The sequence below is a fragment of the Salminus brasiliensis genome, chromosome 9 (assembly GCF_030463535.1).
Source record: "Salminus brasiliensis chromosome 9, fSalBra1.hap2, whole genome shotgun sequence".
NCBI classification, from domain to species: Eukaryota; Metazoa; Chordata; class Actinopteri; order Characiformes; family Bryconidae; genus Salminus; species Salminus brasiliensis.
In genome coordinates, this window is record NC_132886.1 from 38879073 (window position 1) to 38936135 (window position 57063).

At 46.9% G+C, this 57063-nt stretch overlaps 1 protein-coding gene across 1 annotated transcript; it reads right to left on the reverse strand.

Moving 5' to 3' along the window:
- Positions 1-8497: 8497 nt before the first annotated feature.
- On the reverse strand, positions 8498-42920 carry ephb3a (eph receptor B3a). Its single transcript, XM_072688355.1, has 16 exons — positions 42614-42920; positions 35805-35869; positions 34431-34715; positions 33721-34108; positions 29030-29185; positions 25646-25981; positions 24341-24465; positions 23793-23949; positions 23596-23704; positions 21637-21689; positions 20894-21016; positions 19397-19644; positions 17143-17358; positions 15232-15381; positions 13393-13586; positions 8498-10081 (listed from the first exon to the last, which is right to left on the reverse strand). The coding sequence occupies exons 1-16, from the start codon at positions 42675-42677 to the stop codon at positions 9976-9978; spliced, it is 2775 nt and encodes a 924-aa protein (XP_072544456.1). The 5' UTR covers positions 42678-42920; the 3' UTR covers positions 8498-9975.
- Between the last annotated feature and the right edge of the window lie 14143 nt (positions 42921-57063).

The following is a 57063-nucleotide window of genomic DNA, read 5'->3' on the forward strand; positions in this document are numbered from 1 at the left end:
GCCTGTGTACATTCAAAGTCCCACCATGGTGATTGTGTTACCATGACATCACCTGAACCTCCTCACTCCTCCACCCACTCCATCACTTGATGAGCGCTGGCTGTGGCGTCTTGTGTTGGGCCGTGGCTGCGTTCCCAAAATAGAAAACACTTCACAAGTAAAGCCGTAATCAAACACGCTCGTCACTTAGCATGGTATGCTAGCAGGACAGACAACAAGGTGGTGAGATAACATTAGCCTGAGATGTAAGCGACTCATGAGGAGGCGATTTACGATTTACGTTTGTTGGAAAAAGGGCAACGCCCCCTAAACGAGAAACCCAAGAGCCGAAGCTCCAGTCATGGGGTGAAGCTGCTAGCATGGATGCTAAGTGTGAAAAGTTCGGTGAATCGGGTTCTAGCACTGTTTTCTGAAATACTTGAGCAGTTCTGAAGTCTGGAATGATTCTTTAGGACAGTGAATAGTGTGCGAACGGCACTGCTGGTGGTCAGAGGGGGGGGGGTCTGGTCGTGAAGAAAATATATAAAATATGAGTTTCTTGCTAAAAGCAAATGTCTGCCCTAAAACCTCCAGAGTTCTGAAATGTTCAGACGTTAAATACCCTTCATTCTCTTTGAATCGACTCTTCATTCGCTAATTGTCCAGCCAGTAATTGACAGCAGCCCTGCTGACTGTCCCCCCCATGCAATACAAATGATAGTGTTTAAAAGAGCGGCATCTACCGTCCCCCCTTTCCCCTCGCTCCACTCCCCTGCCCTCCATTCTTCCTTCCCTTTCTCTCTCCCTCTCCATCATTCTCCCCTTCCACTCCGCCTCCCTTGTCAGGACTCTCCCTTTGTTGACATCAGCCGAGTATCAATGGCTCCTTTGTGCGGCGGAGAGTTTTCACTCCAGCAAATCAGATTAAAGAGGGCCCTCATTGCCACAGCTTTGATGAGGGTGTCACTGGAGGAGCGCTGGGTAATTCTGTCTACCACCGTGTCAGCGCAGACGATATAATCAATCCAATTTAGGGGCGGCCGCAATGTCACTTCTAACATCTGTTTTGCCTAACCGAAATGAGGGTCTCGCTCTCGACCTACCACTTTTCGTAGACACGCAAACACTGCGGAGGAATTCGGAGGTTACCTCTCCGGGGTCGCAGATTTGCCGGAAAACTACGAGGCTGAGTCATTCCTGCACGTCCTTGGCAATTTGCCTTCACGCTCTGCTCTGTGATTTGTTTAAAATGAAAAAGTTTGGTTCAATTTAGACAATCCTCCCCCCCCCAGAACCCAAACGTAGTCCGTGTTGGGGTCTTAAAGGGGCACTCTGGACCAAATGAACATCGGGACCACAGCTCTACGGTTGCTATACGGCTGCAAACCTGCCTTCTCACCTCTGTTAGCAATGCTGTAATGAGATTTTCAGGTTTAAAAGCTACGAAATTCCCCTTTTTGTGATGCATCTTGAAGGTGGGAGGAGCTTGGGGTGGATTTATGACTTTTTTAGATGGTAAATGCAGAAGGAAGCCAGAGAGTTAATGTTATGTGTTCAGTAACATTAGGGCTAACTAGCCTAGCCGCTGGAGCATTGTGTTAAGTGATGGGGGGGGAGAGGGAAGGCCGTCCCACTCATCCAGCAAGAGCAAGGCTAGCAATTATGTTCTCCTGAACCCTAGCCATGGATGGCCCTGGCATTACCTGGGTGACCTTGCAATCCCCGACAGATCCCAAGGGCCCACACTGGAGCTTTGAATGCTAGGAAATGCCACTTCTTGTGATGCATCTTGGAGGTGGGATGAGCTCTGGAAAAATCTACAGTTGCCTTAAGGGTGGATTTTCGATGTTTGAGCTGAAGTGGGCTGAAGTCAGAAAGCTAATGTTTTGGGTTCAGCTTGGTTGAACTTTCAAGTCTATAACTTGATGGCTAGGCTGTTGGGTGTTGTAAGAGGAAGGCAAGAAATACACGAAAACAGTAAAAGGCAGAGGAGTACGATGTTGGGCTGCTTGTGTTCGGCCAAGATGCTCCTTTTAATTTGCTTCTGTTGCTACAAGGCTAATGTAATTAACCAGTAATTGAAATCTATGTACTCTGGTAATTGATCTGTGATGCCATAAGACGTACTGTTATGTGTAAGAAAGCCCTTTTAGGGCTTTTGGGCCTTTATATGGTTGGTTTGTACTATGTGCTGCATCGCTTTCCATGTTACAGTACATAGCAGTGAGCCCTACAGTGTCAGAAAGCACATAATCAAATCTATCGGAGATGACTAAACACCTCCACACGATTTGAGGCAAATGTGGGATGATTTCCTGCCGACTGTTAGCGCAGTGCTAAACAGTGGGGTCTACGCGTCTATTCTTTGTTAGCTACATTAGCTTCGCCTTGGACACCAAACATGTGTCGGCTGATCAGCTGCATTAGGGCTAAGAGGAAAAGCGTGTAAATTCGCTCGCCATCACTTCAAGTGAAGGCGACGGGAGGCCATCTGCCATCTGTTTCTCCAAGCACTGTAACTTCGCAATTTCATCCTCTAGTGGCGGCGGCTCGTGTCCCGATGTGCACAGATTCATTCCTCGGACACTTCTCTTTCTTTCCCTGTTCTCGTGTTCTCCGACACACACACACCCAGACGCACACGGCGAGTAGATAAATCCTGCGGCAATCAGGTGGTGTTCTCCCGTGTGGACAGGCCTGGAGGCCAGTAGGAGCCTTTAGTTGATTTGTAGCAAACGTGCACCTGGCGATCAGCTGGAAAAGTTCATACTCAGGCAAAGTGCACTCAACCCCAGCCAGGCAGGCCCGCTTTCCTCTGTGTCTGACTAATCTCAAGGCACATCTGCTGAGCCGCTTTAAAGGCTGCGCTTTCGGCCTCTGGAGGGTTCGAGGCCCAGCTGCTGGTCGGGTGGCCTTCCCCGATGGAGCGTCTCGACCACCCAAATGCAGCAAACCAAAGCACCATCGGCTCGACCGTGTGAGCGTTCTCGGCTTAGAAGTTTCGGAGTGGTGGACCACTCTCTCCAATTTTCTTAGTTGGGTCGGCCCTTACTGCTGCTGCTGCTACCAAGCTGGGAGGGCGCATGACCCATGGCGTGCCCCCAGATCATTGGACAGCTCGACATGCTTGGAGCAGAACACTACCCAACTACTGATTGGGTTACATCACCTAAATACGTGGGTTAAGTGATGGGGGAAGAGGGAGGGCCATCCTACCCACCCAGAGGGAGCTAGGCGAGCAGTTGTGTTCTTCTGTTCGGGCCCCAGCCGTGGCCGATGGGATCAACCTGGGATCGACCTTGCAGTCAACACCAGCAACACCTCTGTGCCTGATACACTCCTCCCAGCATCACACACACACTTCCATGAACACTACAGTGTCTGAGAATGATCCACTTCAGAAGATTGTTGGAGGTTGTCCCATAGAAAGTTGCTAGGTTCATCCCAATGCTAGGCCAAGCCACTTGTCCAGACAGGGCTTTGGTTAGGTTATGTGCAACCACGGACAGATGTACACGTCTGAAGTGTAGTGGCCTCCACCGCCGACGTAAAGGTTAAACTGCCTATCACCGCCCATCCTGAAGTGACACCGGGACATTCGCTGACTGTAATCGGGTGAGAAAGCTGTGACGGGTGCCATGTTCACTTTATAAGGAAAACCTTAAGCAGTCGTGACTTCGACACTCGCTCCATTTATTCAGATATGCAGGATCCGTCGTAATGTAAGATGTGCCCATAGCGCTGGGACAAAGGGGTAGAACAGACTGAACTTCCAGCAAGGCAGTTTACGCACTTTTTATTTTGCAAATATCGCAAAGCTCCATTCGCATCATTGCATTATTTATAGTAGTCCTAGAAATGCTTCCATTGTTTAAGCATAAGCCTCTAGGTCAGCATTCTTTACTTATTTTGAGGAACGCACATTCAATGAGGTGTATCCAAACTGGTGCTGGTACATCTGACTGGTGCGGTACCAATCAAGCTGTTTATAGCATGAACCAGGCCTGTTTTCTTCATTACCCCGCAAAGATCCAAAGGCTGCCTCTCATAAAAACGGAGCGTAATGTAGACGTGACGCAGCGCTTCAGCCCTCAAGAAGCCGAGGAACCTGCAATACACATTCTGTATGTTGTAATTCGTGAAAGGAAGGCCAGCCTGAAATCTCATTAGGATCTTGAGGCGCGCTAGAAAGCGGCAACCAGTGCCCAGAGTTGGCGGGGGAGCGGCACGGTCAGTCTGCTCCAAAAACTGATCTCTCTCTTTCTCTCCTCGAGTCCATCTCCTTCTTCCTGTTGCTATAGCAACCGCTCGGCAAGGACAGGGGCATTGTGCGACGCGGCCCTCAGCGAGCGATCAATCACCGCATCCCTCTCTTATGCTTCTTAATTGCTTTTTGGACCGTCTTCAAGAAAACGGCGAGTGGCGAGCCGGGGGTCGGGCTCAACTAATTCGCGCCATCGATTTATTCTAATGCGTCCCTGCCGTCCGCACGGAGAGACCCTGAGAAAGAAAGGGAGGGAGGGAAAATAATAAATAACAGATCGGCCTGCCCTTGATTGCATTTTAGCGGAATTTCTCCTCAATTTGAGAATGACCCCACTCCTCCCATACCAGTTTCCACCTCCGAGATCAAGTGAGCGCGAGTATATGATATTGCCATTAGGACGCAGGCCAGAAATTGTTCGGGTCATTTACGAGCCCTAGCTTGGATCCCCCTGTTGTTGCCTTTTTCTTTCCAATTCCCACTAAACGAGGCAGCGTTTCGAAAGCCAGATCGCACTAACGAAAGCAAAACAAACGAAACCTGGTCTATTTTCGTGCTCCGTGCCCCGAGCTGAGGAGAGGAAAAAGTGGAGGGAACGGTTCGCATGACTTTGCGGTGAGGTAATCTTGGCTGTGTGATTACTCAAGCAAGCAGTGGCAGATGTCAGTTGTGGAGCTTGGATCACCCGGACGGAGGAAATCAGGTACATGGGGGGAGGAAGGGAAGGAAAACAAGGAGGAGGGCAGGGGGGTAGGGTGGAGGAGAAGGAAGGGTGGGGGACGGGAAGGGAGAAGGGAGAAGGATACAGTGGGGATCGTCGAGGGATTTTACGGCAATTTCCACCGAGATGCCTCTGAAGGCCGCTAAGGATAGAGTTGATTGGGTATCACATGGTGGTCCACTGGTGGGCAAATTAGGCTGCTGAAAAGAACCTGCTGTGCCCATCCCACTGTCCGCTCTTTCTACTGTATGTTGACGTCAAAGGATAATGTATGAGGTTCCTGCTGGGTCCTTTTTCCCCCTGCAGCTTCTCCACCTCCCTCTGCTGATTTACTGCCCGGCTTTCTTGGCAGGAACTCCGGCAGGGGGTCCTGAACCCCCTCTATTCTGTCAGCAAACAGAAAGAGGGACTCTAATCTCTTCTTTGTGCCGTCCCTGTTCAGAGTGGGCGAAGGCCGGCGCAGTAAGAAAGTCATGCTGCGGCCTCCGCCGGACCTCCAGAGAGGGTTTCTAGAGGAGGTCGGTGTTTGGCTGGGGGAAAGTCACTCAGTCATTCAGGCGGGGGAAGTGAATGGCAGCTGAGCTTCGCTGGGTGTTTAAGTGGCCCATAAATATAAATCAGCCATTAAACATGCCTTTAAAGGCCGATCCGGGAGGGTAGCGGTTTCAATTCCGCAGCTTAGGGCTTGAGGAGCACGGCTTGAGCTGGAGTAATGAGAAAGCGGGATGCCCAGGTCTGCGGGAGGAAAACCGTCAGCACTGCAGATAAGGCCCCGAGTCTCATCAGTGGTGGAAAGTGCTGGAGATGTTCAGATGGAGTTGTCGCAGTTACAAGCGAACAACGCTCTGTAAATGGGCTTTGTTCACATTTCAGCATTTGGCCAGAACATCTTGCCGTCCATATGTCTCTAGTTTCTAGGCTAGGCGCTAGGCACTGGTGTACGACGACACCTGTGTTTTTCCGAGGGTGTCTTTCTCAAAGTTGCTGTTGAGCTATAATAAATAGCTGGAGTGACAGTCACCCTTGACTGGCCAGCAGATTTTCTGGTGATCATCCCTCAGCAAAATGCAAAGTGGAGGCTTGCGCAAGCTCACATCAGACGATGCTTCAGAGTCTGATGCCAACATTGATCCGAGTGTAAAACCTCCTAATCAACCAGTGACCTGCCTAACTGTGCCCAGTCTAGCCAGCTGTCCTGCCTGGGCCAGTCGATGGTTGGGTGATTTACCCAAGGACACAACCAGGAGTACCCAGTACCCAGTCCTGAGATGAGAACCCACAACCTTTCTGGTTCACATCCCTTACCATTAAGCTACCGGCCACCTAAGCGTGCTAAAAGTTGAAAGACGCCAGCAGTGATCTTAGGGCTTTCTTGGACTGGAAAAGTTGGAAAAGTGCTAACTCCACCAGTCGAATGCAGACCCCTCTTCCAGTTTCCAACCCCTCTGGCTGAGACCCCAACAGGATGAGAAGCAGCAGCCTCAAGAGAGATATCTAGGGACGCTATCTTGCTTGGCTGCTCCTCCACACGAGTAGGCGTAGATCAGCGAGGCTGGAGTGACTCGGATCGTCCTCGCTGTCTCATCCAGATGGAGCAGTGGGTCACGGTTAGCCAGCGAAGAAAGCACTGCGATCTACGGAGGCGTAGTCTGCGGCTGGAGCAGAGCTGCGTGGATGTTGCCTTAATGATTCACCGCTTTCACCGCTCGTTCCCGGCGCTTTCCCTTTGTCCGCAGCAATGCATCGCAGGACATCTGCAGCGGGGTCCGCGGCGGGGCCTAATTGGAGTCGCAAGTTAGCGAGCGGGCGTTTAGAAAAGCGAGCGTGCCTCGTCAGTGAAAACTCACACAGCCAGCCTACGAATGCTGGTTGTAATGTGTCGGAAGGATCCTCAGCCCGTCTTCCCGTTGTCAGACTCTAGCATGCGCACACACACAATTGCAAACACACACATTCGCTCGCTATGCCCTGCAGTCTTTAATGAGGACTCTCGCTTTGTGATTATTACAGCACATTTGGCCCAGGTACTCTCTCTCTCTCGCTCTCGATCTCTCCCCACACTTTTTTCCCTGTTCTCTCCCAGTATCTCTCACCCTCACCGACTCACTCTCTCTCTCTACTGATGAGGCAGCGAGAAAGGCAGCGATAGCAGGCCCGGCAACCTCTGGGTAAATTGCTATGCCAGTTAAAAGAGGCCGACGCACGCCCGATTCCGCTGCCAAGCTGCTCGCGGAGCGGCCGCCGTAATTGGAAAGATCAAACGTGCCTTTGTGCAGTGCGGGGAACCCGGGGGCCTGGGCGCTCAGGGACATCCGACTGGGGAAATCAGCCAGATGCACTGGAGATAGAGATCCTTCTGATCACGCTGACAAACTGCCGCCAAAGTCCATGCATACAGATTTGAGATTCGAGGCCATTAGGCATTCGGGAAGATCGCGAACTGCGGAATACAAAGCAAATATACTCTTACCAGACACGTCGTTGGGAAAACCTACCTTACTGGGGTTCCATTAGAAGCCCTTTCCTCACTCAAATCCCAGGACACTACCAGGATACTGTTGCCGGCAGTGGCTTTGTGTCTGCAGATCTTACACAGCATTCTACCTTTTTTCCAATTTGCCATTAAAGTCCCGGCAGGAAAATGTTCACAGTGAACCCCTTCCCGTTTAATTACCGGTAAATTCCCAGGGAAGCATGTGGCCGTGAAAAGGGCTGATGCATAATTTGTGCATTTAGAAGCACTCTAGCCTTTCTCTGACCTGCGGAGATTCTCGGGCTCTTGTGCTGAGAATGGTCCACCTGACAAATACGTTAAATACGATAACATCTGGACAGCAGTTCCAGAAACCCCTGGAACCAGACCCCTGATGACTGGGGTAGAGGATGGCTGATGAACTGCAGATCTAAGCTAGTTCAGCTTATGATGATTTGGGCGAAGACTGTACTGAGGAGAACTCTGAGGACTCTTAGGGCTGGAGTTTGGGTGGCTATGGCTTTGTCTGCTATGTCCCATGTGGAGCCAGGAAGGATCGATGACCGGGTGGTGGAGGGTTGCTCAAACTTATCACAGACACTTGAACAAGGTAGAGATTACAGGAGGTACAGGACGTCAGATTAGGGAGAAGGTACTTATTTCAGGTCAAGTCCACCTAGAGATGAGCTAGGGCGGCATGGAAGCTCCAGGGCCCTGGGGTCTCTCTCTGATAGAGAGACCACTGGGTCCACTGGTTCCCTCGCACCTCCCAAAAACACACATAGTAGGATTGACCTGGCTAAGCTAAGCTAAGCTACGTTGTCCCTAGGTGTGAGGGGTGAGATGGACTGGCGCCCTGTCCGGGGGGGTATCCCTGCCTTGCGTCTAATCATTCTGGGTAGGCTCCAGACCGACCGCAACCCTGACCAGGAAGGAGAGGATAACAGAAACAGGAAAGACGAGCCAGTCTCTGTAACTGTAACTGTACAGTCCTCAATAGAGGACCCATAAGTGGGCAGTACATGATCTGTTGCTCCAAAAACTTGAGTGGGTCTTGGTCTCTCATGAGCTGTATTTATTTACACAAGTATGCATATTTGTAACAGAGTGAATTACTGTGGAAATAATAGGGATATTCATTAAACACCAGCCTCCAACAGTCGTCGCACTGCCTCTCTTCACGGACACGGTCGATCACATAGCTCTGAATCTAGCATGCATATGAAGCTGCGTCTCACTCGGACATACGCTGTGCACCCCCCATCCCATACACACACACACACACACACACACGCACACACATACACCCACACGCCGACTTTATGAAGTCTTCCTCGGTCACAGTTAGGAGTCATTTCCAAAGATCACAGTCAGATGTTGTCCATGAGGAGATTTCCTTAATACTGTAACATGGAAGACAAAATACAACAGAGGTAAAGAAAACTGAAATTCTGGATTTCTGGATTCATGGGATTCAGAGTCGACTTGGGAATGCGCTCAAGCGGTCCCCATGGTTCGGCCCCTCTCGGCTTTTTGTCCACTTCGCTTCGGAAAGACATCCTTTCCGTGCTTCTCCTCTCGTCTCCTCTTCTCCGCTATTCCTTTCTTCAATATGAAGAAAAGATCAGAAGAGTCAAGAGTCTCAGAGGAACAAAAGACGAGCGCAAAAGGCATTGTGGAGAATGTCCTCAAGCTAACCCTTTCATTTCTATTTCAGGCTAACATTACTTTACTTCTCTTTTCTTTAAAGTATTACTCGGTTAGCTTATGATGCTTCGTTCTTCGCGTCTTCGCCCTGTGAGGCCGGCTGAGAACAGCAATACATCCGTGTAAAAAAAACGTCCAGGAATGCTATGGCTATTAATCAACAACGCGAATGAGACGATGCAAATCTGTGCCTGCTAGTTCTCCATCTTTAGCCACGTCTTAGCTTTAGCAGCTTCTCGGAGAAGACTCGGGAGAAGACTCCGGAGAAGACTCCGGAGAAGACTCCGGAGAAGACTCTGGAGAAGACTCCGGAGAAGACTCTGGAGAAGACTCTGGAGAAGACTCCGGAGAAGACTCTGGAGAAGACTCTGGAGAAGACTCCGGAGAAGACTCTGGAAAGCCCTGCCGCCACTGAAACACATGCACACATGCAAACTGAACCTGAGTCGTAGAAACATAATCGTGTCATGGATTGGGCTCTGCATAATGAACGTCCAGTGTAAACACGTAAGCCGTGACAGGATGGGGGGGACGGGGACGGGGACAGGGACGGGGACGAAAAAAAAAAGCCCGCCCGAGGCACTGCCACGAAGGATTCCGCTTTTTACCCCACACGTTCTCCCGGTAGCATTTTATACACATATTGTCCGTGGAACGTGAAAGTGGTTTGGTCCAACGGCGTTCTCTGAAGCTGGACACCCGATGGTCCAGAAAGAACGTCCGAGAACCTGCTCCAGTAGTGTCCTGCGGTGTTCCTGCTCTTCGGAGGCCAGTTTGATTTCCTCCTCTGGCCTCTAGCCTTCAGCTTCGGCAGGCGGTTCTCTTGGTCGGTCAGACGCGGATGGGGAGGGTTTGGCTCATCTGCCGCATGTCCTGAACACCGCCGAGGCTCTTCCTCTGGTGCCCAGGCAGGGTCCCGCCGACGCGATATAGATCCCTGGAGAGAAGGAAAGGACAGATTCAGCACAAGTCACTGACCAACGACTTTGCCATTTAGAAGTCATAAAAACGGCTAACCGAAGAAATTACGAGAGCAGCAAAAGGGAATTCAGTCGCTTTACGCAAGCGCACACACACACACACACACACACACACAGAGTCCCAGACACAAACCGAAGGTACTCACACAACACATATGCAGCTGCAGGCTCTGGAGATTGGATCATGGCACGTCAACGGCATAGCAAAGGACGGCTCTTGCATACAAATGCTAGCATAAATTAATCATAGGCAGGCCATCAGCATGCACCTCCATGCGGGAGCGTCTCCCTGACGCCCACACACACACACTCGCTCACTCCCACACACGCATACACATGCACTCCTCTGTGCGCTTGTGTCGCCTCGCGCTCGGCGGCCCTTTTCAGACGCCGCATTAAAAAGCTCATTAGCGAGCTAATTAAAGCCGTTGCTCTCTCTCTTAGCTTCTCCTCCGTCTCCCTTATTAAGCTCCCTCCATCACCCCTGCCATGGCCAGACACTCCCTCACCCACTAACACCACCACCACCACCACCACCACCACTACTGCCACCGCTGCTGCCCAGCAGAAAACAGAAAAACAAACAAACCCAGACGTATGAATTCAGAGCCTCGGGCCTACTGTCGTCCTCGTTTACCAACACGAGGTTACGCAGAGGTTAGCGCGCGATTCTGCTTCACAGCCAAACTCGACATTGCCACGGATCAAGAGCGCGAGCGAGCGCGAGAGTGTGTTTTTGTTTTTTTCTGGCCTGCCTCTGAAAGATTCATGCAGTGAAAATTGCTTATTGCGAGAGGATGGAGCTCGGGCTAAACGCACTCAGCTGTAAATGAGAATTAGCATAGCTAGTCGCTGGGGAGAGCGAGGCTAGTCGCACCAGTTAGTTACAGAGTAGTAGATACCCCCGCTGCCCCCCGTTCCCTGCCCAGGCAAGAACACTGCAGTATAACCAAAAAAAAAAGAAAGGAAAAAAAAAGCTAGTCCACTTCCATCAGAAACACATTGGCTGTCCCCCGTACTTCTCTAGAAGTAGAAACAAATTTATGTAAAAAAAAAAAAATTATAATAATAAAAACTATTAAATTTAATTTTTAATTAGTTTAATCCTGTAAATAAACAGTAATTGTGCTTTAGGATGAAGAGGATCTGATCTTTTTACATTTAGAAAATCAACAATACGTACTTTGAACAGGGATGTCACGTGTACATTTGTTTTTACTATTTTTTACTATTTTACTATTACTTTTTAATATGATCACAGTAATATGATCATTTAAATGATCACAGTGTCTCAAACTTAGTTTTCTAATTCAATGTTTTTCAAAAATAATGACTAGTTTTTCAAAAATTACCACAGTATCTCAAAATAATGACTCGATTTCATAATTTAAAGTTTTTCCAAAATAATGAATAATAAATTAATTATCAGTCTGAAAATAATGACTCGTTTTTTTTAGCACAGTGTCTCAAAATAATGACTCGATTTTCTAATTCAATGTTTTTCAGAAAAAATGATGAGTTTTTCAAAAATTACCACAGTATCTCAAAATAATATCTCATAAAAACTGAAATTTCAATTCTTATTTTCCAGGAACAAAAATTGGCCTCTGTCCCTTCATTCGCCTCCAGCTGCAACTGATTACACAGTAGATCACTCTGGATTCGAGTGTCAGACAAATGGCATACATGTAAATGTTGCTTATCGTAGAAACAGATTAGACTGGAGATTTGGTGGGATTTGTTGGAATCTGGTGGGATTTGGTGGGATTTGATGGGATTTGGTGTGCAGGACGGTAGCTGGTGGCAGCGTTTTGGTGCGGTTGAGGCTGAATGGTATTTTTATTTGGCAGGTGATGAAAAGCGTGAGGGGAAAATAAATGCATCCTTTTTCCTCTGAAAACAAGAAAACCCCATTACGGCACATATCCGTGCAGCATGGAGAGTGACAGCCGTCCCCGTGAAGATGAGTTCACGATTGTCTTCATTTTGAAGAGGCAGGGGAAGAGACAGCACCGCCGCCGGACCCTCCCAACTCTGGGAAGCACAAAGAGCCGCGGCCTATTCCAGATATTGACAATGACGGATAAAAGCCTCACCGCTTGGTTTGCCCAAGTTGTTCATCAATTCCTTGCCAAATGATGTTCTATAGTTGGTGGTTGTTGTTGTAGGCTTTGTGCCTTTATCGAGCTGCTCCTCGTGCTGTCGACGAGCCTGTCAGCAGCACTGTTTTATAGCTGAAGATCTTGTCAGTAGGAGCTGTTTTTTAAACGGCCAGTCACAGAATAAAAAAACACTGAGATTATGCCCACACACACACACACACACACACACTTTCCGACTTCATGTGGATGCTCTGATAGAAGACTTCAACTACAGAAAGTGGTGGTGGTGGTCCTCCATCACTGTGTCCATTAGAACATCTCCAAAGTTCTCCTCATGGAGTCTAGTATTATTTAGAGTTCTTCTCCTGGTCAACACTGGACACATCCATGCTGTACTGGCTGGACCGGGGGGGCGAGCTCTGTTCTTCAGACTAGCTCCCCGACAAGGTCTCACTACTTTCTTTTTTCAGAATGAGAAGCTCTTGTTTCTCCTTTTTACTGGATTCATGTTCACCTGCTTCTGTTCTGATGGGATCTGGTAAGCGATTCTCTGGATTCGGTTCGATATTAATTAATTATTAATATTAATCAATCAGAGAAATCACAAATTACTGCATTATGTTGTTCAATAAAAGGACAAAAGTATTGGGACACCTACAAATGACACCTACATGTGTTTTTATGACGTTCCATTCTAAACCTACAGGCATTAATATAGAGCTGGCCCCCCTTTGTCGTCCAGAAAGTCCAGAAATAGCTGGCGGTAAAACATCATTTTGTACAATAGTACCTTAGCTACCATAGAAAGGCGTTTACTGTTTCAACTGAATGATCGTTACGGGGTTGAATGACAGCGATGCCGGAGAATGACTCAGGTGCCCGAAACCTCTACAGTACTGTATATTTCGCTCCTATATTCCACAGGCAGCGCCAGACTCCAAGTCCGACTCGCGCCCCAGCCGATTTTTCCATTTCTGCCCACACTGATGTGATGCTGACCTTTTTTTTCCTCATAGCGAGTTACTGTAAAGAACACACTGGCCCTCAAAGATAACACCTAAATATGGGACTGTGTTACATAAAGCCTTAGTCATGAAGCCTGCTTTGCTCGGCTTTGTGGTCAGAAAGGAAAGCAGATACAGGTGCGGCATCTGATCGCGGCTCACCCTGAGTGTGCAGAGGTCAGCACTTTGAGGCTGGCGGCATTGCGCAGGAGTTTGTCCAGCGTGCTGACGATCTGCGCGAAGCGCGGCCGGGCGTTGCGCTCCTTCACCCAGCACTCCAGCATCAGCTGGTGGAGCACAGCTGGGCAGTCCATCGGCGGGGGCAGCCTGTAGTCCTGCTCCACTGCGTTCATCACCTACGGCAGACACACAGAACTGGGAAATCAGAGCTGTAGGTTCACAGCGGGGGTACGGTAATTAAATCTGACCTGATTGCTGCTATAGATCAGTAATTGTATTTGGAATAAAAGCACCACATTGGTAAAACACAGGAGCAGCCAGGAGAAGCTTTGTGTTATCAGACTATAAATAAATGGAATCAACACAGAAAGAACAACAACGTCAATAACAACAAAGACATGAAAAAAAAACACGTTTGTTTATCACTACTGGTTCATTTACATTTGTCACGAGTTAGGTACTGATACACCTTTACAGAATTCAGTATATTTTATTATTTTGTGTGTTAACGATATCTTGATATTGACTTAGTATCTTAATATTATGCCAATTTGACTTAGTATCTTGAAAGTATCTTGACAAGTATGGCTTAGTACATTAAAATAATGTAATTTTTTCTTAAAAGTATGACTTGCTAAATCACAATTCCTCATTATCTTGAAATTAGTAGCTCAGAATAAGGTAATTTGTTCAAAAATTATGACTTAGTATATCAAACTAATGCAAACTGTCTTAAAATTATGACTTAATATATATCAAAATAATGCAAATTGTCTTAAAATTATGACTTAATATATATCAAAAATGCAGTTTCTTAAAATTATGACTTAGTATATTAAACTAATGCAAATTGTCTTTAAATTATGACTTAGTATATCAAACTAATGCAAACTGTCTTAAAATTATGACTTAATAAATATCAAAAATGCAGTTTCTTAAAATTATGACTTAGTATATCAAACTAATGCAAACTGTCTTAAAATTATGACTTAATATATATAAAAAATGCAGTTTTTTGATTTATGAATTATAAAAAATAATGCAGATTGCCTTAATATTATGACTTTTTATCTCAAAATAATGCTAATTTGTCTTGTTATCCTCAAATTGTGACAGCATTTTAAAATAGTGACTAGTATCTCTTAGTATTGGGACTCTTAGTATTAGTATCTCAAAATACTAATTTGTTTAACAGAGACAACCACAACCAAGACATGAAAAAAGCCTCACGCTTAGTTTACACTCATATTTGAATACATTTTAATAGTGATGTCAATATTTTTTGATATTGTGTCGTACAAAATCGTGATCGTACAGTAGGTGGATGGAAATTTCCTGTAATTTGCTCCCCTGTAATACATATTTATATAGGTCAAATGTTCAGCCACTCATTTCCGCTGTATAGAAAACTCGAAAGTATCGTATCGATTTCTGCGTATCGCTGCGCCCCTACAAGCGACTGCAAGAGCACGGCTCAGAAATGCCCACGTTGCTAGTGGGGGCCAGTTAGCAGTATGTAAATGAGATCATGCTGACTGGTCCCTGAGAGAGTTCCCTTCACTGCTAGCCACGTTAGCGCTTTTTCTTGTTCTCTTTCGGGTGAGACGAGAGCGAGATAGCGCTTTGCAGAGAGAAAAGCTCCTCCGGAGTGATGCTGATGTGCGATCCGGAGGCCTAGATGTGTATCCCACAACTTTCGAGTGATAAGACACTCTTGCTTGCGCTGTAGATTTCTCGAAACTGAGCTAATATGAGCTCAAAAAAAGACCAGAGAGAAAAAAGAGAAGCGGCGCAGCGCTCGCGAGCGCGAGCTTTGCTTACATCTTGGTTGCTCATATCCCAGTAGGGCCGCTCTCCGAACGACATCACCTCCCACATAACGATGCCGTAGCTCCACACATCGCTGGCTGAGGTGAACTTACGGAAGGCGATAGCTTCGGGGGCAGTCCAGCGGATTGGGATTTTTCCACCCTGCGTGAGAAAGAGAGACAGAGCGCGAGAGAAAGGGTGAGCGAGAGAGCGAGATGGAGACACACACACACACACACACACACATACACACTCACACACCCACTCACCACATAAGCCATTTGACTCAGGCTCCAACTTCAAACCGACCAGCAGTCCGCAGATGCCTAATTAGAGCAGAGACTGAGCACTTTCTCATGGGCTTCCCTCCCCGGGGTTTTCTCACTGTGTTCATTGATTTCAGCTGTAGACACAAGCAGCAGCAAAGTGGCAGCAAGCTAGTCTAGCTCCCCATGCCTTCACTTTCAACTAGCGGTGTCTATTACCAAAGACGCTAATCAATACACATGCTATGCATCTTGTCAAAAAACCACCATGCACCAGGCTAGCTCGTGACTAAGCTCGTGGCTAAATCCCACACAAATACATATCCCAACTTCTATAGATGGCCGAGGAAGACTCGCATTCAATCAATTTGTACATATATATTAATATATATACACACACACCGATCAGCCATAACATTAACACCTGCACCTTCTGTTGTTTCCCCCCAGTGTCCAATAATATTGTCACTATATATGGCCGAATGTTATGGTAAAACATACAGTGCTCAGCACTGAACGCTGGGACCTTCACGAGGTTCGGCCAACACGCTACGAAGCTGAATGGGAGGCCTGTATGCCAATTTTTCTGCACACGAGCCAAAATGCACTTCCAAATGAAAGCATGTTTCCCTAACGTAATCCTCAGTCTCTAATTCCTAAATTAAAGACAGCCATGCCTGAAAAGCAAGCCTAGCGGTTCCCCAACATGCAGCAGCTCTCTGTGGTTGGCTGAGATTTTGTGGGCATGTTTTAATTCCTGCTTAAACACGATGAGTCTTACACACCAAGTCTTGCACCTGGGCTGGTGGCTCCTGGCTTATGCTTCATTCATGAGTGGTATGTTGTAGTAGTTAAACGTATAAGATCCTCCAGGAACTTTTGGAGGTTCTTCAGTTCGGTGCTTTGAGGATGCTTGAGGAGCCTTCAAGAAAAGCTAGTAGGTTCCTCAAAGAGACTGAAGAACCTCCAAAAGTTCCTGAAGGATCTTAAGGAAGATGCAAAAGGAACATGGATGTCTTAAGTGTCACACAAAATCCTTGTATCTCATGTAAGTCATTGTGGAGCATTTCTATTGGTGTAGTGTAGAGAGACCACTGGTTTCCTACAAGACACCTCTATATCCTGTCTATTGTACGTCTCTAGCCTTTATCGTATGGTGCACACCAGAGTTCAAACGGCATTCTCACTTACTCAAAAGAACCGCACTAACATAGCAATCGCACCAGGGACCGTTTTAATCGAACCAGAGCTTTATAAACACCCCCTAAGAGAGATAAGACCTTGTTGCGTTGATTTCCGAACTGTAAACACCGCTGGAGCCAAGCCTCTCGCAGCCATGAAAGCAGACAAACACTGCTGACGTAGTTTATTGATGGGTTGTGTCCGATGGTGTTATGTTTACTCATTAGCATTAAGCTTTAATAACGTTTTAATAACCAATCATAGGGGTGACGATGTCATTGATTTGAATACCGCCAATTAGAATGCATTCGAGTGTTTGCAACGGTTAGTAGTCTCAGTCTCAGGCCACCTGTTCAACCAATGGGAATCTTTACACTGTGATATCGACCCACCAGGAAACCACCACACACCCCCTTACAGACCTTTTAGACACCACTGTAGACCCGATTCCTTCCTAGCAGGGTGGTCAACTTACCAGGGAGCTGGTGTAGGTGGGGTCCGACGAGTTGTCGTCTAGGAAGCGGGACAGGCCGAAGTCGGACACCTTGCACACCAGGTTGCTGTTGACCAGCACATTGCGGGCTGCCAGGTCGCGGTGGACGTAGTTCATGTCCGAGAGGTACTTCATGCCAGCGGCAACGCCCCTCAGCATGCCGACTAGCTGGGTAACCGTGAACCTGCCGTCGTTCAGCTGGAACGGGAAAGACGAGGCTTGAGCGACGTTTAAGAGATACAGAGAGGCAGAAAACAGAAGTCCTGAACCCTGAACCAGATTAATCTGCCCGACAGTTCTGTTCCACCGCCCTTGTGGCGTTGTGTAATCTGCTGCAAGATAACAGAACGGCAATATTATGATGTGCAAACTTGCTCATCTCCGCGGTAGCTAAGCTCCTGGGCAGAATTCCTCCTGCCTGTTAATCCTTGCATGCATAATGTAATGACATCCTTTTTTTTTGGGTGAGTTGTCGAAACCTCACCGTTCAAAGGCTCTTTGTTTCTGGTGCAGCTGAGAACAACTGCATGCCGTCTTGGTGGCAGAAGAAGTGCACTCTACCGTGCTTAGTCCTAAAAGCTAGAAACACCAAAAGCTAGCAACGGAAGAAGAAGAAGCCTCTGAGACCTTTCTTCCGAACAGGAGGAGCATCATCAGATCGGGAGCCACGGCACGTGCCCTCTACGTTAGAAAAGATAAGCAATCGGCTACAAGGTTGTCAAAGTTCGTGTCCTGTCACGGGTACGCGTAGCTTTACGCGCTATGCGTCTCAACCTTGCAAGGGTACAGGCCCTTCCTTTGGGTTAAGACTTGAGGGAGAAAGCTGATGCGAGGGATGCCTTGCTGCCTTCCTCAGTTCCTCAGTCCTACACAAAGAAGCACTGCTGACTGCAGGGTTATAAGAGGTGCAGCTCCAGTTAAGAGCAGGAGAGAGGTGATCCGAGGTTTCTGCTGAGTCTATTTCTGTGATGACCGCTGCCTTCGAAGGAGCTGGAGGCTGAAGAGAAGCTGAAGCAAGGTGAACCGAGGTTATTGTTGAGAATTCTCAAATGTCGTGGCTTACAACCCCCCCCCCCCCACCCCCCCCTCCCGAGGGTTCACAAGTTCTTCTTCTGTCAACAGGCGAAAAACGACCAACCTGAACCGGCTTAGTCAAAACAACGGCCGACAAAGACTGACGTAGTCAGAGTGTGCAGGGAGAGCAGGACATGACTCATTAACCAGACTTTTATTCCGAATTCAGGCATATTTTTACGTTGCTGATGAGAACAACATCATTCAGAGAGGGGTTTCGTGTGGAATGGTTCACTGCAGAGAAACTTACTGATCTTTTTACAGTGGTGGTGAATGGAACCAGTGGTCCATCGTGCAGTCCTTTCTTAGCCATTTGTTGAGGGAGCATGTTCAAAACCATTAAACTCTTCTAAGTTTCTCTAGAATGGAGCCTTTTACACCAAGTAAGAAGGCTTATACCCACCAATTAACATCATGCAAACTACAGATGGCATATTGGTCTTGATGGATATGCTTGGGAGGGGGGTTCAGATACCACTGGCTCATTTTATTTCATTTTACTTTTTCTTGGTAGAATTTTGGTACTGCCAGTTAACCCACCCGTTCATAGCTCCCCCTAGCACTAGCAATGCTCCCGACACTAGGAGAGTTAGGACTTCACACGTCTTCACACTCCTTCGCCTCTTTTTGAACTGCAGCTGGGTCCTGTGCCTGTGCCGGCCATCATTAAGAGAGACGAGGGGAGAAAGCGCCATCTACCCACCCGGAGAGAGCATGGCCAATTGTGCCCTCTCAAACCCTGGCTGCAGATGGCAAAGCAGCATGGCTTGGGAATTAAACCCGTGACCCCCAGGGCCATAGGGGTAGTGGGTTAGACCGCTGAGCCACCCTGTATTGGATCACATTCCATATTTAATATCGGTATTGGGAAGGAAAGAGTGGCAGCATGCCGTCTCTACTGCAAACTGCGTGCCTAAGCCATCACACGCTTGCTTCGAACCGTGTGGAGGTGTTCCAACATCTGAAATAGACTTGCTTATGTGGTTTCTGACACTGTATGACTCACTGTTATCTATAAACATAGACTTTCAGATAGCTACTACACCCAGAGCTGCCTGATCTTCCATCTGTAGGGTAGGGGTGTTGTGTAAACGTCATCTGAGGAGGATCTGAGAAGTGCATGCTGTCGTTCCTGGTGGAAATATGGGACCCCTAAACTCACCCTGAGGAAGGAATCCAGAGCGCCGTTCTCCATGAACTCGGTGACGATAAGCACCGGACAGCTCCTGGTCAGCACTCCTTCCAGGTGAATGACGTTGGGGTGGTCGAACTGGCCCATGATGCTGGCCTCGGCCAGGAAGTCCCGCCTTTGGTGCTCCGTGTAGCCCGCTTTCAGCGTCTTGATGGCCACGGTCGCTTCTTTCCGACCGGGCTGCTTCAGCCTCCCCCGGCACACTTCTCCGAACTCTCCTGGAGTGGGAAGGGACGGGGTGGGGCAGGGAAGGAGGACGGAGAGAGGGAGGAGGGCAGTGGAGGAGGAGAGTGAGGGACCGGGGGATACCGATTTGAGCCGAGGGCCAAAAACTGACGAAGATTCGTGTTGCTCGTGAAGGAAGGTAGCAAGAGAACGAGGAAAGATATGGAATCGAGGGAGCGGTCAGAGGTTGTACAGGCAAGGGACGGATGGAGAGAAGGGACGACAGAGGAGTCTGGGGGCTGGCAGCGGGGATGGAGGGGCCAGGAGTTTGAGGGCGGTGGGAGTTTTGGGGACGGGTTCTAATGTGTGGTACATTTAAGGACAAATGAGAAATGCAAAGAAATGGAGAGAAGGAAGGAATGAACAAGCAAAGGTATCAAAGAAAGAGACGAGAAAGATGGAGAAGGCAAGCAGCATGCGGTAAGTTGGTTAGAGTACGGATTGCTGTAGCTGCCCAGATTTTGCCCATTCACTTAGTATTTGGCTTATACTGAGAGCGGGTTTGGTATGAAACAGGCCATTGTTAAGAAAGTAACCAAGTCAAGACTGTTCACGGTGGCGGTGGACAGTAAAACCAGACGTCTGAGAAGTTTATTGGCATTTATTAGTATGGTATGCGGTATTACGGCGGAGGGATACATGCAGGTGTTCTTGAAAGGTAAAATAGTGCCTTTGTCAGATTTATAAGAAGTAGTTTACCATCGTTAACACTATATATAAAGCTCTGAAAACACAGGCTGCTGGTTGGTTCACTGGTGGGTTTGGATAGTAAATAAAACAGCAATATTTGTGAGTCTGCAAATTTTTCAACAATAGACCACAACATCACACCAAACCCCCTAACCCGAATTCATTTTTGACCCTGACGACTGAACTATGATGTAATTCTGGAGTTGTTGGACCTTCCCTTTAACGTATGGGCATTCGCCCAAACCTGGAGTCCTGAATAAGGCGGTCATAGGTGACTAGCCACCTGAGCTACGGAGTAAAAGGCTGAAAATGTGGATATCTGCCCATCATAATGGTGCCGATTTGCACACGTGGTAGAACCCCTTGATGAACAAGTTAGGGCTGCTCAGGCTAAATCGGTGGCTATCACAGACCCCTCAGATTAGATGTTAGCGTTGTTCTCTGACACCTGATGGGAGGAGACGGGCAGATAGAGTGCTGGTGTGGTTGTTTGCTTCTTCAGGGCTCAGGCCTGGCTGAGCGCTCTCTCCAGCGTGTAATGGCTTTGCTCACCTGCTCCGATGACTTCCTCGATCTTCACGCAGGAAATGTCGATCTCGCGGGCAAACTCGTGCACAGCCTCGTTGGGGTCTTCGTAAGTGAACGGGTCGATGTATACCTTCACGCCCGGAGACACTGCACACAGCAAAGAGAAGCTTTAACGCGTCTCGCCAGTCTGGAACGCTTTCTGTGAGCTAGCAGGCTTGGAGGTGAGTCGCTACAGGAGTGCCTGGGGTGGTGGTGGTGGTGGTGGGGCGGACTGTACAGGGTATCTGACTTCACCTTAAAACTTAACATACTTCACAACATCCTCAAAAGCATTCATACTATGTGGACAAAAGTATTGGGACACCTGCTCATTCATGGTATCTTCTGAAATTAAGGCTATTATAAAGAGTTGATCCTGCTTTTGTTGGAGTAACTGTCTCTACTGTCCAGAGGAAGACTTTCCACTTTGATTTTGGATTCTGGTCCTGTTCCACTGCTTCACAGCTCATCCAGCATCCTGACCTGACTAGCGCTCTTGACCATGAATTCAGTCAAATCCTCACAGCAATGCTCCTCCAAAATCTAGTAGATTTTGCCTTCTTCCCTGGACAGTAGAGACAGTTACTCCAACATAAAAATTTTTAACCCCGCTGATTTTAGAAGGAATGATGAATGAGCAGGCATCCCAATACTTTTGTCCATATGGTGTGTGTGTATATATACTTATCAGACTGTCCTCTCTGGGTTGCTGCTATTAAAAAACTCACCGTATTGCTGCAGTTTCTCGGTGTACTCCAGCTCTGAACCCGTGCGCTGCCTCCTAAAACCAGGGCGAAGCACATTCACAGTGTGAGCACATACAGCATATAGTATTCCCTCCTCACAGGCATACAGCAGCAGTCAAAAGTTTGGACACACTTGCTTAAATGTGCGTGTGCTTTCAGAATCTTGGTCATTTTGAACAACATGTTCATGCCTGAAGACAAATGCCCATAGGATGGCTGTGTATTTAAACCCAGGAATGTGGTGGTCCAGGTGTAACTAGGCCATAAAAGCTCAAAAATAGTTTTTGAGACAAATACCAAGGCTTACACACTTACAAATAAAGGTGCTTTGAACAATGCCTTACTAGAACCCCCTTCATTTCCGTAAAGAACAAGGTCACCAGGGCTCTGACTGGTCCAGTGGACTATGATCTGAGCATCAGTGGTTCGAATTCTTGATCATGCTGCTTGCCATCAGCAGCCGGAGTCCAAAAGAGCACAATCTCTGAGGTCGATGACACTCTTGGTGTGATGTTGGTCAGAACAGGCATCTGTTAGCTGCTGGGGAGCTTGATGGCTACCTATCGATGCTGCATTAGCTGCAAGTTCACATGTGTCAGTGACATAGCTAGTTGCTAAGGGGCACTGCTAGTGATAGGGGAAGTTCACAAAAAGAGGCGTGGCTGGCTTTACTTCTGTCTCCTGTTGTTGGGGACATTGCTAGTAATTCACATGAGCGGGAATTGGGCAGTTGGTCTTCCAAATTGGGTAGAAAATGGGGACACAACATTGCTCAAAGAACCACTAGTGGCATCTTTATCTGTAGGGGTGTATATAGGGTGTGTGTATCTGGAGAAGTGTGTTTATGCAAATTCAAAGCAACAACAAAGCAAGTATCTTAATCTTAATCCATTTATATGCACCCAAATGACTCCTCGTCTGCCTCATTAGATGCTAATTAGACAACTGCGTGTCCTCATTACTGTGCTTGAGCCAGGTTGATCAGGTGAGCTGATACGGTGCTGATATTTGGACGGGATCAGTGCTGGTTGTGCATGTGTCGGAGGAGGCCAAATGTCCAGATGTTTAAACAAGTTCAGGTTTTAATGGGATAAATGGGATGTCCTAGGTTACACACCGTGACCTGGGCCCAAATGCCCCCGCGTCCTGGTCAAGCACTCGGGGTGGACGGAATATACACGTGGAATCCGCTAGCTGTTGGCACTGGTGTCAAGCAGTGTCTGATGCTGAATGGTGCCTTTAAAGGCCAAGTCATCTCATTAGGCTCCCTTTGTTTCCCTAACTTCACATAAGTAGAGCTTTTGGAAGGGGATGGGGAGCGGAGGGGCCTTTTGGAATGCACTGTCCGTGGGACCCCTCCCTCTCCCCCCCTACCTTTTGTCTCCTAACCCGAGCTGACAATGACGCCTGCTGCTAATTAGCATCTCATCTCCAATTTAAATGGGTGGCAGAGAAGAATGACGCCTCTCTCACACACACAAATACACACACACACAGACATTAGGGTAGCGAAACAGAATGCATGAATGAAGAAGAATAAAAGGGGTGAAGGGGAGGGGAGGGTTTGGCCTGACGGGGAAGATGGCCCAATACAGACACAATGACAGTTTGCGCTCTCCGTTAGCAAGCAGCTAACTCCGACTCTGGGTGCTGGGAATGGCTGACGAGGAACCAGAGAGACACTTTTTAACCCACAAATTGTTTTGCTACGGGACGTCCCAATCCAGTTTGTTTGGCTCCTAAAAGAAATACGTTACATGTCCAAATACTTGGACAATCAAATCCCCCTCACAGCAATGTTCGAACATCTAACATAAAGCCTCCTCAGAAGATCAGAGGTTTTATGGTTTCTTCCTCAGAGAGGTAGAAGTAGGTTCTACACTTAGCATTAGCACATCTGCACTCAGCATCTGCACTTAGCATTAGCATAGGGGAAGGTACCTGAGGCAGACCACAGCTATGACCACCATGGCGATGATGACCACGAAGCCAGCCAAGGCTGAGCCGATGATGAGGGGCAGCTGGTCCTGCACTGACCGCTCCGGATCGTCTGAAACAGCACAAGATGTATTTTACCCATCAGTCGGCTAATGGCTCAGTAATTAATCACATTGCCAGAATTCAGGCCGGGTACGTACCATGCAGGCTGGTGCTGAAATCCACTGGGTTACTGTAAGTGCCATAGCCGGCCACCGTGCGAGCTCGGACCTGGACTGTGTACACCTTCCCCGCTTTTAAACCCTCCACCCTGGCTGAGCTGGACTGCGCAGTGACAGTGTGGGAGAAGGATTCTCCCTGTAACACAACACACACACACACACAAAGCAGGTTATCAATAGAAGTGTGTGATTTTTCAACATAAGCAACGATGCTAAAATGAGCTAATTCAAACTAATGGGCCGAGCCATCCGTGTGAAAAAGCTCCGGCGTTTGGAAACCGTTTGGATTAAAGACCGTGACTCCAGCCGGACCCTCCAGCGGAATTATCCGCCACTTTCAGCGTTAAGCGTTCACTTGTGACCAAGAGCCATCTGTTCCCCTATTGTCCCGGGCTTGCAGGGAAGCCGGGGCCACTTTGAGCCGAGTCCAGCCTAAACCCATTCTGGCAGACTGCTGTGATGTCATCTGGCCCCGGTTCAAGGCTGCCTCCGACTGGAGTTCAGTTCTGAACCACGCTGTTTCTTACCCGCTCCTGGTACTTGATCTCATAATCCAGGATCACCCCGTTGGGCCGCTCCGGGGGCAGCCAGGACAGGCTCAAGGTGCTGGCGGTGGCCCGCATCAGGTGCACCGTGGGGACGGCAGAAGGGGCTACGAGGTCAGGAGAGAAACAGCTCAATTGAAATACAGTGTTTCAACCTAGAGCTTAAAGCAGTAGCTTATAAAAACAAACATATATAATGTCCCTATTACTATCAATACAGTCCTGTAAACAAAATTAAGACATACAGTTGTCCTTTTTAATGTACACTATAGGGACAAAGGGACACCTGCTCATTCATTGTTTCTTCAGAAATCAACAATATTAAAAAGTCTTTTTCCTGCTTTTGTTGGAGTAACTGTCTCTACTGTCCTGAGAAGAAGGCTTTCTACTAGATTTTAGAGGAGCACTGCCTCATTCCCAACTCCCCAACTCACTTCCAAATGTATTGGATGGAGCTCCATCCATCATTCCAGAGAACACAATTCCACTCCTCCACAGCTCAGTGCTGGGGGGGCTTATACCCCTCTTCTTGCATGCAAATCACCCCACAGCATCTCAATAGGATTAGGATCCATGCTTTGACTTTTCAGTACTTCTCCATTTCTTTCTTTTGAGCCATTCCTTGGTAGTTTTACTGGACTGATTTGGGTCATTGTCATGTTGCATGGTCCACCTCTGCTTCTGCTTCAGCTTCAGCGCTTGAATCTCTCATGACATCAACTGTGGTGCAACCTGCTACCGTGATGACCTTCTTTACTCTTCTGGAGGTTCTGCTCTTGGGCGGCCTGACCTGGCCATGTTGGTCAGTTAGGGGACAGTGGAACGATTGATTGCTAATTGTTCTTAGACCTTTTTAAACCCCTTCCGAGACTCACACTTTCATCTAAGACCTCAGAGAGCTCTTTGGATCTGGCCATGATGATCTTCACCTCTCATTTCAACAATCAGGGGCAAACCAGACTAAATGTCTGAGGTTTAAATAAGACAGACTCCTCCAAAATCCTCTCTAACCGTGTTCTGATCTTTCAGTCCGAATTACAGGAACTTTTATGTGTTTAGTTATATGACTTTCATCTCTCAATACTTCTTGGGGTGTCCTAATTTTTTCACACGACTGTACCAGTTTAAAAACGATCAAATTTAAACATCTGTACAAGATTGCTTATTATTATCATTACTATGCGTCCCTTTTCACTGCTTGTGGATATGAATAGCAACTGTATCCTAGATAGTAAACGCTGTCAGTCACAGCCAGAGTCCTTCCAAGAGCACTCGGCTTATCCTCACCTGCTTGATTGGTGGTGATGTTGACAGTGGCGTAGTGCGGTGCTGAGGGGCTCTTGGCGGAGACCCCGTTGACGGCCTGGATCTCAAAGCTGTAGCGCGTGTGCGCCTGCAGGTTCCTGACGGCTGCCTGCCTGTCGGCCAGACCCAGCCGCCGCGGGGAGACGTCCACGTTGTCGTCACAGCGCACGCAGAAGCCGCCGCTGTGCTGGCACTTCTTACACACCACGTTGTAGACCACGTCGGCTCGGCCACCCGAGTCCCGTGGCTCCGCCCACTCCAGAGACACAGACGTTTCATTCACGCTAGAGATGACGTTTAACGGAGCTGTCGGAACGGCTGTGGGAATACCAAGAGAGGGGTTAGCTACTCTTACCACACTGTACATATCTGCATATCTGACCATGTGTTTCTTTAGTAGAGAACGAGAGCTAAAGATGCTAACAGACTGTCTCACTGCCTCTCCTCAGTGGTGTAACTGTCCTATCATTGGACCTAGCGTTGGACCTATTATGGGGACACTGCAAGTCCAATCTTCAGTGATGCCACAGCCATCCGTCGCTGGGAGTCCCAGACAGCACAACTGCCCCTGCTCTCTACGGGTGAGTAAAATGACCCTCCCTCATCCCCAGTCACTCCGCATGATGCAAGCCTGTTAGCTGATGTAACAGAATTAGCAGTTAGCATGTTGTCTTCATGGCAGCTTGAAAAGATGTAGTGGAGATTAACGTGACCCAGCATTGTGTGATGGGGTGCCCTAACTAAGTTGACTAAGTTGGAATTAGGCAAATTAGGCAACTTCCTGACCCCAATGACCATGCTGTACAACAAAATGTCACTATGCAGGCATCAAGCTCGTTTGATAGCATAGCATAACTGATAATAGGTGCGAAGCTACGAAGCTCTGTGAAGCTGTTGTGAAGATCTGGATGAGTTACCAGAGACATTGAGGCGAAATTGGTGACAGTCTAAGCCCAGTATTTGTTGACAGCGTTAGCCTAGCATCTCCTGTTGTTCACTACAGAAGCGAACATCAGATTTGAGATATTTATTGACAGATAGACTGAATCTAGGCTCACTGATCAATCATGTTCATTTGATTCTGGACGAACGTCTCCTTTAAGAGACCGCCAGCAGATGATTACAGTGGCTTTGAAGCGCTCAGGTTGTGCAAAACTTGTGCGACACTCAGTGTATAACAATATCCAATCTAAATCAATCCCAGTCTCAAATCTAAATCCCCTCCAGGTCTCAATGGTGGAGTCTTCAGCACTAACGATGTGGCATACAAATCTCGGCGTGTACTCTAGAGGAGACACACACACACACACACACATATATATATATATATATATATATATATATATATACACACACTCCCCAAACAGAGCGGAGCAGCGTGTGAAAGCTCAGACTGCCAAGTGCTAAACTGCTCAGGATCAAATCTAATCCCCCGAAGGGGTGGATAAAAAGTGGGTGTTTATTCCGACTCGTTTCGGCGGCCCTCATTGATTCAATTAGCTAATCATCCACGCATATTGGCTCCAAAAGTGCCTGATTGGCCGCTCGCGCAGGAGCACGGGGAAACGCGGCCCTCGTTTGTCAGGTCGGATTTAAGACCAATGAATCTCGCTCGCTGAGTCATAATGCAAAGTAATTAAAAGCAGAGGCTGCAGCTCCGAAGAACAAAACAAGCCCCTGGTGGATTCTGAGCTTTGGGCTTGATTACTGAAAAGAAAATAAATTTTTCTTTCTTTTTTTTCTCCTCCTTCTGCCGATGATATTAAGCACATGACCCTCTGCGAAATCCATTCAGGACAAGCCGGCGTTGCAAGCAAGCGCTGTAATTAATCTGCTTCATATTTACATGAGTTATTGTATATATACACATGTATGAGTATGGGTCCACGCCCACTGTTGGGTATGAAAGTAGAGCTGGGTAATATGATAATATTTTATTGTGTCGTCATACATTTTCATGTTATCATGGTACACAATATGCTTTTATGAGTGTATGGTGAATATCGTCAGAGCTTAAGGAACACTGGTTATCTGTCTATTTAATTTAATTCATAGAGTAAAGCATATTTTGAGTAAAAATCACAGTACTATACATATGCATATACAGTCTACAGACATATACAGTATGTCGTTTTTGTAAAATTATGCTGTTGGTGCATTTTGTCTGCATGACGAAATATTGTGATAAACATCATATATCGTAAAAAATATCTTTAAATAATATCATGATATAAAATTTTTCCCATATCGCCCAGCTCTATGAGCAACCAATTGACAGTTTTTCCTGTCTACCACAAATGTAGCCCATCTGCGAAGACATGTACGAAGTCTAAAGTTTTATATCATGATATTTAAATATATTTTTTACGATATACGATATTTATAAATATTGTATATCCATGTTAATTCTTGTCATCAGATGCACACATGTACACGAGCACACACACACACACCCTTATGTGCACCACTCAGGCTAAGTGCTTGCGCTGAACGTTCCTCTATGTACACTTCTGGGATCTGCTTGGATAACAGTGATGAAGATGACCTTTATCGCTTCTTTATTTCGTGACACAGAGAAAATGAAACAGATTAAAGAGGACAGAAAGTCACGGAAGGCCTTGAACACCTGCATGGTGCTGCGAACTGCTCCCATCAACCTACAGTCCCCGTCCAAAATTTGGACACAGCAGATGACTGACTGTATTGGGCTCTGAGTGGCTCAGCTGTCTACTGTGATGCCACTGTGGGCCGGGACTCACAATTTGAATGTTGAGCCATGCCACTTTGCCATCTGTGGCCGGAGTCTGAGAGAGGACAATTGGCTGAGCTCTCTCCAGGTGGGTAGATGGCGCTCTTTCAGCTCAGGCGTCTGTTAGCTGGTGTGGTGGAGCTGCCTGCCGATGCCGTGTCGGAAACAGGTAGAAAAGAGGCGGTGGCTAACTTCGCATGTATGTGTCGGGGTAATTGCTAGCCCAAAGTTACTAACGTGGGTTAATTAAAGTCGGTGGTTACTGCTGTGTTTCTAGTTAGTTGCTATGGTGTTGCTAGGTGGTTGCCATGATAGCCTAGATGTCTCAGATTGCTAAGTGGTTAGTAGATGTTGGCAACAGTGTTGACAGGTGGTTGTTAGGGAGTTGATTAGCACCTTCCTAGGTGGTCACAACGGTGTTGCTATGCAGTTGATGGGTGTCTGCTGGGTGGTTGGGATGATATCCCAAGTATCCCAGGTTGCTAAGTGGTTGCTATTGTGTTCCTATGGTGGTCTACCCAAATGCTATGCATTTTTGTTAAAGCTTAATTAGGCACAGACATGTGTGGACACCCAAATCTGGTATTTTCAAATCTGAGCAGAGTGAAGGGGCTTACTGGTGCAGGCAGAGTCCGGAGAGTCGCTGTCGGCGCGGTAGTATCCACTCTGGCACGGACACACGCTGGCCGCCCTGGAGGTGGCGCGGCTATGAGGGGGACAGGGCATGCAGTAGCCCTCGCCCTGCTTGGACTTGAAGGACCCTGGAGTGCAGGCTGGAGAGGAGACACGAGAAGAAGGTCAGGGTTGGGTTCAGTGTAAAAACACATTTACATAACAGTCCTATTAATCCAAATATAGACGCTTAAACACTTGTTTAGTGTCCTAAATAGCCACAGGCTTATGGGGGAGGTGGCCAGAAAGTATTATGTCCCCCAAAAAGCAAGTTAAGAAGCCTGTAGAAACTAACAGGCCTGTTTCCATTTCTGTGTTGAAAAACAGTGATGATACGCAACAAATGGTGGCATGCAGCTGTGTAAACGCTGCCATGGTGAAAACATATGGGGGGCTTAGTTTCAAGCAGAGAGCTAAAGCCCCCCCAGACCTCCTGTAGCTGTACCTCAGGCCTAATTTGGCTAAAAACAATAGAATACTCTCAGTTATCTGACTGGCTAAATTAGCATTTGGACAAATTGGACTTGCTTATCTGGTAAAATCTGTAATCTGTAAAAGTACGGACAAAATTCCGCCTTCAAGACACCCTCTTCTTCTGTCCTGATCCTTCTGTCTGCAACGCAACAATTCCCTAAATCCAGAAGCTTAAAATGTGACTGCAGGAAAAACACTCAGATTTCTCGATTGTGCTAATCATGCTAATTAAATGTGGAATAAAAGAGCATCTGATTCTCTGACAGCTCACTGGCCACTTTAATAGAAACTCCCACCTTGTGCTTCCAAACACTGGCCACTTTATTAGAAACACCCACCTTGTGCTTCCAAACACTGACCACTTTATTAGAAACACCCACCTTGTGCTTCCAAATACTGGCCACTTTATTAGAAACATATACCTTGCATTTCTATTCACTGGCCACTTTATTAGAAACACCCTCCTTGTGCATCCAAACACTGGCCACTTTACTAGAAACCCCTATCTTCTGCTTCCCCTCAATGGCCACTTTATTAGAAACCCCTACTGTGTGCTTCCACTTGCCACTTTATTAGAAACCCCTACCGTGTGCTTCCAAACACTGGCCGCTTTATTAGAAACACCCACCTTGTGCTTCTAAGCACTGGCCACTTTATTAGAAACTCCCACCTTGTGCTTCTAAGCACTGGCCGCTTTATTAGAAACACCCACCTTGTGCTTCCAAACACTGGCCACTTTATTAGAAACTCCCACCTTGTGCTTCTAAGCACTGGCCGCTTTATTAGAAACCCCTATCGTGTGCTTCCACTCACTGGCCGCTTTATTAGAAACACCTAGTAACCAATAATGTGGCCAGTGAATGGAAGCACAATGTAGGTGTTTCTAATAAAGTGGCCAGTGAGAGGAAGCACAAGGTGGGTGTTTCTGATAAAGTGGCCAGTGAGTAGAAATGAACACTGATAAGGTGGAGCTACAAGGACTAAGCTCCTCCTCTCTGACTTAATTATATACAGTGTGTGGGGGAATGGATGAGGAGCAGGAGTGAGCAGTGCTGGTGTTCCTGCAGTAGCTGAGCTCCACCTGAGGAACTGGGCAGCTTCAGTATTCCACCCATGATATATATTACTTCCCGGCTGAAAGAGAAAGTGTGAGGATAATAAGAAAGTGGAAAATCCGAGCAAGTGGCCCCTTAACACGCGTTCCGTTCCGCATTCAGATGGAGAGGGGGCGAACTAGACAGGAGACAGAGAGAGAGAGAGAGAGAAAGAGAGAGAGCGCGAGAGAGAGATAAACGCTAACAGCCCTGCCTGAGTCCCTGGTGTGTGTGTGTGTGTGTATGTGTGTATGTGTGTTTGCGCCGTCAGTCAGCCAGCGGATTACAGCCCGAGAGGTGATAAAGGAAATTAGACTTCCCCTCCACTCCCCCCCCAACAAGTCCTGTCCCACGGCCGAGTGGCGGCCCCCGCAGGGAGTCGTTTATCAGTTCTTTAAGGCGCGCTCTTAACCTTGAGCGGCCATATGGAAACAAATGAAGCTCCCGGGCTGCTGCCGCCGCTCTCCCTCCTCACAAGTTAGCCTGAGCTCTGCTCGGCGCCGGTCAGAGTCCAGAGTCTTCTGGACACGCCCCCTGAAATTCTCTATTTGTGCTATTGGTCACGTTTTCGGAAAATAAAGGAAGTTAAAACTGCAGAATTGCTCCCAAATGAAACGCTGGCCTCCTGCCAAATACCAGCCACGCACCTGATTGGCTCAAACCCATTAACGAGGGGCCCATTCGACTGATTAACTGCTAAGGAGGCTCGCGCAGTAACGAGGGGGAAGTAATAATAGGAGCTTCAACGAGTTCTAAATATAAACTGTTTGTTGGGTGGGACTTCAAACAAGACATCGTTTACATATTAAACTTCTTGTCTCCATTGGTCTGCTGAATGTAAACGAGCTCTGCTCTGATTGGCTGTCCTGTAATTGGACCTTGTTGAAAAAGGCAGTCCAGACTGGCACATATTTTTATCACCGTCTGCAACCACATGGAATACCATGACAACCACCTAGCAACACCTCCACCGTCCTCCTCTTCTCTCTATTGTCCTCTCGCGCCCTGCCTAATGCCAGGCATGCCTATAAAGCCCCCCAGCATTGAGCTGTGGAGCAGTGGAAGAACTGTGCTCTCTGGAATGATGGATGTGGTGGTGCTCCATCCAGTACTTTTGGGATGAGCTGGGAAATTGGGGATGAGGTGGGGTGGAGATCATCCAACAACATCCTGACCTCACTAACGCTCTTGTTGCTGAGTGCAATCAATCAAATCCTCACAGCAATGCTCCTCCAAACAAATCTAGCAGAAAGCCTAGGGACTGTTACTCCAACAAAAGCAGGATGAGCTCTTTTTTTTATACCCTTAGTGTCAGAATGAACAATGAACGAGCAGGTGTCCAAATACTTTTGTCCGTATACGTCAAGCAGCAATGTAAACGGCTTAAAATTCTCACTAAATGGCTCCTTTAATGTTAGGGCGTATTGACGCCCATTCATTCAAGTGTGCCCAAACTTTTGACTGGCAGCGGGTCTCATCTCTTTCTCACTCGACCGTCCCCTCCCTGCTCGACCACCTCTTTGTCTTCCTTTGTTTGTTTGTCCCTCGGAGTGCCCCTTCTCTATCTGTGGATCTCCCTCTCTTTCTCTCTTTATCTCTCTCTCTCTCTCTTCCCCCGGCTCACAGGCTACGCAACCCCCCCTCCCGTTCTCTGCAGCACCATCCGTCTCCGCTCTATCGCTCTGTTAGGACCCTATCAGATCTGTCAGGAGCAGCTCTTGGGCTGCTAGCTTTGTTCTGTGATGCTAACCGCAGCCCTCCACCCATTTCTGATCTGCTTCTTCTCTCTTCTTCAGGAAAAAAAAACCCCACACCCAGCACAGCTCCAGCTCCAGCTCACAGCAGACGGCTTCGGATGAATCCCTCGCATTCTTCCGAACAAGAAGAGCTTCTTGAAATCCCCCTCGTTCTTCCCATACTTAGCCAAGCGCTAATTCGTACCGAGACCTTCTCCCTGGAGTTTTATGGGGCTCACGGCTCACAGAGCCACCATCCAATTAGTCCTCTGAGGTTCACTCTTCTCAAAGCATGAGGAGCCAGATAATATGGCACATCACATTGTGTGGAGGAAAGAGAGAGTTAAAGGCCTTTTCCTGATCTCGGATTTATAGACATAGCATAACCTGACCAGTTCACCAACACATACAAGCCTGCTGATGTACTGTATTCCTGTAAAACACCCATCAACATCCAAATGTTTGAGGACACCCCTTCTCATAACTGCACTCATTGCTGACACATTCTCTGGACCCCCTGAAGTAGAACAACATGACCCAGTTGGCACCATGCTGCCTAATGCCAGGCATGGGCTAGAGGGGTATAAAGCCCCCCAGCATTGAGCTGTGGAGCAGTGGAAGAACTGTGTTCTCTGGAATGATGGATGATGGAGCTCCATCCAGTACTTTAGGGATGAGTCACTAACTAACTAGCTCCAGTTGCTGAATGCAATCAATCAAATCCTCACAGCAATGCTCCTCTAAAATGTAACAGAAAGCCTTCTTCCCTGGGCAACAAAAGCAGGATTAACATTTTTAATACCCTTGATTTCAGAAGAAACAATCAATAAGCAGGTGTCCCAATACTTTTTTTTTTTTAAGCAAATATGTCTTGGCTGATTGACTACATCTGGGGTCGCTGGTTTGCCGCTGAAGTGATAATTACCATAGATTGATCAATATTGCTTTATCTATACACCGATCAATGTTTATGCAGGGTTTATTAAGTCCTTATGAAGGCAGGCTTCACATCTAGTGTTGGCTAAACTCCTGCAGGCCCAAAAGATTTCAGTGCCGATGAGTGCTGACATCACAACAAAGGGATGAAACAGCTGGAGTCTGGCTTTATTCCCGAGATAGCACTGTCACTAATACTGCAGCAAACCTCCACAAAGCATACATGATCGTTCATCTTAATGGGAAACTTTCCGCAAGGCTTGATGTCACCAAACTTTTGATGGGCAGCGTCTGCCCTTGGCATCTCCTCTTTTCAATTTGTGACATCTGCCAGAAAACCGTTCAAAAGGCTTGGGTGGAAAAGCTGCTTAAGTAGGATAATACCCCGCCGCTTACCCTGACATTGGGTGTCTTTCTTGGCCGGCTCGAAGCCCGGCATGCAGGTGCAGGATCCCACGGGAACCATCCACTCGCCGTCTCCGTTGCAGTACAGCTTGAGGGGGACAGACACCTCCACTGCGTTGGGGACGCAGGCGCCCGCCGCAATCACCAGCGAAGTGGCCTCGGCGCCCGTGGCCGTCTCGGGGAAAACGGCGAAGCTGGCAATGGTGGTGGAGCACTTCTTGAAGAAGACCCGTGCCGATATGAGGGACATGCAGGCGCCCAGGTCCTGGAAGGCCAGGTAAAAGCCGGCTTTGGAGAGTGGGCCGAAGCTCCGGACTTTGGTGTTGACAATCCCTGACTCCAGCAGGGAGAAACTTTCATCAGGGGCTATGGTGTCCACCTAGAGGAAAAGGAGCACATGGTCATTCAAGGTTCCTGGGTTATGGTTGACCAGCAGACCATGCATCGTTAAATGGTTGGCCAGTATGACTAGTCTGACCAAACTGGTTGACTAGCGTGACCAGCTTGACCTCCTTTGCCGACCATGTTTGATCTCCTTGACCGGCTTCACTATGCTGGTTATCTAGCATGATTGGATGGTTTGACCCAGACAATTGGTCCGTATTCCCAGTCTGACCAAGCTGGTTGACCGGCGTGAGGGCATGCCAGCACAGGTGACCAGCCACCTCTGCCAGCAGCCCACCAAACTCGCTCCATCTCACCTTGACGTAAGGGTTCTCCCTCCAGGGCGGGCTGGTGGCCGTGGCCGTGTCTCCGTCAGACTCGTAGTAGAAGAGGTTGAAGGTTTCTTTGCAGGAGCCGGGGATGTTGGGGATGCTGGCGCAGTCCCGCACCGAGAACTTAAGCTCTACGTAAACGCGCAGGACGCCCCGCCGCGGAATAAAGTCCGTCCGCAGCCAGTTGTTCTGGTTAGGCTCAAGGACGTTACACACCTGGTACGTCCGGATGGGATTCATGGAGTCGTCATAGCCGCTGACCTCCTCCCACTGTGGCGAGAATCAATACAAATAGGCATAATTTTATTATTTGGGACGAAAATATCATTGTCAAATGTTCACAGTGAGAGCTAGCCAGGCTAAAGCACAGCCTCCAAACATGGTAGAGGTAGTTTTACCAACAACTCACAGTGAGAGCTAACCAGGTTAAAGTACAGCCTCCAAACATGGTAGAGGTAGTTTCACCAACAACTCACAGTGAGAGCTAGCCAGGCTAAAGTACAGCCTCCAAACATGCTCTTATGCTCTTAGCCTCCCTAGAGAAGTCCACAGTCGTGGAGGTCTGACCGGTAGCCCTGGAATGGCAGGTAAACCACTGTAACTGGAATTCCTTTTATTATAATTAATCATTAATCATTAATTAGTATAAGAATGGGTTTCTTAAGGCCGTGAAATCTACAAGTTGTACCCAAGGCTTGGACCAGCCTGTTCAGTCCCCGGAGCGGCCCGGCAGCTCCTCTGTCAGCTGTTCGAGTAGAGACGATGCGTTCTCCAAGGTGACATTTGGGTCGAAGAACTTTGCACGACACAATTAAGAAGCGGTGCGGCGCGAGGGGAAGCATGTGTTTATCTCGGGTTGCGCCGGAGCACATTACTTAGGATGATGTATGGCTTTCGAGATGCCAGACATCGAGCGCCAGCCGGCAGAGAGGACCGGACTGCTTAAGATTGTTGCCATGGCAACCCCGCCGTTTCCATTGACTGAGTCCGCTTGCACATTCCTAAGACGAATCGTACTACGGGAGCGGGGCTGGTGGGGTGGAGGAGGGTGTAAGGGGGGGTGAGGGGGTTGTCGGCAGTAGGGGTGGTGGTGGTGGGTCTGTCAAGCTTAAGGTCAAAATTTGCGGTGGTTAATTTCCTTACCGGTCACACGGGTGAAATAAAGTGCCGGGCGCAATTCGGATATGGAAACATTTTCAGGAATGGAAGCCGCCTCGGGGAGGAAAACCATTCATCAGAGCGGGCTATTTCCATTTGTCTTGCTTTTTTTGGAGGCAGATATGTGCGCAGGCCGACATTCAACCAGAAGACACACACTCACACACACATTCACAGGGACATATATATAGGCGTACTCACCCCACTTTCTGGATAGGTGGTCCAGGCCAGCTCGGTTGTGGCCCACTTGCTGTCCATAAGTGTCTCTGCAAGCCAAAGATAATCAATGAAGCCTTTAAACACTCAGCAGAACATCTTTTTATTCATCACAAACCCACCCGTCAGCCCCTTGGGCTAATTAGCATTCCCCGAACTGTCTGCTGGACGCTAATCGCTGTTCTTGTGGCGGCCGGTAGATAACGTAGCCTTCATTTCTATATCTGCCGGCTGCACGGAACGAGGCCCTGTTGCTTTTTCCTTCAGGAGAACGCTGCTCCTCCAGGAGCTTGCTTGGCACCCTGGGGCATTTGATGTTCTCCAAATGTAGCCCAATCAGAAGAGCAAAACGGCGAGAGCTAGCCTAGCGCGAGAGCCGCATGCTTGATAATGTATTATTCACTTTGTTGGGTCGTCGCTCGGCGGGGCCGGCCGCTCTCGATTTCAAATGAATGTGATCATGAAATATTCAGAGCGTCGACAGTACAGTACAGTACAGACGCCGCAGTCGCGTGGCCTCTCGCGCATGTATACTTGCGAAGTGTTTGGGCAGATTCACTCTGATTTCATTTGAATCTCGCCTCTCGGTGTCGGAAGCAAAGCACTGACTTGAAGCAGCTCAACAGCTCACAGAGAGAGCTATCCAGGCTGAAGTGCAGCCGCCAAACATGGTGGAGGTAGTTTCTCGCAGTTTTTTTGACGTCCCAGAGCAACAGTGAGAAAAGTCCACATGCCCACATATGCACTTTAAAACACGGTGGTTAAATATGTGGACATTTCAGACACCAATAACATAAATAAGATATATTTCAATTATACTCCAAATGTACCCCAATCAGCAGAGCAAATCGGCGAGCGCTAGCCTAACGCGAGAGCTGCGTGCTCCATGATGTATTATTCACTTTGTTGGGTCAACACAACCAGCGAGGCCGGGCGCTCTCGACTACGAATTAATGTGACGGGCATGAAATATTCAGAGCGTCGACTTGGCCGATTAGCGCGCAGGAAAATACAGTAGAGGCAGCGCAGTCGCGCACTCGAGCACTCGCGCCCTGTTTATGCATGTCATATAGCTCCCTTTTATGGCCGTGTAAATTACAAGGAGAGGGAGTGAAAGAGAGAGAGTGGGAGAGAGTGAAAGAGAGTGAAAGAGAGAGAAAGCGCAAGAGAAAGAGGGAGAGAGAGCGCGAGAGAGTCACTGGGTGAATTTAAGAGCATCTCGCTATGTGAAATATTCATATAATTAGAGGGAAGTTGCTTTGATGCTTTGATCAATTCCTCATGACCGTGCTCGCTCTTTTTCTCCAGGCGCTCTGCAATTTGTGAGCTCGCCTCGCGTCGGGGTGCACAGTGTCACTGCAAGTTCCCCCCGCCGCCAACGCTGCCGCCACCGGGTGCAGATGCTAGAAGGTACTTTAGGGTCCCTTAACAAAGGCAAGGGTTCTCCTGTATGTAGGAACCACTAAATCAATCTGGTTGGATGGGTCTTCTCCTGTATGGCCAGAAAAGGGTTCCACTATTGTCAAAGAACCTCACAAGAACTCATTTACATATGCCTGCCTATTTAGCCTGACATAGTGTAGCCACGCCCCCTTCTGCAGTTCTTCAGGAGTGTTTCAGCCCTGAGTGCTTTCTAAATACGACACAGTGAGGGCAGCCAATCAGAACAGAGCTCATTTACATATATCTGTAGTACCTGAATCCCCGCCTATTCAGCTTGACATAGTGTAGCCACGCCCCTTTCATCCTGCAGTTCTCTGGAGTATGTTCTAAGTAACTGTGCCTACAGTTTAGGACAGCCAATCACAACAGAGCTCATTTACTTAAATCTGTAGTAACTGAAAGGGATCCTCTATTGTCAGAGAATGTCACAAGGACTCATTTACATATCCCCGCCTATTCAGCTTGACCTAGTGCAGCCACGCCCCTTTCATACTGCATTTCCCCGGAGTGTATCCTAAATAAGGCACAGTGCTAATGTCCCGGTGTTTCCAGATACCACAGGACCCCTCTGAGGTCTTGTGGAGTCCATGCCTTGATGGGTCAGAGCTGATTTGGCTGTCAAGGGGGGCTATGCAATATTAGGCAGAGGGTTTTAATGTTATGGCATTTTCCAACCTCATTTAAACTTGGCTGCCCTGTATTGCGCCCATGGGGCGTAAACGTGTCCTTATAATTTTGTCATTAAAAAGGTGTAGCTAAGCTGCGGTACAGGCGGACATGTACATGCTTTGACTTTTGTGACATCACAACAACAACGAATTCAAACCGGACGTAGGCGAAGGTAGAATCAGGACCCTTGCCCATGGACTCTTATTGTTTTAGCGTGGTGAGTCCCACAGGGTTCTATTGTAGGTCCAATTAGGTTCTAATAAAGCAAATTATGACAGTAATTATGACTTGTTTACGTACAGTTCCTCAGTCATTAATTATCTGTCTAAAATATCAGCCTCCCAGGGCGAAGGCAGTGTAGTTATCCACTACGCTACACCATCTATGACTACTCCATCTCTCCCAAAAAGCGAAGAGAATTGCTGCTATGTGATGCTGCAGGTGTTTTTTCCATGACATGGGCCCTTTAATCCATTGAAGCTGCTGAATTCCTTTGGGGGTGGATCTGTTTGAGGTCCTCCCACCTTTCCCAAAGAAGGATCCTGGTCACTGGAGGAGAAGATCTGCAAAGTGGATGCTAACCGAAGCACGCTAAACATTGTAATAGCATTCATTATTCATGTATGGAGTTATTAATGCATGAGTAAGTGGAAGTCTAGCGAATCTTGCTAACAAGCAGTGAGATAAAGAGGGTGTAAGTAGGCCTACTGTAACCTGAAAGAGGCATCACTCACCGGGTGAAGAAGCTACACTCCACCCCCCCACCCCCCTCCCGGCCCCACCAGGCTCTTCACAACAACCACACAGATCATTTTCAGACGTCCCTTTTACTCAGAAGCTTCTGACAGATGGGCCCTAGTCGACTCGGGAGACTGAGGGTGCGGTTTTTACGCTTTCCCCCCCCCTCCAGTCACTGAGGGGCTGGCTGCGGCCGCTAGACCTCTAGCCGTTGTTTAACTAATGTGCTCTGTGCAGAAACCTGCGTGAGAGCCCGGCCCGGCCCTCTGACTCACACCAGCGTCCAGCATCGATTGAGCTCTGACACCGACACTGAAACTGATGAGGAATTGAGCTAAGCACGAGCCAAGGTGAGCGTGAGCCTGCCTGGGGAGGAGCGAGACCCGGCTAGGCTGGCGGATGAGGCTGCATATGCACGCGCTCATTACAAACAGCAAGCATCGAGATGCAGGACAAACGTTCTGGCTACCAGCAGACAAAGAGAAGAGGCTCCTCCTTTGTTAGGGGTCCAAGCACCGAAGCTCAAACTATCTTGTCCAGCGGTGCTTCTCGAGCCATCCTTTGGGGCCTACTTGACGGCCTATGTGTTGCAGGTGTGTAAGTATAATGTAAATATGGATGTAGCGAAGCATGGTGATACTACGTTTTGCAACACTGTACGGATCGATTTTAAGAATTCGTTTATTAATTAAAAAATTTAATTTCCCAATTTTTGACTTTTTAACTCCAATGGAAACCAATAGAAGTTAATATATATCGCAAAATATCGAATCATATGGGTTGGTTCTAGTGTGCTAGGGGTTGGGATATAGCAAATTTAAAAGATCTGTATGATGGAAAATCAGATTTATGTAATCGTGCTACTATTCCATCCTGTTTCGTGATGTCACAAAGCCGTCACATTTGCATATCTCCACCCATTCAGCCTACCACAGTTTAGCCCCATGTCATGAACTTCATGTCGACGTTTAAAAGGAGTGATTTAGCCTGGACTGTGTTTTTAAAATGAGGCACAATACAGATCAGCCACTCAAAACAGAGCTCATTTACATATATCAGTCCTAAACAGCCTGTTTTTGAATATATAATAAGTGAACCTCAAAGAGATAAAAAAGTTTCATAGTAATAACTGATTAATATCCAGTAAGACTGGAATTTGCAATGCTGATGTCACAGAAAGCTCCACTATGCAAATGAGCCCTCTAACCAATCACAGGACTTTTCATGTGTGCTATGAGCATCCTGACCAATTGGAGCTTTAGAAATTCTGATATTTTGTTCAAAGGTTATGACACTACGCCACGTTAATGATTCCCAGTGTATTTGAATAATAGATTTCACGGCCAATTACAGTATGAATATAATCACAATGTGAGGTTTTGTGGACACTTGACTCAAGATTAGACCAGACTTAATTCAAAACTCATACTTAAGCCTAGCCTTTTACAGGGTGATGAAGATGACTGAGTCAAAACTCTTATGAATTACTTGGCCACTATTTAACTATAGCACACTTTGTGGAGTCCCTCAGGGTTCTATTTTTAGGGCTTATGAAAATTGGGTTTACAATGCACAGTGCTTTTTACAATGGGCTGTGAGCAACCTGACCAAGCAGAGTTCCAGTTTCTCCAGTTTCTAGACCAATATTTGAAAACACTTTAGTAAAGTAAAGCTGGGCAATATGACGATATTGTATCATATCGTGATCAATTTTGTTATTGTTAGTGCTTGATAAACACTGATCAGCTGCAGGTTTCATTACTAACAGTGTAATTAGACTGGGTTCATTAGATAAAGTTCAGCAGAGTATAAATCACTGTATTCAGTACGGGAGAGGATCAGAGTAGTAGTTTATAAGATTCTGACAGTACTGATATGTTTAGTCTGTGATTACATGTATTGTTATGAATATGAGGTATTGAAAAAATGCCTTTAAATATCGTGATATAGTATTTTTACCATATTGCCCAGCCCTAATTGAAAGGCACATCGTAATTACAGCATGAATATAATCGCAGAGCAATGTTTGGTGGATATTAAACTCTCAAGATTAGATCAGATCTAATTTAAAATGAAAACTAAGTCTAGAGTTTAAAAGGTTATGGCGATAGCTGGGCCAGAATATTACAGATATTAATACAAATACCAATAACCTGATTTTCGTTTACTCACTTTTGAACAGCTCCTTCTATTCACCCCATTCAACTCTACGATAATTATTCAGTTATTGATTCGAATGTGGAAAATATTACTAAATTATTTTGTAACCATTTACATTTAGCACATTTTGCTGTGGAGTCCCACAAGGTTCTATTTTAGGGCCACTTTTAAAGCAAATTATGACCTATATATGGTTCTTTGGTGACAGTCAAATCTAAATATCCATCTTATTCCATTTTTTTTATTCAATTATTAATTACTTTAGTATTAGGCTTGTTTTGTTATTGTGCCTTTAAGCCATAAAATATATATGTAAATGAGCTCTGTTCTGGTTGGCTGCCTTGTATTGCGTCTTGTTTAAGGAAAAAATGTAAAAAAGCAGTTCAGGCTGAAACACTCCTTACAACTTCAGCGCAGCTTGAGTGGGCGGAGCAAAACTGCTGGTTTAGCTCTGGATAGGCGGATGTGTACATATTTAAATGCTGTTGTTGTTGTTTTTGTGACATCACAAAACTACAGAATTGAAAACACCCTAGTTTCCTTATAAGGGCAATACAGGAAGTACAGTATTACAGTACTGTAAAAGAACCCCAACAGAGGAAAGCCGAGGTGCTTAGGCGTGAACTTTCCTGTCAGCCGCCCACGACACCTCGGTGACCGCCAAAGGTCATGGCAGGGGTCAGCGCCCGGCGCCTTTTAGCAGCTTGTCGCCTTCCTCGCAGGTGAGACCTTGTATCGGGCTGTAAAAGGCGGCGACCCCCCTTCTGACGCCGACCCCCGTGTTCCACTCGCCGGTCAGCCGGACAGACGCAGCCAATTAGCACCTGTGGTGGACGCGGTGACCGTCACACTTCAGCTGACATGAAAGGGGGCTGGAGGGTGTGAAAGGGTGGCCGTCCCTGCTTTGATATTCAGCCTGGCTTTGAGGAGGGTGGCGAATCTGCCCGTGTGAGGAGAAGCTGCTATGCTTGACCCATTTGTGACACGTCCAACATGTATGGCCCGCAGCGCTGCCGCACACACACACACACACCACGCACTGACCACGGCCTGCGTTTCATTGCATCGCATCTGATGTGCAGGAGAGGAGCGCGGGGGGCGGACAGGTGACCACAATGGAACACCACCAACATGTAATCAGCGGACTGGACTGGACTGATCTGGGCAGGGTGGATGGACAGACGGACGGATGGACGGCGATTCTGCAATTCTGCCATATTGGACAAAAACATCACAGTTTATGTTTCACAACAGGCCACTGAGAGACCCATTTGGACAAGGAAAACAAAAGCCCAATATTAACATTCCCGGATGAGGAGGACATTTCCACAGCAAAGAACTAATTAACCAAACCCCCTTGAGGGAGACTGGCTCGAATGTGCACAATTATACTGCAGAAAGTCATTTGTTACCTTAATTATGTCTATTTTTGCCTGCTGTGGCAAAAACCCCAAAAAACCCCCCCAAAAAAAAACACAAGCACATTCCAACACAATGAAACTAGAAGGACTGCAGAAGATGATCAGGGCTTGGACCCAGCAATGGAAACACATCCCATATGCTTATACATGGTAACACCAGTCCATAACTGACCTCAAAACCAAACCCAAAGCCCATATGGACCGCGTACCAAGACGCAGGCTCGAATTCTGGCTTTTTCAGAGGGACAAACATAGGCTGGGCTGCCCATATCCCTGAAACCCACCACAGCCCCCTCACCCCCCCCCCCACCCCCCCACTCCAGAATTGCGAAACAGTGGCAGAACATCCCAGTTTGGACTTACCCTCCACGGCGGAGACCACAGGGACCAGGAGGCTGTATAATAACAGCAAATAATCCATCGTCATGAGCCTTGGCTTTGCAACATGAAGAGCAGTTCAGCAGAAATCTCAGCCAACACACGCACTTGGGTCGACACTAAAACGCCTCCGTGAGGGCACCGGACCCCGAGATCGGGCTCTCACTTCGCATCCATTCCCACTAAATTCGCATTTTTCATTCACTTAAAGCCAGGCCGAGGAGAAAAGCGCCAGTGCCCCCAGTCCCCAGCCTCCGTAACCGCCGGTCATGTTGCTGCTGGACTGCTGGATGGGAGCCTCCGCTACAAAGCGCTGGTTTCGTTCCCCACCCGTTTTCGGGACGCCGCTTGGGATTGGCCGCGCGGACGCATCCCTGGCCAATCGGAGAGCGGTTGGCTGAATACTATTACTGGCTAACAGTAGCGCAGGAGCGCGCCGCCAATCGCAGCGCGCTGTTCGGGAGACGGCTAGCCAATCGTATCGCGCGGTGGGCGGTGCCGCTGCGGAATACGGGTGCGGAAGAAAACGGATAGCGTCGCCTGCTTAAAGCAGCTGTTGCTTCTTTGCGATTGCACGTTTAGGATTTGCGAAGAATGAGAGGGGGGGGGGGGGGGGGGAGGGGAGGGGGCAGTCAACAGCAACCCCCCACCCCAACTCCAGCTCCTCAACTTCAGGCAAGCTCGAACTCCTAAGCTGGAAAAGTGACTAAGACTAATAAAAGTGGGGGTAACTGCATTATAACAATAATCTGCCCAGCCCCTTATTGCGCGCGCATGTACGCCCCCCACCCACCCCCTGCAGTAAAATCTAACCCCCTCCACACAACATGCATCTTTAATAACCTAATCAAAAGACTAATATTCACTTCTAATTCGGATCCCATTCATTTCCCTGCACTGCATTAAAAACCCCAGCTAATGCAGCGAGGCTGGGAGTGGGGCCTGCGAGGCAAGCTCTGTGGCGCAGCGCCCCCTTCAGGCGGCTCTCTGTTGATGTGCTGTGAAAGACAGTAACCACAGGAGGCCATGTTTGTGTACTCACACCACACAGTTCTGCTTCTGCGAAGGCATCTTTGCAGTTTTTCCATTCCACCTTAAATGGCGATGCAGTTCGGCAGCATCCTTTAACCCCTTCAAACCCAGCCTTATTTATTTCTTTATTTGGAGATTTGAACACCTACTATTCAGTGCATCCAATATCATTACTGAATAAGAACCACTTATTCTGTATAATCTTTAATTATTTAGTACCTGCTAATTATTTCATACTAAGTAACTAATTATTCAGCATCTACTGAAAATTGAATAAGTAGCGATTCAGTAGTACCTACTAATGATTCAGTAGAATCTGATTATTCTGTATATACTATTGTTCAGTACAAAGTACAAATAAGTCCCTACTAATTCAGTCCCTCACATTCATTTAGTACATATTAATTATTCAGTGCCTACTAATTATTGAATAATTAGTTCAGTATATACAGTAATCATTTATACACTATAACCAATCACCAACCAACCAATCATTGATAACCAATTATACAGTATCATTCAACTCATTATTTATAATATTAATCATTAGTAATTTAGTAATTTTGTATCTAATTATTCAGTACCTACTCATTATTTAACAAGTAATAATTAATTAGTATGTATTTATTTAATCCTTCAGTACCTTTAAATTATATTGTACCTACTAATTATTCAGTAACTACTGATAATTAATTAGTAGGGCATGGTGATTGTTTGGGCCTATGTGCAGCACTTAGGATCTCATAACCTATAAATTCTATAAATATCTACTTTTTTAGTACTAATTTTACTAATTATTTAATAGTTAGTAAAAAATGTGTAGCTGTTAATTTTTCAGTACCTACTAATTATTTAACAAGTTATATGTAATAAGAATTTACAAATGTAATACTGACTAATTATTACATTAGTAATTATACTGTATATATAAATGAGTTTGTACCTACTAATTATTAAATAAGTAAATATGTGACTATGAACTTTTAAATGTGGGTGCAAAACAGGCCTTTAAGGTTGAAAAGGTTAAGGTGGAAAGGTTCCAGGCTTAATTAAGTTTAAATTAGTAAAGATTAAACCTAGGTTAAAACATTAGCTAACTCTGCCTCATTACAGGTTTGAGACGACATTTAGGTGTTAAAAATAAGAAACAAGTAAAAAAAATAAAATAAAACATAAACCTTTACTTTAGTCCTGATCCTAGTTCTAAGCCAGCCTTACATAAACAAACAAGCTAGAAGATGCTAAAAGCTAGTTTCCAATGTTATTGGCTAACTAGCTAAAGCTGGCATTAGCTGGCTTGTACAGCAGCTACCCAAAACACAACGTTTATGAGATGTTGCCCAGTCCCACTGCTCCTCAGCCAAATGCTGGGAGGGCCTTTAAGGCCTTTTATGGCCTGGCGATCGTTTAGGCCTATATGCAGCTGCTCTAGAGGATCCCATCCTGTAGATACTGTACAGGCAATGTGTGCAACAAGTACAGTGATTACAGGGGTGTGTACTGTACTGTACTGTACGTTCAACGGAACAGAGAGTTCAGTTCGGTTTACTGTCTTTGCATGATACAAACGTAAATGTAGCAACAAACAAATGTCACTAGTATCTCATTTGTCTCCAAGGTGCAACAAAAAGATCGTTTTACAAATAGCTACTGACAATACAGCAAATTACATGGCACCACTAACCGCTGTCTGTTACAGTGGGCTCGTCACGCGAAGAGCATACAACATACAACAATACATACCTGACAGTTAGTAGCCTCCAGCAGTAATCCAACACTGGACATGCTAAAACCAAGAGGCTAAACGGTGGGTTTTAGGATAGTGTGTCATATAGCTATGGCTACATCATGTAGCAGCATCCCAAACAGAATTAACAGCAGGGGAGGGTTTGGTTAAAGTTTCCAAATTTTCTAAAGGTTTTTTAGAAACATGAACCACTTTTGTATAAAAGTAAGGGTTAGATAAAATATAATTAGTAAAAAGATGCTGTAAAATAAAGTGGCAAAATGAAAACGATAATATTAACATGTTAATATAGGTCGATTTATATGATGTCTGTGTACATTTTTGGTTAATCTGCGTCTAAAACCTTCCAAAAATGGGATGTTGTAAATGTACATATGAAGATATGGGCTTACCTCGCTGTTTTGTGGGGAGTCCTGGCTGTAACACTGTGTGAAACTACCTCCACCATGTTTGGAGGCTGTGCTTTAGCCAGGCTAGCTCTCACTGTGAGCTGTTGATGAAACTACCTCCACCATGTTTGGCGGCTGTGCTTTAGCCTGGCTAGCTCTCACTGTGAGCTGTTGATGAAACTACCTCCACCATGTTTGGCGGCTGTACTTTAGCCTGGCTAGCTCTCACTGTGAGCTGTTGATGAAACTACCTCCACCATGTTTGGAGGCTGTACTTTACTTTTTTACTACATTGCTCTTGATTTTAGTTTATGAACCAAAAACATCATACTTTATTTTATAACCACTTTCTAACCTTTTCACCTTTTTTTTTTTACTGTGCCTTTAAGAATATTACATGTAAACGAGCTCTATACTGATTGGCCGCCCTGTATTATGCCTCAGTTCAAAAAGCAGTCCAAACTGAAGCAAGTGGGCGTACTGTGACTACATACAGTGTCACAATTCACCAGGCTGTATCAGGTTGTGCCCACGTCTCCCCCCTAACACACATCAGTACATCAGTCCATTGCTCTGCTGTTCTTGCCGGTCACGTCCCACCCGCTGTGCTTTAAGCATAAGGCAGATGTAAGACCTTCTTTCGGTTCGATGCTGTATTGATTTCGGCCTTTCAGTCGCGCGTCGACTATGATCTTTATCACAGTAAACATCCTCAGACCGTGCTCACCACAGCAAACGCTCACTTATTACACTGCAATGGGAAACGTATGGGGTGTGGGAGCCTGCTGTAACTGCTCCAGCATGATTGACATATCTAACCCCTTGGAGACCCACTGCAAAGACTTGCTTAAGGCACTCTGTTTATGGCTAATTCTGACTAAATGTCACAGCAGTCCACTCCATAACCTGTATCGCAGCATTACGCAAGTCAAACACGTCTGTTGGGACTGATTCTGACCAGCGCTGTAACAGTGCCGGGTTACGATGTCTGATTTTCTGATCATTTGTGCTAATTTAAGGTCGTGGCACTTACTGGAAATGTTAGCGTGACATTCAGAGCTTTCCGAATCATGTTGAAGCTCCACTGACTGTAACACGACCCTGACGCTCCCACCCCAGGCCGGAGCCAGAACCCTGCTTCTGCTCTACAGAACTCGCCAGAACTGTGTGACGCTTCGCTAGTTCGAATGCCGGTCATGCTGCTAGCCATCGGCAGCCGGGGCCCCAAGAGAGCACAAGTGGTCTTGCTCTTTCCGTGGGTGTGTAGATGGTGCTTTCTCCCCACATCACTCCAGTGCAACGCTGGCCGGTGCTGGGGTCTGCTGGCCAATGCATCAGAGCCGGGTACACCTGGTGCCATTGCATCGGTGGCAGTTCGGAAAAAGAGGCGGTGGCTGACTGCACACGTCCACATACTTCTTTACCTTCAGATGCTGCAGATGCTGAATCTCTCAGCTTGTCCAGAAATGCATGTCTATAAGGTGGCCACTTAAAGTGTGATTTGCATTTACTGCAGTGGAGTAAAAGTGAATTACACTCCACAAATGTAGGGGGAGCCCATGAGCCAAAAATACCAATTCTTCCATAGTGCTGTTTTAAGTCCCGTCAACACTGTTATAAAGAGGCGAGCACACCAGTCAGTTGTAGCAGAGTGCGAAACGGTCATGATGGGGACAGGGCAAAATCCGAGTGATGTCCAAAAGGTGCGTGGTGGCATCTTAGAAACCGCTTCGTCTGTCCAATATTCTGTACGTAGTATTTACAGATTTCCGTACATAGGGGGCCCTCTCTCATTAGCGTAGATTTTTAGTATAGATAGTTCTGTATATTAGTGCCCCCCCTGCTGCCCTCAAGGCTTTCAGGGCATAATTGTCCCCACATGTTGTGTAAATGACAAATAAGCCTTAACTAAAAGTCCAGCTATGACACCAGGCGTACCAGCCATCCATCCATTTCACAGTATCTGTTCAACAAGGCTAGTCTTCAGTATTACACTGTATTACATATACTCACTCACTCACTCCCTCACACACACACACACTCACAGAAGTACCCAAATCTAGAATAACTCGCACATCTGCTCCCAGCAGCACGCCTCAACAGGAGCTTGTTTTGTAGAGTGTGTGGACACTTAGCCACTGGCAAGGTCTGGCCAGGGAATAGAGAAGAGGAAGAGAGGGATGAGAGAAAGAGAGAGCGCTCCAGGGCCGGTCTCCGGCTCGATACAGTAAGCTGACAGCAGTGGATAAAGTATTCTCCCCATGTGGCCAGCCTTCAAGACGCAGTTGAAATATGTGCGCCACCCGGCCCATATGTGGAGCAGAGCAGCGAGGCGATGAAAACGGCTTTCGGTTGCAGCGCCGCTGCCGGAGGCCCACGGGTCACAGGAGCATTGACCGCTCTCGGAAACGCGCCGCACCACTGTTCACAGCTCCAGAAGGTCAGTGTCATTTTCGACACGGTTTTAGACGGGGCTATCCATGGCTGCGCTCGATGAATGTGTGCGCGATCATTTACGATCGATCGCTGTGTTGTTCTGAAAGTCAGCAGGCCGTGCAACTTTGACCCGCTTTGGCCGTTGGTCCAGAGTCCGCTACACTGCGCTGCTCTTTTATTTACTGTGAACTAGATGATAGAGTTGTTTTGAAGGGCCGGAATTCTGTATTTCCTCTCATTTCTAACTGTTTGGTGTGATTTATGCATGACATATTGCTTTCTACATGAATCCTAATCTGTATTTATTCCCTTTCAGTTATTAGCGCAGTGCCCTGGGGGCTCAATGGAAGATTTGTGACAAGCTATGGGGCACAATACCACAAAGATCTCCACCCTCCACACCCTGCCTAAGACGACACCCTGCCCTGTTCAGAACATCCGGGTTTGAGGCCTTGTGCCTTTAAATGATAACAAGCCCACGCTCCGCTGACCCACCCACCCACCCACTCACCCCATAAACCTATGCTACAGTAAAACATATAAAGCCCTCAGAAGCCTTGAAGCATTTCAAGTATCAGTCCGGTTAAATCGGACCTAAACTGGACTCTTGATACAGTTCATTTGGGCAGGTGTGAATGCAGTAATCGTGCTCAGATCAAGATCCTTAAGAAGAGGTGGTCTCGCGCCGGTCTCAAAGTCTGGAGCAGTTTGTTTGTGGTAAGAACCCGACCCAACTTTGAGGTGGACTCCGCAGGCCTGACCTAAATGGTTCCCGTGGCCAGGCGTGAACCTCGTATGCTGCTCAGATAATTAGTGTTGCTACAGGATGAGAGCTTCAGCTAAATGCCATAAATGTAATGAAATGTACTTTCTTTCAACTTTCTTGCTTTGCCCCAGACAGGTCTGACCAATCAGCACAGAGAGCGCTCTTACATGGTTTGTTGTGACGCCTTTTTGGTGGTCCTGTGTGAAAACCGTCCAAACCACAAGGAAAACGCTCCAGGTTTCTACACTTATTCGGACCGGAGGTACCAACCATAGGTGTGAAAACGCTGGTTAGAACTTTACAAGTCAGCAGTAAACTCTGGCAAATCAGGAAGAACAGTGTTAAACAACAGATCTTCTGGTGAGGTTCCCAATGAATCACAGACAGACACTTTTCTGCGAATTTACAAGTATTCGGAGCGACAGAATCCAGGAGACCTGCCAACAAGTTCTGGCTCCTCAGGATACATCAGATTCCCTAGTGCAGAAGTAGTGCACTGTATATTGTGTCGGTCATTCTGTAGTGTTGTTTGAATTCTCAGTGGAACATCTCATCCCCTAAAGCTGGTCTACAAGCATGACCATCCTGACCAAGCTTGACCAAGTTGGTCGACCAGCCTGACCAACAAGACCAAACTGGTCGACCACCATGAGCAGTAAGACCAAGCTGGTTGACCAGCACGACCAGGAAGACAAAATGGTGAACCAGCATGACCTGCAAGACCAAGTTGGTCGACCAGCATGAGCAGCAAGACCAAGCTGGTTGACCAGCAAGACCAAACTGGTCGACCAGCAAGACCAAACTGGTCGACCAGCATGACCAGCAAGACCAAGTTGGTTGACCAGCATGACCAGCAAGACCAAATTGGTTGACCAGCATGACCAGCAAGACCAAGTTGGTCGACCAGCATGAGCAGCAAGACCAAGCTGGTTGACCAGTATAAACAGCAAGACCAAACTGGTCGACCAGCATGACCAGCAAGACCAAGCTGGTTGACCAGCACGACCAGGAAGACAAAATGGTGAACCAGCATGACCTGCAAGACCAAGTTGGTCGACCAGCATGAGCAGCAAGACCAAGCTGGTTGACCAGCAAGACCAAACTGGTCGACCAGCAAGACCAAACTGGTCGACCAGCATGACCAGCAAGACCAAGTTGGTTGACCAGCATGACCAGCAAGACCAAATTGGTTGACCAGCATGACCAGCAAGACCAAGCTGGTCAACCAGTATAAACAGCAAGACCAAACTGGTCGACCAGCATGACCAGCAAGACCAAGCTGGTTGACCAGGAAGACCAGGAAGGCAAAATGGTGAACAAGCATGACCTGCAAGATCAAGCTGGTTGACCAGCATGAGCAGCAAGACCAAGTTGGTTGACCAGCAAGACCAAAATGGTGAACCAGCATGACCAGCAAGACCAAGCTAGTTGACCAGGAAGACCACGCTGGTCGACTAGAACGAGATTCTCAGATTAGGGTTAAAGGTTAAGTTCCACACATAGTCCAGTTACAATACAGGTCTCGGTTTTCTGTGATACGGGCCCTTTAATCCCACACTGCAGGCCCGCTACACTAACGTCCAGCTCTGACCACGTTTTGCTCACTTACATAAAGTTGGAATCAGTGCCAAGGCGGACAGTGCCACCCTGACACAAAGCCTCCAGAGATGTGTATTCAAACCGAGAGGAAGCGAAAATGAACAGAAAAACATTTCCATTAGTGGCTTGTTTCAGCTGCAGTATTTCACGGCGGGAACGTTCTCAGTTGGGAATATTGATGAGTCGCCACATTCCCCCACCACCCCACCACCCCCCACACCCCCCTCGCCTTTCTCTGCTTTTCCCTCCACGGTCTCCCACCATTATTCATCCTCTCCACCTTTTTAATCTCCAGTGGGCTGACTCAGAATTCATTTTCCATTTGGAAAGCGCTCTCCCTCTCCGCACGCTTGTCCGTAGCATTGATTAAGAGGACCCCGGTGGGACGGAAATTATGTTTGGATTGTATTTTAACACTTTTTTTTTTTTACACTCACTGTGTTTTTCATTAATCCGCAACGTGGCGGGCTCTGCACAGGGGTTTCGCCGGGGTTCTTCGGCCTGATTTGTTGGTTCGTGATCAATATTTCATTTCATGTTACGGTTTCCACCGGAATGCTAAACGCTACTTTGCAGGACGCTTGGAATTTTGTTGAAGTGTGGGAAACGGAATTGGACTGAAATCTATTTTCCATCTTTGGAAGTGTAGTGTATATATTTTGACACGGGAGTTGATGGAATGCTGGAAGAAATGAATGGAATGCAATGAGCTGAGGGATGTACTGTAGGGGAACGTACGATGCTAGAAAGCTAGCATGAAAGTTATGCTGCGTCCCCGTTAGCTCGGAAGTTGGGGGTCAGAGGTGAGAATGACACCACAACCGAGCTGGATCGTGTTCCAGTTGAATTAATCGTGTTCGGATCATTGAACACTACCGTATTTCAAAACATTAGCAAAACATTAGTTTGCTAGTTAGTTTGGAGTTCAACAACTGGTCTGACTGTCCTTTACCGTAGTTTTATGGCAAATCTAACCAAAATACACCCCACTCACAAAGCAGAGCCATGCAAGTTTGGGCACCCCACTCTTGTAGAGTTGCTGGAAGGGCAAATCAAAACCCTGGAAAATAGCTTCAGGTTAATTTATCCGACTACACACTATTTAACAGTGGTGGTGCACTGTTCTACTGTGCAGCGACACCTGCACAAGTAGAGTGTAGGCCCTCAGGCCCTCATGCGTTTACACTCTGTAGTCAAATGAGTCTCTGGTTAGTTATTAGACTGGCTGAATGTACTGGGAGGGGGTTTGGTTGTCGAATGCTTCTTGGAGCCTTCTTGTGGCCCAAATGCGTCTCAGACCTCCTCCTGAAGTGCTTTCCTAGCTAACACGTCCGTGTGCGGCCTGTGTGAGTAGTCCAACTGGGAATCAGAGCGTTTTTGGCCCCACATATGGATCAGTGACCACCAAGGTCAGTGATGGGACCAGGAGGGATTATACATGGGCCCCATCTGGGTTGTGCACGGCATATGGGGCCTAGATGGAACCCATGGCTGTAATGATGGGGCTCATTTGGGAAGCCCAACTGGGTCCCAGTAAAAACGCATGTACAAACCCACTCAGAGCCCACCTGGAACCCACTTAGCCAAGGTTCCTCCCATGTGAGCCCTGCATGAGCGTGCTGGCTGGGTAGAATGATGGGATTTTTTGGGTCTTATCTAGATATAACCCTGGTACAGACACGCTAGTGATGGCAACTACCCAAAGGTGCATGAATTCAGGGATCTGTTACTTCAGGTTAGAATGTCATATGTCCACCCAAGTCAGGAATAATTACCCAGTAATATCCAGGCCATTAAAAAAGATCCATTGCCTGGTGTGCTTTTAACCCCCAGACCAGTATGGACTGAAATGGCCGCACTGGGTTTTAGACTAATGTCCCCGTAGTGCAGTTTCCTGTTAATACCCACTTTTCTCTTAAATTGATCTCAATTGCGTTTATAGAGGATACATAAAAAACCCTCAAACAGAATGTCATTACAACTCCGCCAGGCTTTGAAGGCTCTACCGGAGGTCGTGCTTACTGTCAGGGTTCTCACGTTTCGCTGGCTTTTGTCATTTTCAGTATGTCCTCACATTTTCTTGTGGTGAGGGCAACGTTCTGCTTATCTCCACCTTTTTTTTTATCCTAAAACAGTGTTTTCAGCTCCAGCCTCCCAGCCCCCCTCCCAACACTCCAGAATTTCCATGCATCCCTGCAAAATATACACCTGATTCATCTGCTTTCAGGTTGATGATCATCAGGTGTGCTTTTGCTGGCCCACCAGAAAAGCATGCAGCAGAAAGCAGTGCTCAGAATTGCAGTAGGTGTGTGTAAGGCGTTGTACGCTTTACCAATCCATAAAGACGGGACAAGCTAACACCAAGAGCCTCAATGAGGTTCTGGTGCGCCACCAGAACGCATCCATTTTTTGGAAGGACTATCCTAAAAAAACTTCTCCCCACACTCTTCCATGTTGGTGTCCAGAGTCTCCTGTGGGTCCACTGGGCGGACATCTAGTGACTAGTAGGCGTTATGTTCATGAGGTCCTGGGCCCTTCACATCTACACACTAGTAAATATGTGGTCTACATCTTGAGGCTCTGAGGGCAAGGCTTGAGCCACAGAACCTTTTTCACAATAAAGAGCAGATATTTTGGGCCCAAACTCCCCATTGCTGGAATGCCATTGCAGATTCAATGTCCGGCAAAACTAGGCCCGCTGGTCTGCTTCAGTGTTTTTCAGAGTAGTTCACCTGTCTGCAAGCATCTGCACATCGTTATGTTTCTTTAATTTGTCCCCTGGATAAACAGTATATTCCATATGTAGGTTTGCAGCATTGCGCTAGAATGTAAAATAGAGAAACAGAATATCCGAATATCCGAAGAACCCTTTTGTGCTTATTGGGATTAGTTATATTTGGGTTTATGTGTACAGGAGCGTTATTGTATTTTAGCTGGCACAATACTCAGATATCAATATCATAAGGATTTTCCCCGTTTTAATTAGCAAAGTAACAGAATCATACATTAGCCAACCAATAACTGTCAGAGCTAATAATTCTTCCTCAGAGCAATTACTTTCCTTTTTCTGTTTGTGGCAACAACAAAAGAGTACTAGCGAAGCATTTCTATAATAAACATCGCACTGCTCCGATAGCTCAGCCGCAGAACACCATATAGCTTGATGACGGAGCAGTTCTAAAAGTATCAACTGGCTGTGGAACTGATACTTCCCAGTCTTCCCCTTACCCCGGGAGTAGTTCGGCGGCCAAGATACGCTGAGCTTCTGAAGTCTGTTACCTCACTTTTGCCCTGGAGCTACGAGGCTAATGTCGCTAACAAGCAATGGAAGCTTGTATCGCACCAATTAGCGCTGCTACAGGCCTATGTTACCGTCACACGCTCGTCTCCAACTGTCAGATTGAGTCACCTATTAAAGACTCTTGTATGTCTTTTATGGCGCTTGTATGTCTTTCTGTAATCAATACACATGAATAAATAGCTCAAGCAGTAGAAGCAGCCAAGTTGACACTAATGCTAGGCGACGTATTGCACGTACCAGTCAGCATGTTATAATATTGACATATAATGTCCATCAAATAGCGATTTGAGAGGTTTTGATTTTTGATTTTTAGTATTTTTTAAGTATTTCAACAGTAGCGTGTTAAGCTGGATTGCTCGCAATACTCAGGCCAGTAATGTAGGTCCATCCCAGGCCACACGCACATATACGCAAGTCTCTTCTGTAATTTAGAACCAGTGTTTCATGCAAATTATCATAACCTCGCAACTCTACAATTTCACAGATGAATCCTTATGATATTATTGTTCCTTTACAACGACGTAGAGGTACAACGCTAAGCTACTGGAGCTATAGCACTGTAGAGAAAATGCTAGACGAGCAGGCTTATTAGCTCTGGAGAAGCTTTAGCTTATTAACTTTATGAACGCATAATTGCATCATATTTTCATCATATCATATGATATTATGTGCGTATTTGTATGTATAATTATGTAGACAGACAGATACCAGTATGCCATACAGTTATTACTATTATATACTATTATTACGTTATATATATATATATATATATATATATATATATATATATATACACTGAATAAATGCATTCTTGGCCTTTAGTGTCACTTCTTTTCGTCGTGCCTGAGGTTTACGCGCCGCATTTTCCCAAACTGTCAGATTCCAAGGCACCAAGGCAGTTATCACGAAGGACGCTCCCAATCAGTTAAAGCTGTAAATCAAACGCTGTTCTGGGTCTGGCACCACTTGGCCTTGTGCTCCCTGGGGGGAAACCAGTTCAGAAAGCAGAGCAAATGAAAAGCAGAGGCTGAGAGGCTCGGCGCAAAGCATCGTGGGAAATAAAAAAGGGCTTCATCACAGCCTGCGTTCTGAAGCGGTGAACGTCCGCAGACATGTGATATCGGGGAGCCCCTGTGCACAAAAACAAACCGTGCAATTGCCTTCATGACTTCCATGTGCAAAGCCGTAACTTTACCCGCAGCAATGACAGGGGCCCAACGACTCCTCCAATTTCCCCCTAGTTGTTTAGGTGTAATTTGTTTGGGGACTTTCAAGGGCCTTTTTTTTTTTCCTCCATGCATTCTGGCTGCTGTTCATTCAGAGGCGCTTGGCCAGTTTTGTGATGACCCACATCTGGCTTAAGCTTGAAATCTGAGCTTCCTACAAAAAAAAAAAAGCCCTGAGAGAACCCTGCAGTTTGTTTCCCAAGGCCAAGGGGGTTCTGATTCAAACTCTGAAGAGCGCGAGTGTCTCTGCAAGTGCTTATTTTAGTTGGAGTGAATTAGCGGGCTGCTTTCTTCGAGGGTTGTGTATTAGCTTGAATGAATTATGTGCCACACATTGGGCTGTTTGGCATCACCTCTTTCCATTAGCCCTACTACTAATGCCCACAATGGACTCAACCCAAATGGACGACCTGTCCTCCTCCTCCTCCGCTCTTCAGAGAATGCGAAAGCAGTGGGGCCCGATCTGTGTAAGTGCGTCGTAAAAGTCGTACCTCCTCATCCGAGGCGCATCAAGGTGTGTTAGAGGGCAATCAGCTAACATCAGCAGGTCAGCGGGAGACGGCTCAGGCCTGCAGGCAATTTTCAGTTGCCTGCAATGGGAAAATTACGTGACTAGATGAAAGATTCCTCCCACGTACAGACTGCCGCAAAGGCCGTATTTGGGCACGCGAGCAGCGGGAACTGTATTGGATGTCTGGCGCTTCGTGTCCACATGAAAAGTGCTCTTTGAGGCCAGATGCCAGAGAACGACCTGTTAAGGACAAATACTCAACCTGTGGTTTATTCAGCAGTTTAGTTGTGGACCTAGCATTCAACCTTCAGGTTAAACTAGACTGGTCACATGTATTGGGAGGCAGGTTTGTAGTCAAGATCTTGTCAATTGGCCCCATTCACTATATAGTGCACTATTTTGGGGTTGTATGTTGGGCCGTACCTGATTAAGACTATGACTAGTTGTTTGTTTTTGCCTAATTTACCGGCTTTTCAACCACCTACCAGCAAAACCTGGTCTTAAGGTGATTTCTTTTGAAAGCAGGATGGCTCAGATATTAGGATTACTGTTTAAACATAAGTAATCATCTAGTAATTACATATTTATGTATCCTGATATAAAAAAAAACACACTGGTCAAGCTGGTTGACCAGCATAGGGTATATTTTTGTTTAAGTTTGATGGTTTAGCTGGTCTGAAAGCATGACCTCCAGTATCGTTGTCCAGCATGACCAAGCTTGTCCACCACCGTGACCAACAAGTTCAAGCTAGATGACCAGCATGGTGTCTGCTGGTTGACCAGCATCACCGAGCCAGATGGTTAACCAGCTTGATTCCCAGCACAGGGTATGTTTTCATCTGGACGACCAGCTTTTCGGCCACCTTGACCAGCTCAGACCACCCGAAACGAGTCACCAGACAGATTGTTTTAGCAGGCCATGTATTTACATTACATGCGAAGCGTCTGGAGCCAAACTAAGGCCTAGATTTCTTCACCTGACCTTCTACCGACTTCTAGACCTGGAGGTCCATCACACCATAGACCTCCACAGTGTGACCTTTCGACCTACAATATGTTTAGGTCAGTGAAACCCATCACCATAACGAATTGCCAGCAGTTGGTGGACTGATGGTGCAGCTGGCAAATCCTTGTACAATGTAGACATCTAGTGGCCATGAGCTTGAACCAGAAACCAGTTTGGCCATGATGGATATCAGATATCCAGGTCTAAAACCAGCTGAAAATGAAGCAGAATCAGAAAGAAACCAGCTTACTGTATTAACTAGCCTACATACTATTACAAAAATGATTTAAAATGTAAAATTTGTCATTAAAAGCCAGGACTATCTCTCTTAATCTATATATAAAGATTATTTGAGGTAAAAAAAAAAGAAAAATAATGCATTAAAGCATTAATGTTAGCAAGCAAGCTAACCAGTGTAAATA

Bases quoted from the DNA above. Each gene is read 5' to 3' on its own strand.
- ephb3a (XM_072688355.1), bottom strand. From the start codon at position 42,677: ATGACGATGGATTATTTGCTGTTATTATACAGCCTCCTGGTCCCTGTG. The intron at 29,186-33,720 runs GTAAGCGGCGGG...TCTCCTCTCCAG, and splicing joins GAAAGACACCCAATGTCAGG to CCTGCACTCCAGGGTCCTTC. The intron at 15,382-17,142 runs GTAAGTTGACCA...TTTCTCACGCAG, and splicing joins CCACCTACACCAGCTCCCTG to GGTGGAAAAATCCCAATCCG.